We start from the raw sequence: 72,089 nt of genomic DNA on the forward strand, positions 1-72,089 counted from the left end.
AATGGGGGACACGGCTTGGGGCATTCGATGTGAGGTATAAGCCGAGAAGTTCAGTGAAGGGGCAGGTATTAGCTGATTTTGTAGCAGAATTCTCTCCTAAAGGGGAGATGGCCTGTCAGTTGGAACACAGCCTGTGGAAGGTACATGTGGATGGCGCTTCTAGTGCCAAAGGGGTCAGAGCTGGGATAGTCATAATTGCCTCGAAAGGAATTCTCTTGGAGCATTCGTTCAGATTGGGGTTTAACGCCTCCAACAACGAGGCAGAGTATGAAGCTTTGTTTGCCGAACTGAGGGCAATCTCAAGGTTAGAAGCCCGGGATGTAGAAGTTTATTCAGATTCAAGGCTCATAGTCAACCAGGTGCAGGGGATTTTTGAGGCTCGAGATCCTCGGATGAAAGCATACTTAGACTTGGTAAAGCAGGTCATAGGTAGCTTTTGTACAGTGAAGGTGATTCAAGTGGCCCGAGCACAGAACAGACATGTCGACTCTCTCGCCACTCTGGCATCACCAATTGCCAAGGATATTCCCCGACTAATCAGAGTGGAACTCGTCCCCGAGCCCAGCATTAAGGTGGCAGGAGATGAAGGGGTTGCGAGAGTCGAAGTCACAACAGTTGCAACACTTGGATCGAGCTAGATGAATCCTATCATAGATTTCTTAGCCGATGACCGAATTCTGGACGATGAGAAGGAGGCCAACAAGATCCGCAGGGTAGTTGCTCCGTATTGGTTGTCCAGAGACCGGAAACTCTATCGTAGGTCATTCGGAGAACCATATCTTTTGTGCTTACACCCAGAGAAAGTAGGCTAACTCCTGGCCGAGTTGCATGAAGGGGTATGCGGCAGTCATGTAGGGGGACAGTCATTGGCACACCAGGCAATGACTCAGGGATTCTGATGGCTGTAGATGTAGAAGGATGTCGCGGAATAGTTCGAAAGTGTGAGCAGTGTCAGAAGCACGCCCCTCTGATACACCAGCTTGCCGGGCATTTGAACCCGATCAGCAGTCCTTGGCCCTTCGCACAATGGGGGCTAGACATACTCGGACCATTTCCCCGAGCAACGGGTAATCGAAGATTCGTTTTTTTGGCCGTCGATTACTTCACCAAATAGGCAGAGACAGAGGCTCTGGCCAATATCTGGGACGTAGATGTGAAGAAATTCGTATGGAAGAATATAATCACCAGGTTCGGGGTTCCGGACTCCCTTATATTGGATAACGGGCTGCAGTTTGACAGCCGAGCTTTCTGCGAATTTTGCAACAACTTTGGTATCAGGAACATGTATTTTACTCCAGCATATCCCCAGGGTAACGGCCAAGCTAAGGCCGTGAACAAGGTAATCGTGAACGGCTTGAAGAGAAGGTTGGAGGGAGCGAAAGGCAACTAGGCTGAGGAACTACCCAATGTATTGTGGGCATACCAGACAACTCCTCGGAGGTCCACGGGCGAGACACCATTCTCTCTCACGTACGGGGCTGAAGCCGTGATACTAGCCGAGGTCAACCTATGTAGTGCACGTGTTTCAGGATTCAATACGTCCCAGAACGATGGTCAGCTAATCGAGCGCCTAGACTTACTTGAAGAATATCAAGACGCAGCGGCTATAAGACTAGCGGAGTATCAACAAAAGCTTGCCCGGCGATACAACCGAGATGTAAGAGTGGGAGAATTCAACGCTGGAGACCTGGTATTGAGGAGGGCAGTAGGAAGCATGCGAGATACAAACGCCGGGAAGCTAGCCCAAACTTGGGAAAGACCGTACAAAATTACAGCCATTGCAGGTGTAGGGGTGTATTATCTGGAAGACATGAACGAAATACCATTACCTCGACCTTGGAATGCTTATAATCTTAAGAAGTTTTATCATTGACCGTCCATGCACGGAAAAATGTACGTTGTACTAACTCATATGATAATGATGCAACTAGTTCGTTCTAGCCCAGCCAATTCTTTTTATTCACCGAGAAGGTGGAAACCTTGCTAAAAATTTTCTAAGGACAGAAGTCTGCTTCTCGGTTCGATCCCTATCACCAAGCAAGCGGAAACCTTACTCAAAATTTTCTAAGGACAGAAGCCTGCTTCTCGGTTCGATATATCACCGAGCAGGTGGAAACCTTACTAAAAATTTTCTATGGACAGAAGCCTGCTTCTCGGTTCAGTCCCTATCACCGAGCAGGTGGAAACCTTACTCAAAATTTTCTAAGGACAGAAGCCTACTTCTCGGTTCGATCCCTCTCACCGGGCCGGTGGAAACCTTACTCAGAATTTCCAAAGAGCATAATCCAACTTTTCGGTCCGATCCCTATCAACGAACGAGGGAAAACCTTATTTGAAACTCTATAAGAGCAGAAGTATTACAAAAATATGTTATATAACAAGTCGGAAACACACCCTGTGCATTAGTGATACGCGCATGCCCGGAAACTTTGAAGCATGCACAAGAAGGTTAAAATAAACATGCATAATCACAAAAACGATTAAGGTAAGTGATCAGCAAATAAACCTAAATCAAAACTAAGCATGATAAATCAATTATTTCATCACCAAAACCCGGTGACATTAAGTTCAAATCTGGAAATTAAGTAGCTGTTTAGTAGAAAAACCAGGAAATAATCGCTTAGTTGCCACAGCTCGGCGACATGGGCAAACCAACTTAAAATAAAAAGCAGTTAAATGAAGGCAAATAAAGATAAAGTAGAATAGGTTTGGCAGTCAGGAGAAAAGATCCATAGGTTGCGTCTCGAAGTTCATCTCGGCGGAGTAGTGCTCGGGTACAGGAGGCTGGAGATGGACATCTTCACCATGAGGGTCATCTGTAGGAGGGTTGCTGATCGCTTCTGTCTCGATCATCTCCACGTGGGCATCAATCTACTCCACCAACTCCCTCAAGCTATCTGTCTCCTCCTCATCGTTTGGCCCGATTGGGTTCTGAGCGATAAGGGCAGAATTTGGAATGGGAATCTGGCCAAGATCCCTAAGAGGGGAGTCCTCGAGCACCCCTAAGGTATGTAGAGCAGCTATCCAGCCCTCTCGGAAAGATAGTTGCCGAGCTTGCATCACTACTGGCTTCACGCCCTTCTTTGCGACAGCAAACCCCTCGTCATACCATTTAGCCTCGCAAGCTTCAAGGGCCGCCCGTAAATCAGCAACTTCTTCGGACAGGGTAGAGTTCAAGCTTGCTGCTTCGGCCAGCTTCACTTCCGTTTCATTCTGCCGCGTCACCAGCTCCGCCGATCTCTTCTCTGCCAAAGCCCGGGATTTCTCTGCAGCAGCGGCCCTCTTCTCGGCAGATTCAGTAGCTTTTGTTTTCTCCTTAGTCGTTTTCACGGCCTCTTCCCTGCCAACTTTCTCCCAATCAACCTCCTTGTTAAGGTCCTTCTCCCTTTCATTCAGGATATGGGCTAGTTGAACGGCTTGTTAAAGACAACATTATTCATGCACAGTAACTTGAAGGGACAACGAACATGGAAAAAATAAGAAGGTGCACAAAAGAAAAAATAAGAGTGCAAAGGAAGAGAACTTACTACAATAGTGTGCTATTGGAGTCTTCTCCCCATGGACTCATCGGTCCCATCAGCAAACGCACTCACGTCCTCTGGTAAAAGGAGACCGTGGACCAAGCTTTGGGCAACATAGCCCCCTTCACCTTTCTCCCATGACCAGATGCTTGCACAAGCCGAGAGGGGCGTGCCATCTAGCTCGAACGTTGGTTGCCATAGCTGCACCGGTTTGGAGGATGAGGCCACATTTGTTCTAACTTGGGTCGGGGGTTCCCGAATAGTGATGCCTTGAGAGGGTTGGTGGGAAATTTGGACTTGATCCTCTCCCGGGCCGATGGAGGATAGATCGGCAACTCTTTGTCTCTTACGTTGCTGCCCAGAAGGAGGAGGAGGTAGAGGATGAGTAGGAGGAGCCGGGACGCGCCCTTGAGGTGGCTGTTGCTGCTGAGTGGCCTGGCTTGCCCCAATAATGAAACGGCTGATGGTCAGGGTCCTTCTGGTCACCATGTCTTCGGGAACAGAATGTGTCCTGGAAGAGTCACTAGATTCTGTGGCTTCTTGTGCGGCTACTTGAACTGGATTCTCGGGTTCGGCTTGTACAACTTCACGCTGAACGGACTCGTGAGCACGTTCCCGGAGATATCTGGATGCTACTTCGGTTGATTCATCCTTTATAGGCGTAAGTTCATCCGAATAGGTGTACTGCGGGCCGGGGTCTCGGGTTTCGCCTACAGTAAAGTTGGGAGGAAGGAAGTTCGCGTGACGAACATCTATGTAAGAAAGGAGCGGACTATCAACAATGAGGGCTTGGCTGAAAGGTTGCCAAGTGGAGTACACCGGATCCATGCCGAGAATAAGGTGAGACACACGGAGTTGCCCATCCTGGTGCACAAAGATTTCGGACCTTAGTACAAAATTCAGGTCCCGAACATGAACAGTTCTGATATCCTGGGTGAACACTGAATCGTCTATAGCAAAAGAAAACGAATTAGAGTTAGAGTAAATAAAGTAGTTACAAATGGAAGGGATATGAAAAATTAAAGGTTAGAACGAACCAACTTCGCGCCGTGACAAAGGGGGAGGGATGTCATCGGCAAACCAATTGCCGTGCACCCGGATATCTTCCTCGACAGAATTCCCATTAGAGTCCGGCAAACATGAAATCAGTCGTACCTTGGTATCTCTAGTCTTTAAGTAGTAATTTGATTTCTTCTTTCCATAAAGACTGTACATGTGGTTTACGTTGTGGTGGTCTAGTTGCAAACCAAACGTTTGGTTTAGCCTACCCACACAACTCACTACCCAATAAAAGTTTGGGGGAAGTTGGTCGGGACTCAATCCGTAGTATCTAAGGGTGTTAAGTAAAAGCGGGTCTATGGGAAACCTAACCCCGCCCTCTAGGACTGACATCAATGGGAAAAAGGCCGTGACTGCCCCTCTGTGGAGAGCAATCTCACTTTCATGGCAATATGGCATCTCCACATCATCAGAAACGCTAAAGCTTTGCCTAAAAGTAGCTAAGGGGCCCCCGGCATTTAAAAGATAAGCAAAACCCATCATAAGCCTAGAAATTAGAAAGAGCTTTGGGGAGGGAAATAAAAGCAAAGGAAAGGGGAAAAAGACTTACTTCTAGCTCTAAGGGAGAGGAGGATTCTGGGTTAGTGGACTGGAATGCAGGTGAATGCTTGGCAGAGAGAAATTTCGGAAGAACAGAGAGTGAAAAGTGAGAAAATGGATTAAGGAGAACTATTTATAAGAGCTAATGAAAAGCATCGGTTAATGAGCAATAATTAACATTAATTAGCAATGATAAAGCAAAAGGGAGTGACCTTAGAAATACCCAGAGCAATCAACATGCATGCCTCGGTTTGTGAACCGCCAGGTAATAATGATGGCAGAACCAGAGGATCTGAAGCAACGCGCCTTTTGAGGAGCGCATTTATGGACCGCCGTAACCACCCAAAACGCATCCGTTGGATTTGTCGTGCAAATCACCACCTCTCTGACTCCTTGATTCGTCCCCGGGAGCCGAGGACGATTCAAGGGGGGGGGGGCTATTGTACAACACCTAGCGTCCCAGTTCATTTGGACCTTGGGCCGTGAATTAATGATATGGGCCAGGGGTCTAACCTTCTCACCAACAAAAGCCCTGACCCAAGCCCACAATAACTACTAGTCTAAACCGGGTGTTGTCCGGATACTTAGAAAATGGATTATAGACGCCCCGCTCGCATGCTGCTCGGGAAACCATTTCCGAGCTCTATACACGTGCCCGGTCACATCTCCATTTAAGTGCTCGGCAGAACCTTAGAAAACTCCGCTGCCAAACACATTCGCTGCAGTGGGAACCGTTCCCAAAGCCACTCGTACCTAAAAACCCACTTAAGTTTATTGATATTGGACCTTTCTTTGCACTAAGGAGGAAGATAATGATGATCACCCCATTAACAAGGGCTATAAATATGAGAAACGAAGGAAGGGAAGGGGATGCAAGTTTGGGAAAAGGAAGGAGAGAGAAAGAGAGGATTTGAAGAAGAAGAAAACATAGAGAAAGAGAGGGAAGTGCCCCTATTGGGTCCATAAGCCTAGAACAACCCAAGGTAGGATACCCAGACTCACCATACAAATAGATTGTGAGCCCAAATAGCGTTTTGGCCCAGCAGGCCCATCTTTGGAGCTTACAAATAGCATTAACTTCAGCTAGTGAAGAGGCAAATTGGCTTAGAGATTTGTTATATGAAATTACACTTTGGGAAAAGCCAATTCCATCTATATTAATTCATTGTGATAGCACTGCTGCAATTGGTAGAGTTAAAAACTATTACTACAACGGTAAATCCAGACCTATAAGAAGAAAGCACAGTACCGTGCGATCTTATTTGAGTAGTGACATCATAATTGTGGATTATATTAAGTCTAATGATAATCTTGCAGATCCATTTACTAAGGTCTTGGCAAAAGATAGAGTCTGGAATATATGAAGGGGGATGAGACTAAAGTCCATAGATTTATAAGCCATGTATGAGGATATCCAACCCAAGGACCAGAGATCCTAAGAATTGGGTTCAATGGGAAATACGAACCATACGATGGACGAAAGAAATGCACTATTTATTATTTTTTTAATTATTTATTTTGTAAATAATTTTTTAATTGTTCATCCCTATGATGTAAGTGCATTTATCCTGTAATGTGGAAAGGTTGAGTAAAAAACTCTTAATGAAATTTGTAGCTCATATGAGTGGTGTCAGAATTACAGGTGCACCCTTGACAAAATTTCACCTATGTGAGTATGGGGGTGGGGCCACTTCCTATGATGTTTGGACTTAATCTCAAATACACTCATGAAACTGGGATCAACACATGGCCGTAAAGTGTTAGTTATAAAAGCTCATGCCAACACCTGGGTTGTTATGTGTAAGCAGAGACACTTAATTTCCCTAAAGCAGTCCTTGTTCAAGTTGGAGACCGCTACGAATCTGGAGTTGAGATTACTGTTTTACTAAGTGAAGGTTCAATGCAGAGCACATCTTCATGATGCATAGTGACCCGTCTTTGCCTAGTAATCTCTCTTTAACTAAAAAAAAAAAATTAATATTAAAATGAGTGGGGGATTGTTGGAGCATTTTAATATTAATTAATTAAAATGAATAAATATTACTACATAAATGTAAAGATGTGGGAGTGAATATGAAAGATGTGGAGTTAGTGAAATTATTTAATCCCACATTAAAAATGAGAGAAACTATTTGATTCTTTTTAATTGTGCTGATTAATGGGCTGATATGAATTGACTCAGATATTGAGTTAGATACGTGTGCAAAAGGGATGTGAAGGGTGTAGGTGTCAAAATTGGAAATGAATCAGCCTCTCCAGTCCATCATATTAATATCCAGTAATTAATCTTGTAACACCCAGTACATCAGAATAATGGACCTAATTAATCAGATTAATTTGGGTAGTAATTTCGTGGGGGGCCCATTGAACCTATAAATAGACTCATTCAAACCCAATCCAAATGACTGTAATATACACTAAAACAAACAGAGAAGTTCTTGGCAAGGAAGGGTGTTCTTTCTGGTAGAGTTTTAGGCTTAAACACTTTGTGTAGAGGTTGTTCTAGCCATACGACACTTGTTGGGCTGTTGTATCCTGGGAGAGACAAGTCAGAGAAGATTTGCACCAATTACAAAGTTTAGCCAACCAAAGGAAAGAGTTTGAATCGATGCTATATCCAAAGGTGCTGACTTTAATAAGAGAGCAAAAATTGACAAATAGTAGAAGAACTTAACTATGATAAATCGAGTCTCTCTTGCAAAAGAACATGCTCGACTTGTGCAAGGCTTAAATGGTAATCAGAGAAGAAGATATATGATGTTGTTAGCAAATCTGTATCATCAAGTAGTGGTGGATTTTATTCTGTTCATGTCCAAGGAGGAACAAGAAAGAGATATGTGTGGACCAAATTAGACCAAAGTGGACCGAACTAGACCAAGTGGGATTGAAGTGGACCGACGTAGGCCGAAATGGATGGAATAGACCGAAATTGACCTAAGTGGACCAAAATAGACTGAATGGACCGAATTGGACATAGTGGATTGAAGTGGACTAAATTGGATAGAGTGGACCGAAGTTGACCCAAATGGATCAAATACACCAAAGTGGACAAAACAGACTACTTGATTGAGTCTAATAAAATAACACATCCATGAGGATTTTCCCCCTAATTTGGACTACACATTTGGCACTTTACTTTCATATTTGAAATTTTTTTTTTCTATACTATGAATAAGGAATTAAATAATATAATTATTTTTTATTTCATTATTTATTGTTACAAGTCTAAAAAACTAGAATGCCAAGAAAAAATATATAAAATAAAATAGTAACAAGAAGAGATAATAAATGTTAATGGTGCAAAAGAATATGTCAATGATAAAATAATTTTACAAGATAATGAATATGACAATATCATTGACATAGATGGAATTGATTAGGCAAGATAATGAACTGTATAAGAGAGATAGATTATTATTTCATTCGTATGTTATATATTATATTTTTGGGTTTAATCAATTTGAAGTTGGATATTATAAACACGTTAATTTGATTTATTTAGTTAGTTTTATTAAATATTATTACATAAGTGATGATTAAATTAAATTAGTCACTAGTTTCTTTTTTAGAAGAAAATTAGTCATTAGTTTATTCTTAAAAAAAAGAAGTCAGTAGTTGAATATGTTTCAAATTTATAATAAATATACTTTTTATATGTATATCTGTATTCTATTAAGTGTTTGTTTATTTTATGATATATGATATGATACGATACAATACACAATAACAAAAAAAATCATTCACAAAAGGATTTACGTTAATGCTTTGTTTGTTCAGCATTAACGTTTTCTGAAAAATACGTCATTTTCCAGAGATCATTTTTTGGAAAACTACCTCATTTTTCGGTGTTTAATAACAACCTTGAAAATGAGCTTGATAACGTTTTCTAGTGTTTGGTATGCATAATTTTTTTTTTTATAAATTTATTGTATAATTTAAAACATGTATAACATGTGTATTGTGTAAACCCAATTAATGTAGTCGATAAAAAAAAAATGAAATATGAATTTGGTTTTCAAACTAAAATTTTGACAACAGATACAATCAAAATTAGTTGTTCAATTTTGATGATCTCTACCACTCATTTTGCTCATATATACGGATACAACGCTCAATGGTAGTGGAAACAAAGCTCAAAATTAGTTGTTCAATTTTCATGATCTCTATCTGCAACACTAGTACATGTTATTAAATTCCAAATATTTGAGCAGACTGATATGAAAGTACTAGATGAAGCATTGATTCAATTCAAAATGAAGTCACTAATAAATCATCTCCACAAACCTTCCCACAATTCAATGCAGACTGATACCCTTTTTTTTTTTTTTTTTTTTTTAAATTTAGTTAGGAGTTTTGTGCCTTGGTGAAATCATCTCCACAAACCTTTACCACAATTCCTCCAAATGATGTTTAGAACCCAAGCTCCAAATCAATGGAGCTTGCTGCTATGATTGTAAGCGCAACTTAAAAGTATGAAGACAGAAAATAAGCCAATATGTTGAATACAAATGGACACAAATGCATGGACAAGACAAACACAACTATATTAATGTAATCTTTTGCCTTTGTTGCATTAGGGGAATTGGCATTACGAACCTAATTGAAGAAGAAAACAAAAAACCTTATCAAAATAACAGAGTTACAGAGGGGAAGAGAAACAAGGAGAAAAAAGGGAGAAAAGAGACAGATAAAGAGCGAAATCGATGACCAAAAAGAGTGATAGTGAGGGCCTAAGAAGAGACAAAAAGCAAAAAGAATTGAAGAAATGAGAGAGATTACCATGAGAAAGACCTTGAAGGCGAGAAAGAAAATATTGTTTCCCGCAGCCAAAAGAAGATAATATTTATAAGAGTAGTTATGTGCCACATGAGAGAGAGTTTGTTTTTCAACTTTTTTTTTTTTTTTTTAAAAGGAAAACAACCTATAGAAAATAAGTCTTATTTTTGTTAGGGTTTTCTATTGACTAAATATAGTTTTTTGTTGACAAATTTTTTTTAGAGAAGTGTTACATCCACAATTTTTTCATAACAAATCATAAGTAGTTAGTTATTATTGGTTCAAATTTGAACCTATCATTGAGATTACTTTTTTGTCCCAACTAGTAATAATCTGCCACTTAAGATTTGTTGTGAAAATGTTGTAGACATAATATTTTTTTTTATACTACCAAATTCTGAATAATGTGAGAAACTATCTTTATAGAAGGTTTTCTAATGAAACAAACAAAGCGTTAATAACTACAATAACACCAATTTTAGTAACCACACTCCCCTAACCACTATTTAGTTATCATTACCAATGCAATTATTATTACAACAAAGTTTCTTCCAAATCGGTTTGGGGAAATCTCTTCCAACCCATAATGCGAAGTTTCATAAAACCCATTAACTTATTTAGTGACTAAAATACACACAAATAATCTTATAAAGTGAAAACTAGAGAGAACGGCAAATTTAGAGGTAAATTTTTTTACTTGTTAGTTGTTACTACAACCCTCACATCAAATAGGTGAAATATATATATATATATATATATATATAATTTTTTTTTTCTAATAAAAAATTAAACACCGACACCCCGGTGACTCCATTTCCACCACTGTGTCATTTAGTTAAAAAAAATAAATAATAATAAAAACCCAATAAAATAAAAAAAAGAAAAAGAAAAAGAAAGAAAAACTAATAGCCCCTCCTAAGCTAAGCCTATCGGTCATTCTCTCTGTGTGTCATCGCACAGATCTGAGTCTCCTCTTCTTCTTCATCATCCTCCTCCTTCTCCTCCTAATTCTCAAAACAGTCCTCCTAAGGTCAGCTCTTCTCTTACCAATTGCCTCTCTTTTTCTTCTCTTCCCATTTTACCCTTCTTCTCAATTTTTTTTTTCCCTTTCTTAATTTTCCCATCTCATTTTCTCTTTCTTTGAATCATATAGTGTTTTTTTTTTTTTAAATAATTTATTTATATTTATCTGGTTTTTGTTTTATGCTTTGTTAGTTTGTAGATCTTGTATAACATTGCATGTTTATGTATCAAAAACCTAACCCTAAAACTGTTTGGTTTCCGAGAAAATTGTTGGAAAAAAAAATTCAAAAAATGGATCATACCCTTTTGTTCTCATAGCTCAATCAGAGCTGATTCGAAATGGGGTTCAAGTATTTCTTCATTTTAGTGAAAATCTTAGTCATAGCTGTGTATAAATGCGTCTATGTTCAATGTATTTGATGGTGAATGCTTGGTTTTGATTGGAGCTTGTTGTTTATATATATATATTTTTGTTGAAAAAGCCTAATTACAGGTTGATAAATCGAAATGGGGTTCAAGTATTTCTTCATTTTAGTGTGCTACTGTGAAAATCTTAGTAATAACTGTACATAAATGTGTCTATGTTCAATGTATTTGATGGTAAATGCTTGGTTTTGATTGGAGCTTTTTGTATATATATATATATATATGTATATATATTTTTTTTTGGAAACCCTTAATTACAGGTTGATAAATCGAAATGGGGTTCAAGTATTTCTTCATTTTAGTGTGCTACTCTGAAAATCTTATTAAAAACTGTATATAAATGCTGTCTATGTTCAATGTATTTGATGGTGAATGCTTGGTTTTGACTGGAGCTTGTTGTTTATACTCTATGTAGTGAAGGTTGAATTGAATGGAAGGAGTTGGGGCCGATGGTGTGGGGTCTGGTACAGCACCTGCGAACCAGTTTTGGATTGATGTGTCAAGGCGGTATCAGTATTATCTAGATAAGACTACTCCACATGCGATCTATAGATGGATTGGGAGTGCTGTTATAGTGTTGATTTACATTTTGAGGGTTTATTACATTCAAGGGTTTTACATTATCTCCTATGGTCTGGGGATTTATCTCTTGAATTTGTTGATTGGGTTCTTGTCGCCTTTGGTTGATCCGGAGATGGAAGTTTCGGGTGGGGGAGGGCCTTTGCTGCCGACGAAAGGCTCGGATGAATTCAAGCCCTTCATTCGCCGGCTTCCTGAGTTTAAGTTCTGGTAACTGAAGATCTTTCTCATTGTTTGGTTTTTTTGGTTTAGTTGCTGTTTGTTTTGAATTATCTGCTTAAATTACTTTGTGGGTTCTTTTATTAAGTGATTTTGGTTCCGACATTCAAAAGATGATTGCATGATTGTCATCGTCTTGTTTCTTTATAGGCTGGCTTAACTTACTAGGGGTTTTATGGCTGTTAAGTTTCTGTTTCTATATCAAATGTTTTCATCAGTTACTGCAGAAAACATGTTTTTATGCTGGCATTATAGAGGGAAAAAAGTATATGGGAAATAGTGAAAGAAAATTAACTCTGGTATGAAGAATCTAAGAAAATTTGGGACTGCATAAACTATTTTAATTGTCCAAAGTTCTAATTATGCTGAGGGATTTTTTTACCTGGATAAGTAATTATGCTCAAGCATGGAAACAATATTCACCATTTTTTGTATGAGTAGTTATATCAATGAATTGCTAGTGAGCTCTTGGTCAAATGGTGCCTCCGCCATCTATAAGAATGGGTTGGAAAGTGAGGTCATGGGTTCAAACATGCTAGATGCCTATGTAAAAATTTAGGGATAAAATAAGAGTACCATAGCTGTCAGGCCTAAGTCGAAAGCAAGGATGGCTGCTAAAGAAAGAGGGGGAAAAAGAACTACAAACCTAAAGAATAAGACTGCTAATAAGGGAAGGAATCATGCCCCCCAAGGAAAAATACGAATGCATAATATACTATAAAAAATGATATCAATTACACTAGATGGTTGTTTTAAAATGATAATAACTGTTTCTGCAGCTCAAGTAAATTTGTTAATTGTCATTGTAAGAAATAAGTGACATGACATATTCGGTGCCTTATTGTTTGATACTACATCTTTACAATGGAGGATATTACTAAAGAATTGGACAAAAAATTACCTTCCTCTGTCAGACCTTGATTCTGAGCCTCAGAAATTTCAGTAGCATGGGATTTCTAGCAGAGGCAGATGTCGGATAGGTAGTACCATATAAAGGGTTATGCATCCAGCATCCTTTTACATTTTTTTATTATCAAAACTATACTGGGGTGTGAGTGTAAGTTGAAATTTTATCTTACACTGAGTTCCATGCTCAGTTAAGCTCATTGTCCCTTATCTCAGGTCTGCAAACTATTCTCAATTCATTTTGCAGACCTGACTGGTGACAAAGGTCACATGCGAAACTTGGGTTCAGTTGACAATAGGTTTTGCTCACAATTAGCAAACATCACCTACAGCTAGAGTATACTTCATTCTCTTAATATGCTTCTCAACTATGACATGTCATATTTCTATTTGCACTTAGACGTGCATTATCCTGTCTTTTGTTTTGGAAAACCTTAAGTTTTATTGATGTGCTTGTTTATTAACAAGCGGACATGTTTCTAACCTATTTATGTTCAGAAACTCCACATGTTATTTACCCTATATAGGCACTTGACTTCTGATCACCCAAACCACTTTGATTCATTATACTAGTTAAATTGTTCCCTTCAATTTTTTTTTTGGCCTAACATATCATTGTAAGATTCCTTTGGGAAATCTATTAATCATGAGTGTGTTCCAATTTGTTCATTTTCACCTCCTTGCCTCGTTAACTAGCTTGTGACTTCAAGTACAAGAAGACTATGAATGTTCAGAATATGATGTTTGTTGAAAGGGATCCAATCCTAATGGGGAAATTTAAAATGATTTGTCAACAGAGAATTTTAGCATAAAGTTGTATGGAAACAACTTAATTGATCAAGTTTAGTGGCTCTGAGCTGATGTATGCCATTCTTCTGCTCCCTTTGAAGTTGGAAAGGCTTGAAAATTTCACTATCACTCTAGTATCTCTTTATCCACTGGAAGCATGTGAACTTTGCTAGATAGATAAGCATGTATCTCAAGTCACAAAAGCCTTTCCCATGTTTTCTGGGGTTGGCTTCAGGCGTTCCTTCTTGATAATTATTCATTGGATAATATTTTCTGTTTTGCTGTCATGGTTCCAGGTACTCCTTCACAAAAGCTTTCTGCATTGCTTTTGTTATGACCTTCTTTTCTATGTTTGATGTTCCGGTATTCTGGCCTATATTACTTTGTTACTGGATTGTTCTGTTTGTCCTTACAATGAGGCGCCAAATTGCACACATGATCAAATACAAATATATTCCGTTCAACATTGGGAAGCAGGTGAGATTCGTATGGTTATAGTTATCCTTGTGTATTTGGGCACAGCTACCTTGGAAGCCCTTTTGTTTGTCATAAGCTACTGTTGCAGTAGGAGCAACTGATCTGAAAATTGATTTCTGGTGCTTGAAAATTAACCTTATTTTTAATCTTCAACAGAAATACGGCGGCAAGAAAGCTTCGGCAAGTAGCAGTGGTTCTCGCGGAGACTGATGCTCATCTAAGTTCATGATAGAGCAAATTTAAATTTACCAGATTGTTAAGAAAAACATTTAGGTATTGTGAAGATTTAGGATAGTACAATTTTTTACTTTGGACGTGTATCATGTTATGGATTTAAATATGCAGTCACAAATATAAGTTCAATTGCCCGACTTTATGGTGCCAGGAGTGCTGGTGTTGCGGGGAAACTTTATTTGTTTATACACATTCAGATTGAATTATGCTTTAGATCACTGTCAATGTAACTGCATGATGCAGAATATTTTTCACTTGCATGGTCTCTATTATTGAGAGCAGAAGATTCTTGTGCTAATAAATGTTTTGCAAGTGACATTCCTCCCAACTGGAATTGCCATCCGATGGCATATATTGCAGTTGCAACAATATGACATTGCATATTCCTATCATTCCGGTGGAATGAATAATAGTACTCTGGTTAGGTGGTAATGGAGACTGCTATACTTAAACTATCGAAAAGAAAATGATTACTTGTGCAAATAAACTCTGAAGCGTATTTTAGAACTTATAATATAAGTAGCTAGCCCAAATTACATCCACCTTTAATAAGCTTCAGTTCTTAGCTCCTCATGAAAGTTCTACCTGAGACATATTGGTTATATTAATTATTTATAGGGAAGAATCTTTTGGTATGGCGTAGGGATGGCCATGGACTAGGTTTGGGATAGGTATATCCAAACTCACCTGTAATTTTTTTTACTTATGGATATCAGGTTTCTAACATTCATTAAGCACTTACTTAATTAAAGGCCTGTTTGGAATTTGTTTATTTTGCTGAAACTGAAATTTTTTTGTTGATAATACTATAGATAAAATTAAAAGTTAGTTAAAATAGTATCGTAGAATCCATGAATAGTATCAAATAGTGTAGTGGAGTTCATGAATAGTAGCAAAAATAAGTTGAATAATAGTAAAAATAAGCTAAATAGTAAAATAAGTTAGCTTTTTAATTTTTGCAAAAAACACACTTCTATTTGGGATTCGCTTATTTTATTGAAATTGAAAACTTTTTGCTGAAAATACCGTAAATAAAGGGAAAAGTTAGCTGAAATAATTTAGTAAGACTCATGAATAGTACCAAAAGTGCAGTGAGGCCTATGAATAGTACAGTAGGACTCATGAATAATACTATCATGGGTCTTACTGCACTTTTTGGTATTATTTATGGGTTCCACTGTACTATTTCAGATAACTTTTACATTTATTTACAGTACTTTCAGTAAAAAATTTTCAGTTTTAGCAAAATAAACGAATCCTAAACAGATACTTAATACCCAAATATTTATCCATGGATGCCCAAACCTAACTCGAAACTGGTTTTTATGGTTTTATTTTATTTTAATTTTTTAAATGTGATTCCATCCAAACTTTTATTTTATTTAAACTCTTCAATTTTTGTATTTAATAATTCATTTGTTACAAAAATTTAAAAATTAAATGAACACATAGTGCAAAATTAGACTTAATTGAAATCCAATTTAGAATCTAATTGAATTTGAACTTTGTGATTTTTATATTTAATAATTCACTTAGCACAATAATTAAAAATTAGATGAGAAACCTGGTGCAAAATTGAGAATCAATTGAAATTTAATTAAAGTTTCTCTAAGTTATAACTTTTAATATATATATATATATATATAGATGGATAAAAAAGAGAGAGTAAACATTTATAATATATAAATAAAACTGCACAATAATTGTAGAAGACACAACTTTTATTTATAATATATAAATTTTAAACTCCAATCTAATTAAAAAAAAAAAATTAGGGAGTAAACATTTTATATAATTTAATTAATGTTTGCCATCAAATAAGAGTTTGGACTCTAGATGAACTTATTTGATTAAAAAAAATAAACGATGTAAAGCTAAATTTACAATTTTTATTTATTTATTTGAATATTAAAAAAATACTTTGAAAAATATATCCAACGAAATATATAAACAAAATAGCTCATCAAAGATTTAAAAAAAACTAAAACAAAAGAGTTCATATGTAATGTAAAATTTTAATTAACCTTAAAAATCACTAAAACCCTCCTAGGAGTTAAATATTAATAATAATAATAAAAAACACTAAAACCCTAATCCAACCTTATGAAAAAGAAAAATACAAAAAACACAAAACCCTAGCTCATCGTGCTGTTTCTCTCTCTCTCTCACTCTCTGAAGCCAAAACCTCAAAATCGCAACCCCAACAAGCAAATTCACAGAAACCCAATAAACCCAAATGGGTAAAGTAAAGGGAAAGCACAGGTTAGACAAGTACTACCGCTTAGCCAAAGAGCACGGCTATCGATCTCGAGCTTCATGGAAGCTAGTCCAGCTCGACTCTCGCTTCGACCTCCTCCGCTCATCGCGCTCCGTGCTCGACCTCTGCGCCGCCCCAGGTGGGTGGATGCAGGTCGCAGTGCAGCGTGTCCCAGTCGGGAGTCTCGTTCTCGGCATCGACCTCGTCCCCATAGCTCCCATTCGCGGCGCTGTGGCTATACAGCAAGATATCACGAAGTCTGAGTGTAGGTCTAGGATTAAGAAGCTGATGGAGGAGCATGGGGTTGCGGCTTTTGACTTGGTTTTGCATGATGGGTCGCCGAATGTTGGTGGTGCTTGGGCTCAGGAGGCTATGAGTCAGAACGCGCTTGTTATTGATTCTGTTAGGCTGGCCACGCAGTTCTTGGCTCCCAAGGCTAATTTTGTTACCAAGGTAATTTTCTTTTTTCGGTTTTTGAATTGGGTTCTGGGTTTTTATCTTGTTTGTGAAAATGGGGTTGCGTTGTTTGTGTTTGTTGTACTATATTTTGGCTTTTAGATGAAATTTGTATTGAATTGGGTACTGGGTTTTGATGAATTTTTTTGTTATTTGTGGTAATGGGGTTAGGTTGTTGATCTGGGAATTGGGTTTTGATGGATTTTTATGCTATTGGTGGTAATGGGGTTGCTTTGTTAGGTTGTTGAATGGGATATTGGGGTTTTGATGGATTTTTATGTTGTTTGTGGCAATTTTTTTTTTTTTTTTTTTTTTTTTTTTTTTTTTTTCAGGTTGTTGAATGGGGTATGGGGGGTTTTGGGGGATTTTTATGTTGTATTTGGAAATGGGGTTGCTTTGTTTGTGTTGAAATGAATATCTAAAATTAAGATACTTTGATGATCATTGTTTTGGGAATTGAATTTTTGATTCCATTAGTTTGGTTGTTTTGTGGTTCATTTGTTGATGTTTGTTATATTGTTTTGGGTTGAGGGATTGGATTAACTCGCACATGAATGTATTGTATTGTATTCGCTTGCAGATGTAAATTCTGACAAACTTATGAGTGGTAACAGATTGGGGAGAGCGGGGAGGGGATCATTGTTGAATAATGAGACTATTTGTTTTCAATTTCATTACTGTAGGTGTTCTTTTGTACAATTTGTACCATTGGATTAACCTTTAAATCAAGTTTGTGTGTCTGATGCATATGGAATGCTACTCTGTGTTGATTACATGCTGAGTGCTTGTCTATTGTATTGTATCAGGTTTTTCGGTCACAAGACTACAATTCTGTCCTCTACTGCCTCAAGCAGGTGATCTTCTGCTTCTTTACTGAAATATTTTGCTTATAAGTATAGAATGCTGGATTTTTTGTGCTGATATTGGAATATTTTTTTGCAGTTATTTGAGAAGGTCGAGGTAGATAAACCAGCTGCTAGTCGTTCTGCGTCTGCAGAGATATATCTTTTAGGTCTTAAGTACAAGGCACCTGCAAAGATTGATCCACGTCTTCTTGATGTGAAACATTTATTTGAGGGATCTATAGAACCACAGAGGAAGGTAAATCAAATAGGAACTAACATTGAAATGACTTTTCTCCAGTTAAATTTTTATTTTGCTAATTTTTAGTACTTCTATTGCATATGGTCATTTTTCTCACCGAATGAATCCTTGATATAGGTGGTGGATGTACTTAGAGGAACAAAGCAAAAGAGACATCGTGATGGGTAAGCCTTCTATATATTATGTTTTTAATTAAATTTGTGAATTTCTTCAACCAGCCACATTAAAAATGTAATTTGAGCTTCAACCATTTATTTTAAAGCAAGTTGACTGCCTGTGCTTCCTTGTGTAAACAGGTTTTTTATTCATACCTCATATTGTTAGAATTGATTATGCTCATGGATTTCCACATCCAAATAAAATAGGTTCGATTATTATTGTCTAACCTGGTTGTGGGAAAGTTTTTTGCTTGGGATATGTAATAAGAGTTTTATTGAAAACGACGATGGCACATATTTTTCGATGTTCATTAAGATTGATCATTCATGTACGGGCATTTTGGGTTAGTTTAATTTTTGGAAAGATAACTTTTTAATGCTCTTTTGCCCTTAATGGTAAGTTAGACACTACCTGATGGGTTTTGGACCCACAACCTCACCCTTCATCTTATAGGAGAAGGAACTGCCATTTGAGTTAGAACTCGTTTGTTTTAAAAACAATAGTGATATAAATGTTTGTGTTATGGTTGTTGCTAATTATGTCTGATACAGGTACGAAGATGGAGAGACACTTATAAGGAAAGTGTCTTCAGCTGTTGATTTCATTTGGTCTGATTCTCCTCTTGAGATCCTTGGTTCAGTTACTTCCATAACCTTTGATGATCCAGCTTGTCTGCTAATTAAGGACCATGCCCTAACAACGGAAGAGGTAGATTATTGTATTTTTTATTTTTTCATTCTATAGAAGTGTTATTGTCTTGGAATGCCATGAGAAGTTTCAACTACGATGTAGAACGCTGTCGGCAGTTTCAGCTATTTAAATGCTATTGTCTGGCAGGTTAAAAGTCTTTGTGATGATCTGCGTGTTTTGGGAAAGCAAGACTTCAAGCATCTATTGAAGTAAGATTCTCCCTTATAAATGAACTCTTTGTGATTTTCTGCAATGCCAAACCTTGTCTCTAGCATTTATTGGAGTTTGAGACAAGACACTGTAGACAGATTCTTCCTGACACTTTAAAATTGTAGCATATGTATTGTGCTTTATTAGCATTCTTGCTGCTGTCGTTGGTTTGTATAGTTGTAAATTAGCCTCTCTGTTCCTAAGAGCATTATTGCTTATACATCAAGTAATATGTTGTCAATTCTGTTTCTTAATGCAGGTGGCGTATGCATATAAGAAAGGCTCTATCTCCTATAGCAAAGGCTAAGTCTACTACTACTACTACAGATGTTGAAAATGAGAATAAGGAGGATGTAGATGAAGATGATAAGATCCTTAATGAAATGGAGGAGCTGACATATGCTATGGAGCGCAAGAAGAAAAGAGAAAAGAAGCTTCTTGCAAGAAGAAAAGCCAAGGTTTGTAGCCTGGTTCAAGTCTCTCTCTCTCTCTCTCTCTCTCTGAGTGTAAAGACAATTGAATGCACACTGTCATAGAACTTGGTGTTAAAGCATATTAGGGTAGTAAATGAAATCTAGACACGGTACATTTAAAAATCAGAGCTTTTTTCTTGTAAATTTGCTGAAGAGATGAATATTACATGGGTTTTTATTATAGGTTCAATCAATTTTTTGGAAATCAGTTTAATCAATCTTGATAAGAAAAGAAGCTTAAAATGTAATCTTTTATTTGGTTGAGACATTACTTGCATAATAGCTGGGTACTCCCTCTCCCTTTTTTTTCTTGGGGAATAAATTTTATCTTGTTAAGAAAAAAGATTGTATGCTTAGGGGTTATACAACAGCCTCTACCTGCTTCTAAGTAAATTCACATCGTCTTTGCTCTCTCTCTTCTGGAATTCATAACTAGAACTCCCTAAATATGAAAGATTGCTAAAAATTCTGCTTCACTGTTATTCCAATACATAGAATGCCCACTTTCTTGCCTGTTAGGAAATCTTCTGGCTGAGTTCTTTCTTCATTTCCTTTACATGTGGCAGGACAAGGCGCGGAAGGCAACTGGGATGCAAAAAGATGTAACGGAAGATAGTTATGTTGATCTTGAGTTGTTTTCTCTTTCTTCCATCAAGGTATGCTTTCAACTTATGTCTTGGCTTTGGAAACAGGGAATTCAATGTCTGGTTTCCTAACCATGATATCTCCATAATCTCAAGCCACACCCAGTATGGGCCATTGTTTCTCCAAACCTAATAACTTATTGTTACTTCATTCTTCTCTACTTTATTTGTTGTGATGATTTGATGGTCTTCAGGGTAAGAAAGATCTGGTAGCTGTGGACTCGAATGAACATGATGATGAAAATGGTGACTTGAGGGATAGTGATAATGAGGATGTAAATGATGAAACACATGCACATTCATCCAGTGATATTGACTCTGAAGAAGAACGAAGAAGGTTCTTTCTTCTATCCATTATAACTAATGCTAAAGTTGAGGAATACTATTGCTGATATCGTATTTATATTTCACTAAATGATGGTTCTCTGATATTAGATATGATGAACAAATGGAAGAGTTTCTTGATGAGGCTTATGATCGATTTGTGGCAAAAAAGGAGGGAAGTACAAAGCAGCGTAAGCGTGCAAAAAAAGAAGCCCAATCTGAAGATGCCAAACTTTTGGAGGTATGGATCTCCTGTATTGCGTATATAGTGGAGAATTCATTATGCTGTATTGCACTCTCTTTCAGTTTCTGATTTCTGCAAGATCTTTTCCCTTCCAAGTATTTCTCATGTTCTTTTCCTCCCTTTTCAGTATGTAGGTCATGGGTGATTTAAAATTGTGCCTAGTTATAATTCACAACTGTTATTTTGTTGTGGAAATGCAGTACTGAGTCATAGAATAACTTTTGTTGTACAATTGTTTGTGCTTATAGATTTAGTTCTCCTTTTGTTGGTGCAGAGCGGTGACGGTGATGATATTATTCAGTCAGATTATGATTCAGACAGAGATCAGAATGATCAAGAGAAGAATCCTCTCATGGTACCGCTTGATGAAGAAGTTGCAACTCAAGAGGAGATTACAAACAAGTGGTTCAGTCAGGATATCTTTGCTGAAGCTGTAGAACAGGGAGATTTGGAGGATGATAGTGATCATGAAATGCAGATAGATAGGCAGGAGGAAAAACTTTCTATCCCAAAAAAGCCAAAGGAAAAGGCAGCAAACCACACTGCAGGGTTTGAACACCCTAAAAAAAAAGCTTCTAAGGCAGATGATGATTTTGAGATAGTCCCTGCCCCTGATACAGATTCAAGTGATGACTCATCCTCAGATGAATCTGATCTTGATGATCCTTCTAAAAAAGCTGAGATATTGGCTTGTGCAAAGAAGATGCTGCGGAAAAAGCATAGGGAGCAGATTCTTGATGATGCCTACAACAAGCACATGTTTGATGATAAGGGCTTGCCTGAATGGTTTGTGGATGATGAAAAGAGGCACCGGCAACCAATTAAGCCTGTGACCAAGGAGGAGATGGCTGCAATGAGAGCACAATTCAAAGAAATTGATGCCCGACCTGCAAAGAAAGTGGCAGAGGCGAAAGCACGGAAGAAGCGGGTTGCCCAGAGGAAGCTTGAGAAGGTACGCAAGAAGGCAAATGTGATATCTGACCAAGCAGACATCTCTGATCGCTCAAAGAGCAAGCAAATTGAACAGCTATATAAGAAAGCTATGCCCAAAAGACCTAAAAAGGAAGTAGTTGTTGCAAAGAAAGGAGTTCAAGTGAAGGTTGGCAAGGGGAAAGTCCTTGTTGATCGGCGGATGAAAAAAGATTTGAGGAGCCATGGCAGTGGTAAGGGAGGGAAAGGCAGGAAGGGAAAGAACGCCAAGGCTCAGAAAGGTAAAGGATCTCATAAAGGAAAAGGATCAGCAAAGAAGGGAGGAAAGGAGGGGGGGAGCAAAGGAAGAAAGATGGGCATGCATAACTGAGCTTAGCTAACTTCAGAGAGAAGTTGGTTGCTGCTGCTGACTTGGCCTCAATGTAGGTTTTAAAGGTTTGATGTACTTATTGTTTTAGTTCTTCATGTTTTGCCCCCATTTTTGTTTAATTTTGTTTGTTGGGTTTAATGGAACAGGCCTTGAATTATGAGGGAAAGTTGTTTTGAATTCTGAGTTAAAACTGTTGTAGACATCAAGGTCCAAACCAATTCTTTTAGCAAAGATACCAAAGGGCTTTCTTTCTTTCTTTCTCTACTTTATATTAATATATATATTTTTTGTAGAGATTGGAAATAAGAATATTATCAGCTTTCTATTGTCCTATAATCTACATTTACTTGTAGCGTATGACGAAATTGTTAAAACTGAGTATCACTGACACTTCTTGCAGAAGTCTGAACAGTTGATTTCTTTGTATTCTTACTCTTCGAGAACCATATCGAGTTAGGAAGATGGTACTGAAATCTAAACCAGGTTTATGCCTTATGTAATATATATTATACTATTAGCTCATTAACTGGCATAAATAATGACACAGCTCCATAGGAAACAACATGAACAAAGGACTAGGAGACTTTGAGATTTATTCTTATCACAGTAGTATAGCAACTTCTCTGAAATTGATGATGGTTTTAGAACGAATATTTTCAATTGTATTGTTACCGCGAAAGTAACACAAGATCTTTAGCAAAAACAAGTTGAAATCTATCAGACCCAAGGCAGTTTTAAGAATATTTTTCATTTTAAAATATTATTATTTGTCAAAGTAGTAATCCTCCACTGAATAAATGATATTTTAAACAACTAAAACGAAAATTTTTAAGTTAGCATTGTCTAATAAAAAGTATGATATAAATGCAAATTCTATGACTAAGAGTATGATATAAATTCAAATTCCTTGTATCACTATTAGGAAATCTAATTCTTGTGATTATAAATTCTCAAGAATTTAAAACTTGCGAGATTTGAAACAACATTCGAGCATGCTTAATTAGAAATTTTAAACCTTTGATGGGTATTCCACTATTCTTTTGACTACTTAATTCATGTTTATTTTTCTCATCAAAAAAAGATTCAATGTTCTTTTAAAGCCCCATGACATTCATCTTTGCAAGGTTAAAAAACACGGGTAGCAAATGAGACTTTTTACCCAGAGAAAGGAAGAAGAAATTCATGGGCCGACTTTGTTGATATATATATTTTCTATCTAAAAAATTGGGTCGTTTTAAGGGAATATTTCGGCGTAATTGGGTCGATCTAAGTTTTTACTTTTCAGTCTCAGTTCTAATTTGCGTACACTGACGAAAGATACACGTTTGGCGAGTCAGAAAATTTGGTCAAATTGTGTGATTTTAGAACTTGGTATTAGACAAAATGCATATAGAACGATTTTGGCAGCATGAAACACGTACAAAAGACATAAAAACTTATTTTTTAAATGTTTTATGTGAAAAAGTTTCTCTTTTGTTTTTTGGAGGAGGGCCATGCATGGCCAACGCTCATGGACTAGTCGACCATTTCGTTTTTGTTTATTTATTTTTTATGACCCATTTGGGTCCAGTGAATTTAGCTAATCAAAATTATGTGTGTATATATATATATATATATATATATATAATTTCCCATATATATATGTTATAAAAATTTTTATTTTGAGATGTTAGGGGACATCTATTATTAAAAAATTTGGAGGTGACCCCTTGGTTTGACATGGTTTTATCTCCGCAAGTAAGAACGAATAAAAAATTATCAATTTAAGTATTCTAAGAGAAAATTTCTTAAACAAATGTGTTGTGTAACGTACATATCTGTACGTACAACATTATACACATCTATTTAATTAATAAGGTAAGATTTATCTTGCTAGTTCAATGTAAACCTATAATTAGTTAATTATCTATTGCAAAAATAGTGTAGTCTAGTAAAATAATATTATGTTTTGTGTATATACACTACTCTATAACTGTGGGTCTTACGTCACATGTTGCGTGAGTGGGTGCGTGTATATACTCAAAATATGATATACACTATCTCAATTAGTCCAAGTCTAATGCTTGGAAAAGTAAAATAATATTATGTTTCGGATGTATGCACTGACTCTCTCGAAACAGTAGCTCACATCACGTGTTGTGAGTAGATGGGTGTATTCGCTTGAATATACCATCTCTCTAGTCTACTGCTGTTAAAATAGGAAAGTGGCATGAACCTAAATCAAAAAAAGGAAACGACGAGGTACGAGGTGCAGTAGCTGCAAAGGCAAGTCACTGATGATGTGATGGTATGGCAAAAATGGTGGGCCATTTCACAAGATATGCAATGAACTTTGAACCATTTAATTTTTTTTCTTCTTGTAAACTCGTGCTTGATCTGTCGTATAAATCTTTTAAAGACTTTCGTTTTTTCCACGATTCCAAAATGGGTCATGTACTTATGTCTTGCCGTAATCCTATATTCCAAAGTGGCTTATACCTTATGCACGCACGCGACTTCTTTATTTATTTATTACACGGCGTCAAAATATTTATGAGAATAAGAATAAGAATTCCATTTCCCTAGTTTTGAATTCTTATTCAAAGAATTTATGACGTGTAAAAAGGTTTGCAAAAAACTAAAGCCGAAAACTAATATTTAAGCTTTAGACCTTCAAGTCCAAAGTAAAGTAAGCATGTTTGATGTTCCCACCTAACAAAACTTTAAATAACGGAAAGATATTTGCTTCAAAACCGAGTTTTCTTCGTTCAAAGAACCCAAAGAGAAAGCAACTGGTTTAAGGGCTCAGTCAAGAAAGAGCTTAAAAATAATTTTCATTATACAAATATTAATCCAATTACTTAAAAGTTTAACAAAGAATTTTAATAGGTGTAACTTGATTGTGTTTGACACAAAATTTGACATGAATGTCAAAAATAAGAGAATAAAAGAATTATACCAAGTGTGACAGTTGAATTTTTTTAAAATATTAATATAATAAAAGTTATTAAATGATGTAACAATAAAAACTTATATTAAGTATAGTTTGATGACTTTGATCTCTCTGTCTCTCTCAAAAGTATACCTTAATTATTCTATTGATCAGGGAGTTATAAGTTATAGAGAATGAAAACTCTGGAAATCTTGGGCCATATATCACCTAATTAAGTTCCTCTTATAATATCTCCCTAATTCCATTCCACCTCTCTATCATTTTAGCAAAATCTTAATATAATCATGGATTTTAATTTATATTGTAATCATTGATTTCAACTAAACCGATATAAGGTTTATTATATAGAATACACGATTTTATTTTATTTTTTTAAAGAAAGGATACTCAAAATTAATTTTGAAAGTGAGTGTTGGACCTATTGGTTGATGTTGTAAATAATAAACAAAATTAAGATAAGGAAATCATTTGAATTTTGAACTGAATCCTTAAAAATTCTCTTAGAGAGTATCATATCAACCTTATTAAATCTTAATTTGAAGATACTATTGATGCACTGATGGGTAAAAGTTAAAGCAAAGAGCCATTCGCATTATTCAAAACTTTTGCTCCATTACACAAACTAACAAGTCATGATTAGCATGTTAATATCTTAGGGTTTTAATGGACAAATTTCAACTTTATTAGGAGAGGGCCAGGCAGCATTGGGCTCGATTTTATTTGCGTGCCCTAACCCCTAAGGCTGGCTAATTTGCTATCTCTCCATATAACTGTTCAATGCATGACTTCTTCATGGACGTGAAAGCTGGAGACTTCAATACTTTTTTTTTTTTTTTTTGAACCAGGAGACCTCAAAATTCAAAGCAACAGCAGTTTCCTACTTTCTGACCCATTCAACTTTTATTTCCTAGCAAAGAGAGTCAAGAGTAAAATGGTTAGAACATACTGTTCCAAGCCATACAAGTTGATGCATATAAATAGAACCCAACTCGCCCTCATATTCATCAATATTCCTCATCCAATTGTTAACTTCTATCTTAGTTTACACAACAAGATGGGGTATCCAAATGTGTTTCCTGTAGTCATAACATTGCTTTTTCTTATGAGCATGCATGCAAATGAGGCTGGTAGAATCTTGCTTGGAGGAGAGAAAGAATTGATGAGCAAAAACTCAATTAACCAAATGGCTATTGTGGGTGGTAACAACATGGTTTCTTTACAAGGCATGTTACCAAGGGGTCCAGTCACACCATCTTCACCCAATCCAGACACTCACATTCCTGCTTCAACAATTAATGAAAGAGCCTTTGTGGGTTACTATGTGGATTCCATACAAGGCTCACTAGCAAGGGGTACTGTCCCTCCATCTGGACCTAATCCACCCACACACATCCCATCCTCAACGATTGGCCAAAAGGCCTTTGGAGGCCACAATATGGCCCGTTTCAAAAGCTCACTAGCAAGGGGTACTATCCCTCCATCTGGACCTAATCCACCCACACACATCCCATCTTCATCTACAACAAATTCAGGCACCCACAATATTCCAGCTTCAACAATTAGTGGAAGGGCCTTTAAAGGCCACAATATGGCTCTTTTCAAAACCTCACTACAAAAGGGTCCAGTCACACCATCTACACCAAATCGAGGCACCTACATTCCTGCTTCAACAATAAATAACCAAAGAGCCTTTGTGGGTTACTATTTGGATTCCATACAAGGCTCACTACAAAAGGGTCCGACCCCACCATCAGTATCAAATCCAGGCACCCACATTCCTGCTTCAACAATTGGCCAAAAGGCCTTTGGAGGCCACAATATGGCTTTTTTCAAAAGCACACTAGCAAGGGGTACTGTCCCTCCATCTGCACCTAATCCACCCACATACAACCCATCAATTAGTGGAAGGGCCTTTGCAGGTCATCATTTTATGGCTCATTTGCAAGAGTCACTAAAAAAGGGTCCTGTCACTCCATCTGAACCTAATCCAGGCACCCACATCCGTTAAACCACACTTCCAATCAACCAAAGGGGTTTCTCAAGGCACCTTGAAGTCATGGTTACTCATGGTGTATAGACAGATGAAATAAAATCCGTTTAACATCAACATTAGTTAAATAAAAAGAAGAAGAAGAAGAAGAAATCTAATTCAAAACATTTTAATGTATTTAATTACATTTATAACGGAAACACACTCGGCTAACAGCCTTTCTTTCCAATTTGTTTTGCTATATTCTTTGTATGATTCTTGCTATTTGCTACAAATGTGTGTACTTGAAAGAATACAATGAATTTGACAAGATTATTTTCTTTCTTTCTTTCTTCGTTTAAGTGCATCGATGTGTTATTTATGTCCTACAAAGTAAAAGTATATATATTCTAATTCATTTTTTCTCACTAGGTGATGAATTGCATGATGCGCATGCAAGTATTATTTTTCTTTAAAAAATTTATAAGAATTTTTTTACTGTAGCTAATGTGTAATGCTCAGTTTAGTTTCAAATTGTATTCGTGTCATGTCACTGAGAATAGGGAAAAATATCAAGGAGAGTAGATTATTAAACACACACATATATATATATATATATATATATATTCAATTTTTTTAATACAAGGTTAGAAATATGGATTCAGATCCTCTAGATTTCTTAGGGTACTCTACCAATAAATTTCCTTAAATTCTAACCACTCTTAAATGATTTAATGGTTTAGATTCTGCCATGTCAGCATTTCACTAACAATATTCTTAAAATAATAAAATAATGTTACAAACAAAACAATTAAGAATATTGTTGGTGGAAAATTCTGACATTGTAGAATCTAGATCATTAAATTATTAAAGAATTATTAGAATTTGAGGAAATTTATTTGGTAGAGTACCCTAAGAAATCTAGAGGATTTGAATCCTAGAAATATAGTTATTCAATTGATAATAAATAAAAGAATGATAATTAATACTGTATATAATTTTTATTTTACTTGTGTCGTATATAAATATTAATTGAAAGCACAGAAGCTTAATTTCCATGTGATTTAATCCCTTAGTTGGTTTATTAATATGGATGAGATCAACAAAGTCTATGTATATTAGGATCAACTAAATTAGCATTTGTATAATTCTTTACCATGTTACACTATTGTATAACCTCTTGTTATATTAAAATTTTAAAAATAATGGTTTGAATTACATTTTTTTTCTTAACATACATGCCAAAAGTTTCATATTAAACTAAATTGCAAATTACATTCTTAAAGTTTGGGATTTTGATTTTGCCCCTTAAAATTTCAAAATTATGATCCGCTCCCTAATGTTAGTTATCATTTGGATTTACTCCATTCCGTTGATTTCAATTACTCAGGTGGCCATTAAGCACCATCTCAAATCAATACAATGTAGATTTGATGAATTAAAACGACTTCATTTCACTCATATTAGTAAAAAAGAAAAAAAAAATATTTAACATTTTTTTAAAATAAATTGTTTTTCTATAAGTTTTTTTACTTTTCCATTTTTCTCCAATATTGCCTATTCTCATTTTCTCAATATTTTCTTAGATAACAAACACAAAAACCATCATCCATTCTTATTTTCTTATAAAATAAAATTTTCTTTGAGAAACAAACGTAAAAATCAGCAGCCCTCATTTTCCCAAAAATCAAGATTTAAAAAAAAAAAAAATCACAAAAACCACCACCATACCATGGCATCACCACCTCGTTTGCCCAAACCCTCAAACATGCTCGGCCACCATAGAGCACAGAGCTTGGCCATGGACCAACTATTAAAATTGTATGCTTGCATTTAACTGCCATGTCATTAATTGATATGGATAAAAGGGAGAAAATCCAAACAATATCTAATGTTAGGATAGGGGATCAAAATTTTGAATTTTAGGTGACAAAATCAAAATCATTTCAAACTTTAAGGTTGTAATTTACGATTTAAACTATATATTATTTAGTTTCCATTGTCCAATACATAAACTCGTATTTTGAATATAATTTTAAAGTTAAAAACATTTTATTTTTATTTTTTTACTAAACAAACCTTAAAATTTGAACATTTTATCATGAGATAGTTATTATTTTCCAACCATCTTAAGCATAGAGAATATAACAAGACTATATATATATATATATATATATATATAAATTCACATCAGCCAACTTATTTAGGGTTTACTTTATAAGAATATATATAGTAGTCGATTCTGGGTTAGAACCTGAATACTAGTTGTAAGGACACGATTTGTAACGAGCCATAACAGTGTTGGGTTCGTACGTAAAAAGGCCAAAACAATATCATTTGTAGAGCGTGGGTTTGAAAGGCTAGGCGTTGGTCACCAAACGGTGGGTTTCTCGTGGTGTTCATACATGATTAAGTCGTTTTCGCCCTAGGAGTTTTTCTCCTGGAGGCGGGTTGAGAGGCTCTGGTTTCTGGCCATTTTTCCCAGCCCCCTCTATGAATTGCTTATTTTTCCTTTTATACTAGCCTGTATTTTTTTATCCTTCGTCCACGTGTAGGATCGACATTCCAAGACTGATACTTGTCCCATCAGCCCATACCCAGAGTGGTTGGGGGTGGTTGTAAAAGCTGGAGAGTATGGCTCTGCCAGGTGCAGAGTATTGAATGGCAGTAAGGGCAGCTTTCTCTGGTCGTTATACTTTCCAGCATACCCTTTTCTATTGGCACAAATATTTTAGATTTTTTCCCAAGTTGTTTCTATACCATTTTTGCCCTTTCTTCTTGTGAGATCTCGGACATGCCGAGGACTGAATCGTTCTCGTCTGTGTCCCAAGGCTATTTCGTACTTGTATTGCTGAGCCTGGGCCATCACCTTCCTCGGCTTGGGCCTTTGGACCCCAACGAATAAATGGGCCTGGCCCACGAATTATTGGGCCCCACAATAGCCCCTCAAAACCCTGCTGTCCAACCTCTTAGTTGGAGAGGAGGATTTTGGTAATACCAAGCCTTTATTATAGCTCGTTTAACTCAGCCCTTTATTAATGTTGGTGTTTCTTCATCTGCCCAGGAAATGTACCGGTCTACGAGACATTCCTCTGAATTCATTCACAACGCGTTCATGCCGTTTGGCTATCCAAAACGTGCCTTTAATAGTTTCCCTTTACGAGACCATTCAAATTTAATGGTTATTGATGGTGTGGGGAAGTGGAGCGGGCATATTCTCGTTTACAGATTTTCTTGGAGATCTGAACATATTAAATACCTTCCGTTTCGCCCCTCATATAAAAAGAAAAAGCAAGAGGTTATTTCTCCTGTACATGAACCTTTTTAATCCCCCTGAAATCTGAAACCCTTAGACTCCTCCAGAGTTTACTTTACCCGCTGGTTATACTTTAATTTGTAATTCGTTCAAAATAGGAGCAAGTAATGAAGGAGCCATTCCCTTCTCAGAAATTCCATGTTCTTATGAAGCTAAAAATGGCTCGGTCGGGGCAGGGATGACAGAGACTCAAGATACTTCTCACCCTCCTTTCAACCAAAATCTGAAGCAGGGGCTCGTCGCGTCAGGCTTTTGGCGCGACTGAGCTGGGGTCACCCATTATCAGTACCAGCCGCTCTCTTACGAGCATAGCTAACATGACACCAGCGTGTTATGAGTCAGGACTGATGCAGGGACAAAGCATCCCTGCTTCTTCCTCTCTTCCTCCACTGGTACCTCCTTTTGCCTCTCTTTCTTCTTCTTTCCACCGCCAGATCTATCCTGGCGCTTTTCCTTCTTCCTCTTCTTCTCCTCCTTCTTTCTCTTCTTCTCCTCCTTTCTCTTCATCTCCTCCATCTTCTTCTGAAGAAGGTCCTCCTCTCAATATGGGCGCTACTGAGGCAGAGTTTGGAAAGACTTCGGAGACGAGTTTAAGAAGACATCTGACCGTTTATTTGTTATATTGTTGTTGTTTTCCTTTTATTATTTTTGTAATCCACTTTCTGTATAGGCTTGTTTAAACTCTTCTTTGTACGTTGTAATACCTCTTTATATTAATAAAAGTTGTTATTGCTTTATTTCACGCATTCTATCTCTTTATTCCTGAAATGGTTACGCCGTGAATAGACGTACTATCTTGTGAATTCTTTTTATTTTTACACTTTGACCGATGTCTAAGACCGAAATCCTAGTTAATAGAAAGATCTTACTCTGTGTTTATAGACACTATCTGACTTAATACTATTGAATCGAATTAGTGATACTTAGGGTTGAAACCCCTATTAAGAAGAACAAGAAAGGAACATTATGGTGAGCTTATTGAGGCGGCCTGGCACAATACCGTCGACCTTAGAGCACAATACTTAGGGCCGAAATCCCTTATCAAAGAAAAATGCACTATTATGAACTTACGAGTGCTGTTCGGCACAATAATACAGACATGAACTAATGACACTTAGGGTCAAAATTCTTGCTAAGGAAAAGATATTATCACGACTTTAATAGAATTGTCTGGCAAAACAATGCCGACCTGCGAAAACAACACTTACCCCAAAATAGCCGAGATGACAACTGAATGCTCGGTGCGGTGTAGGAAGTAATCATCCGAAGACATACAACCCACAAAATGAACAGCCCCTCCAGGTTGCTGAGTAGTAGGGCGTTTCACCATTTTCTTAGTAACTTTAATAGCTTTAACCTTTTATGGTATTTGAGCCGAGGATTGAGTAACTTAGAATTTTTATTAAGTAGCCGACCTTACGAAACTCAGTTTTTCCTCCAAAACTCAGTTTTTCATCTAAGTAGTTGGTTTCCCCATAGGTTCAAGTCCAAGGACCATACAATACCTTGGTTCTGTCCAAAACTCAGTTTTCTCATCTAAGTAGTTGGTTTCCCCATAGGTTTGAGTCCGAGTACCATACAATACCTTGGTTCTGTCCAAAACTCATAAGTAGTCGGGGGAAATAACCCCTCGGCTATGACATGAGTCCTTGGCTTTGAGGGAATTCGCTCCTCGGCCGAGCCCCTAGAACCATCTGTGCGGCTGATGCTACAAAGCATAGCCCCTAGTGAAGAAACATAGCCCCTAGTGGAACTTTACGCTAGAACACAACAACCGACTACTAGAAATGACAAAGGGAACTGTCTCGACCTACCGCCTATGCCAACACACAAGCCTTTCCCACAGACGGCGCCAATTGTAAGGACACGATTTGTAACGAGCCGTAACAGTGTTGGGTTCGTACGTAAAAATGCCTAAACAATATCATTTGTAGAGCGTGGGTTTGAAAGGCTAGGCTTTGGTCACCAAACGGTGGGTTTCTCGTGGTGTTCATACATGATTAAGTCGTTTTCGCCCTAGGAGTCTTTCTCCTGGAGGCGGGCTGGGAGGCTCTGATTTCTGGCCATTTTTCCCAGCCCCCTCTATGAATTGCTTACTTTTCCTTTTATACTAGCCTGTGTTTTTTTATCCTTCGTCCACGTTTAGGATCGACATTCCAAGACTGATACTTGTCCCATCAGCCCATACCCAGAGTGGTTGGGGGTGGTTGTAAAAGCTGAAGAGTATGGCTCTGTCAGGTACAGAGTATTGAATGGCAGTAAGGGCAGTTTTCCCTGGTCGTTACACTTTCCAGCATACCCTTTTCTATTGGCACAGATATTTTAGATTTTTTCCCAAGTTGTTTCTATACCATTTTTGCCCTTTCTTCTTGTGAGATCTCAGATATGCCGAGGACTGAATCGTCATCGGCTGTGTCCCAAGGCTATTTCGTACTTGTATTGCCGAGTCTGGGCCATCACCTTCCTCGGCTTAGGCCTTTGGACCCCAACGAATAAATGGGCCTGGCCCATGAATTATTGGGCCCCACACTAATAATAAGCAACCAAAAAGGACAAGGCTCTATAGCATGAGAGACTTTATTAATCAATGCAAGATCACATATGGTAAATTGCGTGTTCATCAAGTAGAGAATACAGATAGGATGGGTCAGGTCAGGTCCCTCACTCTTTTCTTATTTTCATTTGAATAATTGTTCAAAAGAAAAAAAAAGTTATATATATGCATGTTAATGAAGACTGAATTGAAAGATGTTTATGAAAATCATGAATGAATAAATGCTTAAATTTTTGATACTCTACTGTTGAATTTTTTTTGATACTCTACTGTTGAATTTGACTGCTCTAATTAAATATTAATCTAGTTCAGAGTTCCATCTAATTTAACTAATAAAGTTTTTTATGGTTAAATAGGAGATCTGAGATTCAATCCCTATCTACACTAAAAACCGATTGGTGTCTTTGTTTGATGATAAAAAGTACAATCATAAAAAATGAATACCATATATATGTTGGAACTCTATAAAAAAAAATTGATCTAATTGGAGAAAATGAATACAATTCTTACGCTACTTTGCAAACATAGAAGAATTTATTAATTTTTGTCAGGCCTTTTTTGGCTTTATGGAAAAAGATATTTCACTAATTTATTTAATGTTAATCATTATCTTATTGCAGCAAAAAATAAATTAATATCTTATGGAAATTTGGTGGAAGCAAACATAGCCAAGCAAGGTTTTTATGCCATTGTAGAAATTTGTATGCAACTCATTATGTGACAGTTAAAAAAATTATTCACATGTACTTATAATTTCATAATATTTTTAATAAATTGTGTAACTTACTTAAATAATACATATGAATAAATTTTTTTTAACTGCCACATCGGATGAATAAAATTTTTTGTAATCTTTTTATTTATTTATTTTTATATTTAGAAAGAAAAACAATCTAGGTTGCATAAAAACCTTGTCCATATCAAATTAATGCCCTATAATAATTGTTTGTTCATAGACCTAGCTAGCAAACAGCTTTGAATTCAACTCTTTTGGGTATTGGTCAAGCCGGGTCAAAAACCAGTTAGACCAAAGCAGATTGTAAAACCTTAACCCGTATGATTGTATTCAATCTTGGGTCAACATGACCGCATTGCTTTCACTTAAAAATATATAAATAAACAAATGGGTTCTTAGGATTTCGGACTGGAATAAGTTGGAAGAACAACGTAACTTTTGCGAATTTCTTGGTTTATTTTTATTTATTTGTTTAAATCAAAGAGACTTAAGAAACTCCAAATTACAGCAATTTTGAAATTATAAGGCTCATATTAATAAAATTAAAAATTTCATGGTTTAATAATTAGAATTACATAACCTTATAGTGCAATGGTACGTATCTAACCCACCATAAACTTGCAACTTTTCTGAATTCATAAATAAAGAAACCGCATAATTATTATTTTCTATTATTGAATACCCTTACATTTTTAGATCTTAAAATTTAAACGATTATTGGGATATATACACATTCTTCAACTGTACATATTACACCCAACAGATCCACTAGAACTAGTACATGATAGCCAGTGTCATGGGTGGATATACATATAGGAAAAGTCTAAAAATACAACAAAATGTCATAACATTTTCAAAACATTCTTTTTTTAGTTGTGATGGGTTCTTGAATAATATTTTATTATGATCTATTATGAATTGACACCTCAATTGTTGTTGCGATGCAAAAGAACTCGTAACAAAACCTACTTAATTATCAATTAAGATAGTGAAACTCAGTTTAGAAGATTAGGGGCTGTTTGGATTTTAAAAAATGCTCACTTATCACTCAAATATCATCACTTATCACTGAAAATACCACAACATCCTAAGATGGCATGTTTGACACTTGTTTTCAATTTTGATAACTCAAAAAAAATTTAATTTTTGTGGGACCCATGGATTGACTTAGTGCAGCTTTTACTTCTTATTTTTATTTTATTTTTCCTTCAACCCCCAATACCCAAACTCACCGAACCCAGAGCTTCTTATTTATTTTTTTTATTTTCCCTAGAACCCCAATACCCAAACTCACTGAACCCAAATTGCTCTCAAGCACCGTTCATTGCCTCCCTCTTCATCCATTCACCGAACCTAGCACCCAACTGAAAAAAACCATCACCGTGCAAACCACAAAACATCAAACCAATCCACCATAGCAAATCTGGCCATTCACACCACCAACACCTTCAACACCACAACAAATTATGCTATAAAGCTTAGAAAGAACTAAAAGAGGGAAAACAGAGAAGAGAAAAGATCATGAGAAGTGAAGAAAGAAAGAAAGAAAAAGAAGAAAAAAAGAAGAAGAAGAAGAAGAAGAAGAAGAAGAAGAGAACCCAAGCCCAGAAACCCAACGAAAAGGAATGGAAAAAAAAGAAAAAAGAAAAAAAAAATGCAACCAAACCCAGAAACCCAATGTGAAAAGGAAAGAAAAAGAAGAAAAGAAAAAGAAGAGAACCCAAGCCCAGAAACCATTTGAAAAGGAATGGAAAAAAAAAAAGAAGAAAGAAAAAAAATGCAACTAAACCTAGAAACCTAATGTGAAGAAAAAAAAAAAAAAAAAGAAAAGAAAAAGAGAACTCAAGCCTAGAAACACAGTGAAAAGGAATGGAAAAAAAGAAAAAAGATTGCAGCCAAACCCAAAAACCAACGTGAAAAGGAAAGAAAAGAGAAAAAGAAGAAGAAGAAGATAATAGAGAAAGGTGATCTTGACCCAGCGTGAAAGACAAAAAAAAAAGAAAAAAAAAGAAAAAAAAAAGAAAAAGATAAAGTAGAAGACAACTGTGTTGGAGAGAGCAAAAGGTCTGACCATGGCTCCCTCAATGTGTGTGTATTTACAAAAATGTCATCATAACTCTGTTTCCATAAGTTGAAAACAAATGTATTTTCAGTTTCCATAACTCATCACTAAAAAATCAGATAATTGAGTGATGAAAATACAATTTGAAAACAAATCCAAACAACCTTCTTTCTGTGGGTCCCACCATTTTTGAGTGATGAGTGATGAAAACATCAAAAACCAAAGAACCCCTTAACATGAGACTTCTCATTTTGTTTAAGGGTCTTATGGTATAGGTGCTAAAGTCCTCTTCTCTGTTAAAAATTGCTGCAGATTATTATTATTATTATTTGCACCGCGTCAAAATATGTTTAAGAATAAGAATGAGACTTCCAGTTTAATAGTTTTGAATTCTTATTCAAAGTATTTATGTAGTGTAAAAGGTTTGCAAAAAAACCAAAAGCCAGAACCTAATATTTAAGCTGCAGACATTGAAGTCCCAACTCCCAAGTAAATAAGCGTGTTTCCACTTACCAAAACTTAAAAAAGTGAAAATTATTTGCTTCAAAACCGAGTTTTCTCCGTTCAAAGATCCCGAAGATAGAGAAAGAAAATCGTTCCTGCTGGGCTCAGTCAAGCAAGGTCTAATAAAACCTTTTTCACTTTCTGTCTTTCAATCCATCTAAAACGCCGGAAGCCCGGAAGAGAAAGCAAAGTAGTTAGAAGTAGTTGTAATTGTGGTTTCAGCTGCAAAGTATATATTAATTAATTCAATTAAAAGGTTGACAAAGAATTTTAACAAAGGTAACTTGATCTGGTTGACACGAAAATCGACGTAAATGTTAAGAACAACAAGAATAGTAAGTTATAATATTATGTGTGACCAAGAAATTTTTTAAATATTAATATAATAAAAATTTATTAAATGGTTTAACAATAGAGAGTTACTCCATATAAATGTAGTTTGATATATATATATATATATATATATCTCTCTCTCTCTCTCTCTCAAAAGTTTAAGGACTGTAGACTGTAGTACCTTAATTATTATATTGATCAAAGGGTTTCAATAATAAAGAATTAAAACTCTGGAAATCTTGGCCCATATATCACCTAAGCTCCTCTTATAATGTCTCCCTAAGTCCAATCCAACTCTCCATCATTTTAGCATTTGAGTCAAAATCTTAATATAATCAAGATATTAATTTATCCAACTCTCCATCATTTTAGCATTTGAGTCAAAATCTTAATATAATCAAGATATTAATTTATATGATAATTGTTGATTACAATTAAACTGATCAGTAAAGTTAATATAGAATACACGATTTTATTTTATCTTTTGAAAGAGAGAGGATACATAAAATTAATTTTGAAATTAAATCTTGGTTGAAGTTGTAAATAATACACAAAATTAAGATAAGGAAATAGTTTGAATTTTGAATTGAATCCTTAAAAATTCTCTAAAAGATTCTCTTAGAGAGTATCATATCAACCTTTTTTAAATCTTTGAAGATATATTGATGCACTAATGTGCGTACAAATTAAAGCAAATATTGATTAGCATGTTAATATCTTATGGTTTTAATGGGTAAATTTTAACTTTAGAAAAGGGCCAGACAGCATTGGGGTTGATTTTATTTTTGTGCCCTAAGCATGACTTCTTCAGGCATGTGAAGGTGGTGAAGGCTGGAGACTCTAAAATTCTAAATAATTAAAAAGCAATTTCCTCCTTTCTGGGTCACAACATTTATTTCTTGGCAAAGAGCCAAATCGAGTCAAGAGTAAAATGGTTAGAAACTCATATTGTTCCAAGTCATACAAGTTGATGCATATAAATGGAACCCAACTCATCCTCATATTCATCAATCTTCATCAAATATATTGTTATCATCTATCTTAGCTTACACAACAAGATGGGGCTTCTAAATGTGTTTCCTATAGTCATAACATTTGTTTTTCCTATGAGCATGCATGCAAATGAGGCAGCCAGAATCTTGCATGGAGGAGAACAAGAATTGCTGAACAAGAAATACAATGTTGCTTCTTTACAAGGCCCACTAGAAAAGGGTCCTGTCACTCCATCTGAACCTAATCCATCCACTGACCAAATTCATACTTCAACGGTTAACCAAAAGGCCATTGGAGGCCACAATATGGGTCCTTTCAAAAGCTCACTTGCAAGGGGTCCTGTCCCTCCAACAGGACCAAATCCACCCACACATATCCCAACTCCATCTAAACCTAATTCAGGCACCCACAATATTCCAGTTTCAACTATTAGTGGAATGGCCTTTAGAGGTCACAGTATGAGTCTTTTCAAAAACTCACTAGCAAAGGGTACTGTCCATCCATCTGAACCCAATCCACCCACCTACATCTCTTCTCCTCATAATTAACCCCGCTTCAATTCAACCAAAGGGGTTTCCCATGTCACCCTGAAGTAATGGTTCCTCAAGGTGTACAAATTATCAGATGAAATAAAACCCGTTTAACGTTAAGATTAGTTAAATAAGAAAGAAGAAGAATACAATGATGCTGTGATTGTATTTAAATAACTAAATGAATAACGGAAACACACACGGCTAACAACCCTTCTTTCCACTTTGTTTTGCTATTTTCTTTGTATGATTCTTGTTATTTGCTACAAATATATGTATTTGAAAGAATTTAATGAAGTTGACTATATTACTTTTTTTTTTTTTTTTTTGTTTAAGTGCATCGATGTGTAATTTATGTCCTACAAAGTAACTCAATAGTCTATATATATCCTAATTCATTTTATCTTACTAGGTGATGAACTGATGAATTCCATAGTCTATTTATAAGATTTTTTTTTAATTTTTAATTTTTATTTTTAATGTAGCTAATGCATAATTCTCACTTTAGTTTCAAATTATATATTCATGTCATGTCATTGAGGATAGGAAAAAAATTATTAAGGAGAGTAAACTACTATACAGTATACATAATATATTCAATTCTTTAAAATCATATCGAATATATTATATATGTTTAATAATTAGTTATGGTTTCCCTAAAATTAGTTACCGTTTGGATTTGCTCGATTTAAATCTCAATTACTTACGTTGTCATTGAGTGCCACCTCAGATCAACACAATTTTGTTTTAATGAGTTAAAAAGGCACTTTCTTTATATCAGGAAAAAATATTTAACAATTTTTAATTAAATAAACTATTTTTTTCTGTGGATTTTTTTCTTTTTCTTTTCTAGTTTTATTATTTTTTCTTCTCTCTTCTCCAATACTGTGCCTATTCTGATCATTTTCTTTAAAAAAAAAAAAAAAAAATTTTTTTTTTCTTAGAAAACAGACACAAAAACCAATCCTCCTTTCTCAATTTCTTAGAAAGTTAAAATTTCTTTGGAAACAAACATAAAAATTGACGGCCCTTTTTCATTTTCCAGAAAATGAAAAATTCCCCCCCCCCCCCCACCCCAAAAAAAGAAGATTTTCTTAGAAAAAAACATAAAAAAACCAAATTACACAAATTAAAACCAGCATTTTTTTTATAAAAAAAATTCAATAATTCCATTACAACAAGAACCAAATTACACAAAGCTGTTGTAGAGATCCAGAAGGATCCTCAAGGCCAGAACCCAATTATAGCCAAAACCCATTGGTAGGACCTAATGCATCAACACATTACGGCATGACCTAATGAATAGAGTACGAAGCTTGGCCACCACAGGTGGTTGCTGAGCAACCCCAAACACACAAAAACTTGGCCTAACCAAGAGAGAGAGAGAAAGAGAAGAGATGAAAATATTATTTTTAATAAACATAATTTTTTTTAATATAGCGAAGGTTAATAATAGTTTTATTTAATGATACCTAATGTTACGGAAATGGATCAAAATTTTGAATTCTAGTGGATAAAATCAAAATTATTTTAAACTTTAAGGGGGCTAATTTGCAAATTAGTCTAGATATTATTAACTTAGTGTCCAATTCATAAACTCATATTTTACATATAATTTTAAGCTGAAAAATATTTGAATTAAAAAAAAAAGCTTAAAATTTAAACATTTTATAATAAGATACAACAAGGTAATATAATTGAGCAAATTTTGTTTTTTATTTTTTGTTTTATTTATTTGTTTATATGATGTATATATGATACCAAATGATAGGAACTCATGGGTATAACTCACTTTTGGAAACCGGCTTGCTAGGAAAAATGTGCCCAAGAGTTTATAAACACATGGTTAAGCTTACACTTAATCCATGTGGAACATTAGGATCATAACATACCATTACGCTCCGCTACCGACGTCCACGATGGCTCACTCTAGTGACATTGACCTTCTAAATCGCCCCCTCTGCAATTCTCAAAAAAAAAAAAAAAAAAATCATGACCATCACAACTCACGAGCATGAGAGACTTTATTAATCAACGATTCATCATAATAAGATCAAAAGGTATTATGATATTATCACATACGGTAAAAATAAAATGCGTGTTCTTCAAGCAGAGAATACAAGTGGGATGGGTCCCCCACTCTTTTCTTATTTTCATTGAATAATTGTTCAAAAGTAAAAAAAAAAAAAAAATTATATATATGCATGTTTTTTTTTTCTTTATAAAGTTTCAATTAATGTCGTCATCCGTTTCTAGGATTTTTGCTTTTTATCATTAAATCAAGACATCAATCAGTTTTTAGTATAAACAAAGGTTGAACTCTGGATCAAGCATAATGAATAAATTACATACATAAATTGAGTATCGATCTAGTTGGAGAAATAGAATACAATTCTTACGCTATACTTTGAAAACCTTGAGAATTATTTATTTATTTATTAAAATTATGGAATGATTTTGTAAGGCCCTTTTTGTCCACATGGAAAAAGATATTTATTTTTTTATATCCTTAGTTGATTTTATGTTACTTATTATCTTATTCCAGCAAAAAATAAATTATCATCTAAAATAAATTGCCACAACTCGCCCATGTGGCGAGCTGTGGTTGGTGGAGGGGTGACTTTATGTGGTACAAGACTTATTCGATTGTAAAATCTATAACCTTTATGATTGTATACAACCTTTCACAAGTTGGGTCAACATAATATAATTGACTGCACTGCTTTAACATAAAAATATATAAATAAAATAAATGGGTTCTTGGGATTTTGGATTGAAATATGTTGCAAGCACAACATAACTTTTGTGAATTTTTGGGTTTATTTTTATTTATTTATTTAAATAAAAAAGACTTATGAAACTCCAAATTACAACAATTTTGAAATTATAAAGCTCATATTAATAAAATTGAAAATTTCATGGTTTAATTTTTAGAATCACATAACCTTATATATAGTGCAACCCACCATAAACTTGCAACTTTTCAGAATTCATAAATAAAGAAACCACATAATTAATTTATTATCTTAAAATTTAATTGATATATTGGGATATATTACATTCTTCAACTATAAATATTACATTTACCACAAAAAAAAACTATACATATACACACCCAATAGATCCACTAGTACAACTAGTACATGATAGCCATAGTCCATCTAGGAACCCATGCCAAACAAGGTCTTATAAAAATAGAAATTACTTGTGCAAAAGGTGGGTTTATATATTTAGAGAAAGTCTAAGGATATAACAAAATGTCATAACATTTTCATAATAGTTTTGTTTTTAGTTGTGGTGTGCTCTTGAATAATACTTTATTATTTTATTTAATTTATTATGACCTATTATGAATTGACACCACTCCACAACTATTGTTGTGATGCAGAAGAACTCGTATATATATAAAATGAGCCATGCATGCCTACCTCACACGGCATAATGATATAATTTGATGGTAATGAGATAAAACTTCACACAAGAAAGAGATGATGCTTATTTACACACTAAAATGACGTGCAGTAAATTGAAATTATAGGCCTCTTTGAAAATGAATGAAAGTTTAAGGAGTTTTTTTTTGTGTTTTATGACTTTGTCCTTTGTTTTTACTTTTATTTTTATTTCAACTGTTCTCAAATATGTAAATAGCTTAGTTAATTTTTTTTTTCTTTGATAACAGATATTCTAATGTAATTATTTTTAAGGCTACAATGTAGAACCCACCCTCTAAGTTTCTTTAGAATTCATTTCAGCCTTCTAATTTTGCTTTCGTTTATTTCAGTTCTCTAAGTTCCGGATTTATTCAATTAAGACTTTTCTGTCAATTTTTGTTAAAATTTTTTTAAAAAAAAATTGGAAAATATTTTTCAATCATTAATTGAATTTTTTCAATTTAAAATTTTCTTCGAAAATTTTAAAAAATTGGAAATTAGCCACAACATATAATAAAAGTTGATAGAAAAGTTTTAATTGAATAAACTTGAAAGTTAGAGTATTGAAATGAACAAAAGTAAAATTAGAGTACTGAAATGAATTTTGGTGAAACATAGAGAGGGCGAGTTTTGCATTTTAGCCTATTTTTAATACTCTGTAATATTTTAGAGAAATAAACATATATAACTTGGTCCAATCAATAGCATTCTCAACAGCATGCCTTCAGTTGCTGTCATCCATGAGAGGAGTCTTGATCAATCTTAGGTTAACATTTCAAGTCAATTTTAGGCCCTGTACTTATTAAATTTATAAAGTTTTTAATCAAATCGCTGTGTTATGGACTTATGGCAACTCAAGACTGGAACAGTCATGTCTAAATAAGAAGTCCAAGGAGGCAGTATTCATTAATTTCCAACTGGATTATATCAACATAGTAACCCAACATTTCTGCAGAATCAAGCACCTACTTTCAATTACATAGCCTGAGATAGCAGCAACTATCTTCTACTTCTCTAGCTCACAGCCCAGACACAACCTACTTAATTATCCATTAATTAAGGTGGTGAAACTCACTATAGAAGATTAACATGAGCCAAGTTTGACTCTTAGACAAACTGATCGATTGAGAAACTCATCCACTGGGGTGTATTTAACATCATGATATAGCTGTGAAGCTTCCACTCCAAATGATGGATCAATTTCAAAGTTTCTTTGATCTCCCTACGAAGTTGGTTTGATCTCCCTTCACGAAGATGGAGTGAAAAATCGCTAAGACCAAATTGAATGGAGGTGAGGCCTGTGTAAGAAGTAAGAAAAACAAAGACACAAGATCATTTTATGAGTAAGAATGAGATCGACTTCCAACTTTGTTCAAGGTTCTGATATTATAGGTACCAAAGTCCTCTTCTGTGTTAAAAATTGCTGCAGATTATTATCATTATTTTTTTCCACCGCGTCAAAATATGTTTTAAGAATAAGAATGAGACTTCCATTTCCATACTTTTGAATTCTTATTCAAAGTATTTATATCGTGTAAAAGGTTTGCAAAAAACTAAACCCGGAACCTAATATTTAAGCAGCAGAAATTCAAGTCCCGAGTAAAGTAAGCGTGTTTCCTTTACCAAAAATTTAAAGGGAAAAAAAATATTTGCTTCAAAACTGAGTTTTCTCCGTTCAAAGAACCCAAAGAGAAAGCAACTGTTTCAAGACTCAGTCATAAGTCAAGTAAGGTCTAACAAAGCCCTTTTCATTTTCCGTCTTTCAATCCATTCAAAACGCCCGAAGAGAAAGCAAAGTAGTTAGAAGCAGTTGTAATTGTAGTTTCAGCTGCAAAGTATGTATTTATCCAATTAAAAGGTTGACAAAGAATTTTAACAAATGTAAGTTGATCCCAATTGACACGAAATTTGACGTTAATACTAAGAACAAAAAGAATAGAAAGCAGTAATAATATGTTTGATCGTGGAATTTTTAAAATATTAATATAATAAAAATTTATTAGATGGTTTAACAATAGATAGTTGTTGGAGCATTTTAATATTATATAATTAAAATTTATTTATATTATAACATAAATGTAAAGATGTGGAAGTTGGAAGATTAGTAATTAGTGAAAATGTTTAATCCCACGTTAAAAATGAGAAAGATTATTTTATTCCTTTAAATTGTGGTGATTAATAGACTAATATGCATTGATTTAGATATTGGATTAGATACGTGCCTAAGGAGGAAGTGAAGAAAGGAGATGTCAAAAATGAAAACTTATTTTATTCCTTTGAGCTTATGAATAGACTCATTCAGTTATACACCAAAAAATTCAGCAATTGCAAGCATTCTTATACACTAAAAAGAAATGTGTTCTTTCTAGTGGAGTTTTGGGCTTGAACACTTTGTGCAAAAGGTTGTTCTAGCTATGAGCTTAAATCTCTTTAAAGAGAGCAAGTGCTGTAACTCAGTAAAAATAATGTTGTGTAATTTTTTCTCTTCAAATCGATAATATTCTGAAGTATTATTCAGTTTCTCTTTGTGTTATTTCCATTATTATTGCGTTTGCACTAACAATAAAAAGGAAGTAGTTGTTGCAAAGAAAGGAGTTCAAGTGAAGGTTGGCAAGGGGAAAGTCCTTGTTGATCGGCGGATGAAAAAAGATTTGAGGAGCCATGGCAGTGGTAAGGGAGGGAAAGGCAGGAAGGGAAAGAACGCCAAGGCTCAGAAAGGTAAAGGATCTCATAAAGGAAAAGGATCAGCAAAGAAGGGAGGAAAGGAGGGGGGGAGCAAAGGAAGAAAGATGGGCATGCATAACTGAGCTTAGCTAACTTCAGAGAGAAGTTGGTTGCTGCTGCTGACTTGGCCTCAATGTAGGTTTTAAAGGTTTGATGTACTTATTGTTTTAGTTCTTCATGTTTTGCCCCCATTTTTGTTTAATTTTGTTTGTTGGGTTTAATGGAACAGGCCTTGAATTATGAGGGAAAGTTGTTTTGAATTCTGAGTTAAAACTGTTGTAGACATCAAGGTCCAAACCAATTCTTTTAGCAAAGATACCAAAGGGCTTTCTTTCTTTCTTTCTCTTACTTTATATTAATATATATATTTTTTGTAGAGATTGGAAATAAGAATATTATCAGCTTTCTATTGTCCTATAATCTACATTTACTTGTAGCGTATGACGAAATTGTTAAAACTGAGTATCACTAACACTTCTTGCAGAAGTCTGAACAGTTGATTTCTTTGTATTCTTACTCTTCGAGAACCATATCGAGTTAGGAAGATGCATGGTACTGAAATCTAAACCAGGTTTATGCCTTATGTAATATATATTATACTATTAGCTCATTAACTGGCATAAATAATGACACAGCTCCATAGGAAACAACATGAACAAAGGACTAGGAGATCGACTTTGAGATTTATTCTTATCACAGTACTATAGCATCTTCTCTGAAATTGATGATGGTTTTAGAACGAATATTTTCAATTGTATTGTTACCGCGAAAGTAACACAAGATCTTTAGCAAAAACAAGTTGAAATCTAACAGACCCAAGGCAGTTTTAAGAATATTTTTCATTTTAAAATATTATTATTTGTCAAAGTAGTAATCCTCCACTGAATAAATGATATTTTAAACAACTAAAACGAAAATTTTTAAGTTAGCATTGTCTAATAAAAAGTATGATATAAATGCAAATTCTATGACTAGAGTATGATATAAATTCAAATTCCTTGTATCACTATTAGGAAATCTAATTCTTGTGATTATAAATTCTCAAGAATTTAAAACTTGCGAGATTTGAAACAACATTCGAGCATGCTTAATTAGAAATTTTAAACCTTTGATGGGTATTCCACTATTCCTTTGACTACTTAATTCATGTTTATTTTTCTCATCAAAAAAAGATTCAATGTTCTTTTAAAGCCCCATGACATTCATCTTTGCAAGGTAAAAAAAACACGGGTAGAAAACGAGACTTTTACCCAGAGAAAGGATGAAGAAATTCATGGGCCGACTTTGTTGATATATATATTCTCTATCTAAAAAATTGGGTCGTTTTAAGGGAATATTTCGGCGTAATTGGGTCGATCTAAGTTTTTACTTTTCAGTCTCAGTTCTAATTTGCGTACACTGACGAAAGATACACGTTTGGCGAGTTAGAAAATTTGGTCAAATTGGTATTAGACAAAATGCATATAGAACGATTTTGGCCGCATGAAACACGTACAAAAGACATAAATACTTATTTTTTAAATGTTTTATGTGAAAAAGTTTCTCTTTTGTTTTTTGGAGGAGGGCGTTGCATGGCCAACGCTCATGGACTAGTCGACCATTTCGTTTTTGCTTATTTATTTTTATGACCCATTTGGGTCCAGTGAATTTAGCTAATCAAAATTTTATATATATATATATATATATATATGTTATAAAAAATTTTATTTTGAGATGTTAGGGGACATATATTATTAAAAAATTTGGAAGTGACCCCTTGGTTTGACATGGTTTTATCTCTGCAAGTTAGAACGAATAAAAAAGTATCAATTGAAGTATTGTAAAAGAAAAATTACTTAAACAAATGTGTTGTGTGTAACGTACATATCTGTATGTACAACATTATACACATCTGTTTAATTTATAAGGTAAGATTTATCTTGCTAGTTCAATGTAAACCTATAATTAGTTAATTATCTATTGCAAAAATAGTGTAGTCTAGTAAAATAATATTATTTTTCGTGTGTATACACTACTCTCATAACTGTGGGTCTTACATCACATGTTGCATGAGTGGGTGCACGTATACACTCAAAACATAATATACACTATCTCAACTAGTCTTGGAGCATTAGCATTGAAGAATGCTAATGCTATATCTAAGGCCTTTTTGGCATTTCATAGCTCAAAAACCTTTGCATCAAAAAATGGTATACTTCACTATTACAAAATTTTTTGCAATAGTGCTACAGTACAATTCTAAACTTAGAATTGTACTATAACACTATGATAAAAAAATATATACATATTTTATTTCACCCCTTTTCCGTTGGAATCCGATCTTTAACTGAAAAAAAATGATAATATGAAAGAAATAATAAAGAAAGATTAAAAAATAATATTTTAATGAAAAAGTAAAATAATAAAGTTTTTGGATATAGGATGTATTGTAAAATAATATAGTATAATTGATAAAGTAACTTTTTGAGATGGTAAAATAGGATAGAGTAGCATTTTTCAATACTGATGCTCTAAGTCTACTGCTGTTAAAATAGGAAAGTTGCATGAACCTAAATCAAAAAAAGGAAGCGTCGAGGTACGAGGTGCAGTAGCTGCAAAGGCAAGTCACTGATGATGTGATGGTATGGGTATGCCAAAAATGGTGGGCCATTTCACAAGATATGCAATGAACTTTGAACCATTTAATTTTTTTCTTCTTGTAAACTCGTGCTTTATCTGTCGTATAAATCTTTTAAAGACTTTCGTTTTTTCCACGATTCCAAAATGGATCATGTACTTATGTCATGCCGTAATCCTATATTCCAAAGTGGCTTATACCTTATGCACGCACGCGACTTCTTTATTTATTTATTACACGGCGTCAAAATATTTATGAGAATAAGAATGAGAATTCCATTTCCCTAGTTTTGAATTCTTATTCAAAGTATTTATGACGTGTAAAAAGGTTTGCAAAAAACTGAAGCCGAAAACTAATATTTAAGCTTTAGACATTCAAGTCCAAAGTAAAGTAAGCATGTTTGATGTTCCCACCTAACAAAATTTTAAATAAGGGAAAGATATTTGCTTCAAAACCGAGTTTTCTTCGTTCAAAGAACCCCAAGAGAAAGCAACTGGTTTAAGGGCTCAGTCAAGAAAGAGCTTAAAAATAATTTTCGTTATACAAATATTAATCCAATTACTTAAAAGTTTAATAAAGAATTTTAATAGGTGTAACTTGATTATGTTTGACACGAAATTTGACATGAATGTCAAGAATAAGAGAATAAAAGAATTATATCAAGTGTGACAGTTGAATTTTTAAAAAATATTAATATAATAAAAGTTATTAAATGATGTAACAATAAAAACTTATATTAAGTATAGTTTGATGACTTTGATCTCCCTCTCTCTCTCAAAAGTATACCTTAATTATTCTATTGATCAGAGGGTTATAAGTTATAGAGAATGAAAACTTTGGAAAGCTTGGGCCATATATCACCTAATTAAGTTCCTCTTATAATATCTCCCTAATTCCATTCCACCTCTCTATCATTTTAGCAAAATTTTAATATAATCATGGATTTTAATTTATATTGTAATCATTGATTTCAACTAAACTGATATAAGGTTTATTATATAGAATACACGATTTTATTTTATTTTTTTAAAGAAAGGATACTCAAAATTAATTTTGAAAGTAAGTGTTGGACCTATTGGTTGATGTTGTAAATAATAAACAAAATTAAGATAAGGAAATCATTTGAATTTTGAACTGAATCCTTAAAAATTCTCTTAGAGAGTATCATATCAACCTTATTAAATCTTTGAAGATACTATTGATGCACTGATGGGTAAAAGTTAAAGCAAAGAGCCATTCGCATTATTCAAAACTTTTGCTCCATTACACAAACTAACAAGTCATGATTAGCATGTTAATATCTTAGGGTTTTAATGGACAAATTTCAACTTTATTAGGAGAGGGCCAGGCAGCATTAATTGGGCTCGATTTTATTTGCGTGCCCTAACCCCTAAGGCTGGCTAATTTGCTATCTCTCCATATAACTGTTCAATGCACGACTTCTTCATGCACGTGAAAGCTGGAGACTTCAAATTTTTTTTTTTTTTGAACCAGGAGACTTCAAAATTCAAAGCAACAGCAGTTTCCTACTTTCTGACCCATTCAACTTTTATTTCTTAGCAAAGAGAGTCAAGAGTAAATTGGTTAGAACATACTGTTCCAAGCCATACAAGTTGATGCATATAAATAGAACCCAACTCGTCCTCATATTCATCAATATTCCTCATCAAATTGTTAACTTCTATCTTAGTTTACACAACAAGATGGGGTATCCAAACGTGTTTCCTGTAGTCATAACATTGCTTTTTCTTATGAGCATGCATGCAAATGAGGCTGGCAGAATCTTGCTTGGAGGAGAGAAAGAATTGATGAACAAAAACTCAATTAACCAAAGGGCTATTGTGGGTGGTCACAACATGGTTTCTTTACAAGGCATGTTACCAAGGGGTCCAGTCACACCATCTTCACCCAATCCAGGCACTCACATTCCTGCTTCAACAATTAACGAAAGAGCCTTTGCGGGTTACTATTTGGATTCCATACAAGGCTCACTACAAAAGGGTCCAACCCCACCATCAACTCCAAATCCAGGCACCCACATTCCTGCTTCAACAATTGGCCAAAAGGCCTTTGGAGGCCACAATATGGCTCTTTTCAAAAGCTCACTAAAAAAGAGTCTTGTCCCTCCATCTGGACCTAATCCACCCACACACATCCCATCTTCATCTACAACAAATTCAGGCACCCACAATATTCCAGCTTCAACAATTAGTGGAAGGGCTTTTAAAGGGCACAATATGGCTCTTTTCAAAAACTCACTACAAAAGGGTCCAGTCACACCATCTACACCAAATCGAGGCACCCACATTCCTGCTTCAACAATTGGCCAAAAGGCCTTTGGAGGCCACAATATGGCTCTTTTCAAAAGTTCACAAGCAAGGGGTACTGTCCCTCCATTTGGACCTAATCCACCCACACACATCCCATCTTCATCTACAACAAATTCAGGCACCCACAATATTCCAGCTTCAACAATTAGTGGAAGGGCCTTTAGAGGCCACAATATGGCTCTTTTCAAAAGCTCACTAGCAAGGGGTACTGTCCCTCCATCTGCACCTAATCCACCCACATACAACCCATCAATTAGTGGAAGGGCCTTTGCAGGTCATCATTTTATGGCTCATTTGCAAGAGTCACTAAAAAAGGGTCCTGTCACTCCATCTGGACCTAATCCAGGCACCCACATCCGTTAAACCACACTTCCAATCAACCAAAGGGGTTTCCCAAGGCATCTTGAAGTCATGGTTACTCATGGTGTACAGACAGATGAAATAAAATCCGTTTAACATCAACATTAGTTAAATAAAAAGAAGAAGAAGAAGAAGAAATCTAATTTAAAACGTTTTAATGTATTTAATTACATTTATAACGGAAACACACTCGGCTAGCAGCCTTTCTTTCCAATTTGTTTTGCTATATTCTTTGTATGATTCTTGCTATTTGCTACAAATGTGTGTACTTGAAAGAATACAATGAATTTGACAAGATTATTTTCTTTCTTTCTTTCTTTCTTCGATTAAGTGCATCGATGTGTTATTTATGTCCTACAAAGTAAAAGTATATATATTCTAATTCATTTTATCTCACTAGGTGATGAATTGCATGATGCGCATACAAGTATTATTTTTCTTTAAAATATTTATAAGAATTTTTTTACCGTAGCTAATGTGTAATACTCAGTTTAGTTTCAAATTGTATTCATGTCATCATGTCACTGAGAATAGGGAAAAATATCAAGGAGAGTAGATTATTAAACACACACACACACACATATATATATATATATATATATTCAATTTTATTTTATTTATTTTATACAAGGTTAAAAATATAGTTATTCAATTGATAATAAATAAAAGAATTATAATTAATACTGTATATAATTTTTATTTTACTTGTGTCCTATATAAATGTTAATTGAAAGCATAGAAGCTAAGCTTTCCATGTGATTTAATCCCTTAGTTGGTTTAATAATATGGATGAGATCAACAAAGTCTATGTAGTTTAGGATCAACTAAATTAGCCTTTGTATAATTCTTTACCATGTTTCACTACTGTATAACCTTCTATTATATTAAAATTTTAAAGATAATGGTTTGAATTATATTTTTTTTCTTAACATACATGCCCAAATTTTCATATTAAAATTGAATTGCAAATTACACCCTTAAAGTTTGGGGTTTTGATTTTGCTCCTTAAAATTTCAAAATTATGATCCGCTCCCTACTGTTAGTTATCATTTGGATTTACTCCATTCCGTTAATCTCAATTACTCAGGTGGCCATTAAGCACCATTTCAGATCAATACAATGTAGTTTTAATGAATTAAAACGACTTCATTTCATTCATATCAGTAAAAAAAAAAAAAAAAAAAAAAAATTTATTTAACATTTTTTTAAATAAATTGTTTTTCTATAAGTTTTTACTTTTCCATTTTATAAGAAAATATTGGAGTACTCCAATATTGCCTATTCTCATTTTCTCAATATTTTCTTAGATAACAAACACAAAAACCATCATCCATTCTTATTTTCTTATAAAATAAATTTTTTTTTTTGAGAAACAAACATAAAAATCAGCAGCCCTCATTTTCCCAAAAATCAAGATTAAAAAAAAAAAAAAAAAAAATTCACAAAACCACCACCATGCCATGGCATCACCACCTCGTTTGCCCAAACCCTCAAACATGCTCGGCCACCATAGACCACAGAGCTTGGCCATGGACCAACTATTAAAATTGTATGCTTGCATTTAAGTGCCGTGTCATTAATTGATATGGATAAAAGGGAGAAAATCCAAACAATATCTAATGTTAGGACATAGGATCAAAATTTTGAACTTTAGGTGACAAAATCAGAATCATTTCAAACTTTAAGGTTGTAATTTACAATTTAGCCTATATATTATTTAGTTTCCATTGTCCAATTCATAAAATCGTATTTTGAATATAATTTTAAAGTTAAAAACATTTGATTTTTATTTATTTTTACTAAACAAACCTTAAAATTTGAACATTTTATCATGAGATTGTTATTATTTTCTGACCATCTTAAGCATATAGAATATAACAAGACTATATATATATATATATATATATAAATTCACATCAGCCAACTTATTTAGGGTTTACTTTATAAGAATATATATAGTAGTTGATTCTGGGTTAGAACTTGAATAGTCCTAGTAATAAGCAACCAAAAAGGGGAAAAACTTAGGAGCTCCGGGAGCAATGCTCCCTCCTCTCACATGAGGGGTGGGCCCTACAGACCCACCTTGGGGCCCACCCCTCATGTGAGAGGAGGGAGCACTGCTCCTGGAGCATGTAAGAATTACCCACCAAAAAAGACAAAGATCTATAGCATAAGAGACTTTATTATAATCAACATAAGATCACATATGGTAAATGCGTGTTCATCAAGCAGAGAATACAAATGGGATGGGTCAGGTCAAGTCCCTCACTCTTTTCTTATTTTCATTTGAATAATTGTTCAAAAGACAAAAAAAGTTATATATATGCGTGTTAATGAAGATTGAATTGAAAGATGTTAGTGAAAATCATGAATGAATAAATGCTTAAATTTTTGATACTCATCTGTTGAATTTGACTACTCTAATTAAATATTAATCTAATTATGAATTCTAGTTAACTCAATTGATAAAGTTTCTTATGGTTAATAAGAGATCTACAATTCAATTCTCGTCTACACTAAAAACCGATTGATGTCTTTGTTTGATGATAAAAAGTACAATCATTAGAAATAGATACCATATATAGGTTGAAACTCTATAAAAAGAAATATTGATCTAATTGGAGAAAATGAATACAATTCTTACGCCACTTTAATTTGCAAACATGGAAAAATTTATTAATTTTTGTCAGGCCTTTTTTTGATCTTATGGAAAAAGATATTTCACTAATTTATTAATGTTAATTATTATCTTATTGCAGCAAAAAATAAATTATTATCTTATGGAAATTTGGTGGAAGCAAACATAAACAGCTGTATGCAACTCAATACGTGGCAATTAAAAAAATTATCCACATGTATTTATAGTTTTATGACATTTTTAATGAATTGCGTGACTTACTTAAATAATACATATGACTTAAAAAAAAATAAAAAGACTTCAATAATACATAGAGAATATTTTTTTTTAACTACCACGTCAGTTGAATAAAAATTTTTGTAATCTTTTTCTATTTTTTATTTTTATAATTAGAAAGAAAATTTTTGCAATCTAGGTAGCATAAAAACCTTGTCCATATCAAATTAATGCCCTATAATTGTTTGTTCGTAGACCTAGCGAGCAAACAGCTTTGAATTCAACTCTTTTGGGTATTGGTCAAGCCGGGTCAAAAACCGGTTAGACTGAAGCAGATTGTAAAACCTTAACCCGTACGATGGTATTCAATCTTTGGTCAACATGACCGCATTGCTTTCACATAAAAATATATAAATAAATAAATGGGTTCTTAGGGTATGTTTGGTACACTGAATGTAGATTACAACAGGAATGGTAATCTTTATTACCAGGAATAAAATGTATTGTAATGGAATAACTAAACCTATTCATTAGTTTGGTTATGAGTTATAACATTAGAATAAAACTTATGATCTATTTTAGGAAATATCTCATTCATAAAAATATATTTCCTAGAAAATAATATATTTTAAATTTTAGAGAGATGAGTTATTTTTTGATAATTTTTTATTTACATAATTGTTAGGTGGATATGGAAAGTTTATTTATTTGAAAATATATTAATGTTAGAAATTATTACATCTACTAAGGAATAGCTATTACAACCCTTTTAGAGAGGAATAATTATTCCTCATTTTAAAGAATAGCTGTTCATAAGGAATGACTATTCCTTGTAATAAAAACATAACCAAACTATTGAATAGTTATACCATAAGAATAACTATTACATTACAGTATCTATTACAGTCTACCAAACGTGCCCTTAGGATTTCGGATTGGAATAAGTTGGAAGAACAACGTAACTTTAGTGAATTTCTAGGTTTATTTTTTATTTATTTATTTAAATCAAAGAGACTTAAGAAACTCCAAATTACAGCAATTTTGAAATTATAAGGCTTATATTAATAAAATTAAAAATTTCATGGTTTAATATTTAGAATTACATAACTTTATAGTGTAATGGTACGTATCTAACCCACCATAAACATGCAACTTTTCAGAATTCATAAATAAAGAAACCACATAATTATTAGTTTCTATTATTAAATATCCTTACATTTTACTATCTTAAAATTTAAACAATTATATATATATATATATTCTCCAACTTTACATATTACACCCAGTAGATCCCCTAGAACTAGTACACGACAGCCATGGTGCCATGAGTGGATATATATAAATGGAGAAAGTCTAAGAACACAACAAAATGTCATAATATTTTCAAAACACTCTTGCTTTTAGTTGTGGTGGGTTCTTGAATAATATTATATTATGATTTATTATGAATTGACACCTCAACTGTTGTTGTGATGCAGAAGAACCCGTGACAAAACTTAATTATCCATTAAGATAGTGAAACTCAATTTAGAAGATTAACATGAGCCTACTCATTTTGTTCAGGGCTCATGGTATAGGTGCTAAAGTCCTATATGTTAAAAATTGCTGCAGATTATTATTATTATTATTATTTTGCACCGCGTCAAAATATGTTTAAGAATAAGAATGAGACTTCCAGTTCCATAGTTTTGAATTCTTATTCAAAGTATTTATGTCGTGTACAGGATTTGCAAAAAAAACAAAAGCCAGAACCTAAAATTTAAGCGGCAGACATTGAAGTCCCAACTCCCAAGTAAATTAGCGTGTTTCCACTTACCAAAACTTAAAAAAGTGAAAATTATTTGCTTCAAAACCGAGTTTTCTCCGTTCAAAGATCCCGAAGATAGAGAAAGCAAATCGTTCCTGCTGGGCTCAGTCAAGCAAGGTCTAATAAAACCTTTTTCACTTTGTCTTTCAATCCATTCAAAACGCCGGAAGAGAAAGCAAAGTAGTTAGAAGTAGTTGTAATTGTAGTTTCAGCTGCAAAGTATATATTAATTAATCCAATTAAAAGGTTGACAAAGAATATTAACAAAGGTAACTTGATCCGATTGACACGAAAATCGCGTAAATGTTAAGAACAACAAGAATAGTAAGTTATAATATTATGTGTGACCAAGAAAATCTTTAAATATTAATATAATAAAAATTTATTAAATGGTTTAACAATAGAGAGTTATATAAATGTAGTTTGATATATATATATATATATATATCTCTCTCTCTCTCTCAAAAGTTTAAGGGCTGTAGACTGTAGTACCTTAATTATTCTATTGATCAAAGGGTTTCAATAATAAAGAATGAAAACTCTGGAAATCTTGGCCCATATATCAACTAAGCTCCTCTTATAATATCTCCCTAAGTCCAATCCAACTCTCCATCATTTTAGCATTTGAGTCAAAATCTTAATATAATCAAGATATTAATTTATATGATAATTGTTGATATTACAATTAAACTGATTGGTAAAGTTAATATAGAATACATGATTTTATTTTATCTTTTGAAAGAGAAAGGATACATAAAATTATTTTTAAAATTAAATCTTGGTTGAAGTTGTAAATAATACACAAAATTAAGATAAGGAAATAGTTTGAATTTTGAATTGAATCCTTAAAAATTCCCTAAAAGATTCTCTTAGAGAGTATCATATCAACCTTTTTAAATCTTTGAAGATATATTGATGCACTAATGTGTGTACAAATTAAAGCAAATATTGATTAGCATGTTAATATCTTAGGGTTTTAATGGGTAAATTTCAACTTTAGAAAAGGGTCAGACAGCATTGGGGTTGATTTTATTTTTGTGCCCTAAGCATGACTTCTTCAGGCATGTGAAGGTGGTGAAAGCTAGAGACTTTAAAATTCTAAGTAATTAAAAAGCAGTTTCCTCCTTTCTGGGTCCCAACATTTATTTCTTGGCAAAGAGCCAAACTGAGTCAAGAGTAAAATGGTTAGAAACTCATATTGTTCCAAGTCATACAAGTTGATGCATATAAATGGAACCCAACTCATCCTCATATTCATCAATCTTCATCAAATAGATTGTTAACATCTATCTTAGCTTACACAACAAGATGGGGCTTCTAAATGTGTTTCCTATAGTCATAACATTGGTTTTTCTTATGAGCATGCATGCAAATGAGGCAGCTAGAATCTTGCATGGAGGAGAACAAGAATTGCTGAACAAGAATTACAATGTTGCTTCTTTACAAGGCTCACTAGAAAAGGGTTCTGTCACTCCATCTGAACCTAATCCATCCACTGACCAAATTCATGCTTCAACAGTTAACCAAAAGGCCATTGGAGGCCACAATATGGGTCCTTTCAAAAGCTCACTTGCAAGGGGTCCTGTCCCTCCATCAAGACCAAATCCACCCACACATATCCCAGCTCCATCTAAACCTAATTTAGGTACCCACAATATTCCAGTTTCAACTATTAGTGGAAGGGCCTTTAGAGGTCACAATATGGGTCTTTTCAAAAACTCACTAGCAAAGGGTACTGTCCCTCCATCTAAACCCAATCCACCCACCTACATCCCTTCTCCTCATAATTAACCCCGCTTCAATTCAACCAAAGGGGTTTCCCATGTCACCCTGAAGTCATGGTTCCTCAAGGTGTACAAATTATCAGATGAAATAAAACCCATTTAACATTAAGCTTAGTTAAATAAGAAAGAAGAAGAATACAATGATGCTGTTATTGTATTTAAATAACTAAATGAATTACGGAAACACACATGGCTAACAACCCTTCTTTCCACTTTGTTTTGCTATTTTCTTTGTATGATTGTTGTTATTTGCTACAAATATATGTATTTGACAGAATTTAATGAAGTTGACTATATTACTTTTTTTTTTTTTTGTTTAAGTGCATCGATGTGTAATTTATGTCCTACAAAGTAACTCAATAGTCTATATATATCCTAATTCATTTTATCTTACTAGGTGATGAACTGATGAATTTCATAGTCTATTTATAAGATTTATTTTTAATGTAGCTAATGCGTAATTCTCACTTTAGTTTCAAATTATATATTCATGTCATGTCCTTGAGGATAGGGAAAAAATTAGTAAGGAGAGTAAATTACTATACAGTATACATAATATATTCATTTCATTAAAATCATATTGAATATATTATATATGTTTAATAATTAGTTATGGTTTCCCAAAAATTAGTTACCGTTTGGATTTGCTCGATTTAAATCTCAATTACTTACGTTGTCATTGAGCGCCACCTCAGATCAACACAATTTTGTTTTAATGAGTTAAAAAGGCACTTTCTTTATATCAGGAAAAAATATTTAACAATTTTTAATTAAATAAACTATTTTTTGTGTGGATTTTTTTCTTTTTCTTTTCTAGTTTTATTATTATTTCTCCTCTCTTCTCCAATACTGTGCCTATTCTCATTTTCTAAAAAAAAAAAAAAAAAAAAAAAAAAAAATTCTTAGAAAACAAACACAAAAACCAATCCTCCTTTCTCAGTTTCTTAGAAAGTTAAAATTTCTTTGGAAACAAACATAAAAATCGACGGCCCTTTTTCATTTTCCAGAAAATGAAAATTCCCCCACCCCGGCGAAAAAAGAAGAAGATTTTCTTAGAAAAAAACATAAAAAAACCAAATTACACAAATTAAAACCAACATTTAAAAAAAAAAAAAATTCAATAATTCCATTACAACAAGAACCAAATTACACAAAGCTGTTGTAGAGATCCAAAAGGATCCTCAAGGCCAGAACCCAATTATAGCCAAAACCCATTGATAGGACCTAATGCAACACCACAACACGACATGACCTAATGAATAGAGCACGAAGCTTGGTCACCACAGGTGGTTGCTGAGTAGCCCCAAACACACAAAAACTTGGCCTAACCAAGAGAGAGAGAGAGAATAGATGAAAATATTATTTTTAATAAAGATATATTTTTTTTAAAATATAGCAAAGGTTAATAATAGTTTTATTTAATGATATCTAATGTTAGGGAAATGGATCAAAATTTTGAATTATAGTGGATAAAATCAAAATTATTCTTAAACTTTAAGGGGACTAATTTGCAAATTAGTCTATATATTATTAACTTAGTGACCAATTCAAAAACTCATATTTTACATATAATTTTAAATTGAAAAATATTTGAAAAAAAAAAAGCTTAAAATTTAAACGTTTTATAATAAGATACAACAAGGTAATATAATTGAGCAAATTTTGTTTTTTGTTTTATTTATTTTTTTATATGACGTATAATATATGATACCAAATAATAGGAACTCATGGGTAGAACTCACTTTTGGAAATTGGCTTGCTAGGAAAAAGGTGCCCAAGAGTTTATAAACACATGGTTAAGGTTACATTTAATCCATGTGGGACGTTAGGATCATAACATATCATTACGCTTCGCTGCCGACGTCCACGATGGCTCACTCTAGCAACACTGACCTTCTAAATCGCCCCCTCTGCAATTCTCAAAAAAAAAAAAAAAATGATGACCGTAAAAGGTATTATTATGATAATAATAATTAGAGACTTTATTAATCAACGATTCAATAATAATAAGATCAAAAGGTATTATGATATTATCACATACGGTAAAAATAAAATGCGTGTTCTTCAAGCAGAGAATACAAGTGGGATGGGTCCCCCACTCTTTTCTTATTTTCATTGAATAATTGTTCAAAAGAAAAAAAAAATTATATATATGGTGGGTTCATGTGGGGATACCTCTCCACCACCAACCATAACTTGCCCACATAAGGTGACATAACAAATGCCACAATTCGCCCATGTGGTGAGCTGTGGTTGCTGGAGGGGTGACTTTATGCGGTACAAGACTTATTCGATTGTAAAATCTATAACCTTTATGATTGTATCCCGTCCTTCACAAGTTGGGTCAACATAATATAATTGACCATTCTGCTTTAACATAAAAATATATAAATAAAATAAATGGGTTCTTGGGATTTTGGATTGAAATATGTTGCAAGCACAACATAACTTTTGTGAATTTTTGGGTTTATTTTTATTATTTATTTAAATAAAAAAGACTTACTAAACTCCAAATTACAACAATTTTGAAATTATAAAGCTCATATTAATAAAATTGAAAATTTCATGGTTTAATTTCTAGAATCAAATAACCTTATATATAGTGCAACCCACCATAAACTTGCAACTTTTCAGAATTCGTAAATAAAGAAACCACATAATTAATTTATTATCTTAAAATTTAATTGATATATATATATATATATATATTTATATATATTGGGATATATTACATTCTTCAACTATAAATATTACATTTACCACAAAAAAAAAACTATACATATACACACCGAATAGATCCACTAGTACAACTAGTACATGATAGCCACAGTCCATCCAGAACCCAGGCCAAACAAGGTCTTATAAAAATAGAAATTACTTGTGCAAAAGGTGGGTTTATATATTTAGAGAAAGTCTAAGGATATAACCAAATGTGATAACATTTTCATAATATTTTTGTTTTTAGTTGTGGTGTGCCCTTGAATAATACTTTATTATTTTATTTAATTTATTATGACCTATTATGAATTGACACCACTCCACAACTATTGTTGTGATGCAGAAGAACTCGTATACATATATAATAATAAAATGAGCCATGCATGCCTACCTCACACGGCATAATGATATAATTTGATGGTAATGAGATACAACTTCACACAAGAAAGAGATCGATGATGCTTGTTTACACACTCAAATGACGTGCAGTAAATTGAAATTATAGGACCTCTTTGAAAATGACTGAAAGTTTAAGGAGTTTTTTGTGTTTTATGACTTTGTCCTTTGTTTTTATTTTTATTTCAACTGTTCTCAAATATGTAAATAGCTTAGTTAAATTTTTTTTTCTTTGATAACAGATATTCTAATGTAATTATTTTTAAGGCTACAATATTGTAGAATCCACTCTCTAAGTTTCTTTAGAATTCATTTCAGCCTTCTAATTTTGCTTTCATTTATTTCAGTCCTCTAAATTTTGAATTTATTCAATTAAGACTTTTCCGTCAACTTTTGTTAAATTTTTTTGAAAAAAAAAAATTGGAAAATATTTTTCAATCATTAATTGAATTTTTTCAATTTAAAAATTTTGAAGAAAATTTTAAAAAATTGGAAAATTAGCCACAACATATAACAAAAGTTGATAGAAAAGCTTTAATTGAATAAACTTGAAAGTTAGAGGATTGAAATGAACAAAAATAAAATTAGAGTACTGAAATGAATTTTAGTGAAAAACAGAGAGGGCGAGTTTTGCATTTTAGCCTATTTTTAATACTCTATAATATTTTAGAGAAATTAATAAACATATATAACTTGGTCCAATCAATAGCATTCTCAACAGCATGCCTTCAGTTGCTGTCATCCATGAGAGGAGTCTTGATCAATCTTAGGCTAACATTTCAAGTCAATTTTAGGCCCTGTACTTATTAAATTTATAAAGTTTTTAATCAAATCGCTGAGCTATGGACTTATGGCTGGAACGGTCATGTCTAAACAAGAAGTCCAAGGAGGCAGTATTCATTGATTTCCAACTGGATTATATTTATATCAACATATATAGTAACCCAACATTTCTACAGAATCAAGCACCTACTTTCAATTACATAGCCTGAGATAGCTGCAACTATCTTCTACTTCTCTAGCTCACAGCCCAGACACAACGTACTTAATTATCCATTAATTGAGATGGTGAAACTCACTCTAGAAGATTAACATGAGCCAAGTTTGACTCTTAGACAAACTGATCGATTGAGAAACTCATCCACTGGGGTGTATTTAACATCACGATATAGCTGTGAAGCTCCCACTCCAAATGATGGATCAATTTCAAAGTTTCTTTGATCTCCCTTCACGAAGATGGAGTGAAAAATCGCTAAGACCAAATTGAATGGGGGTGAGGCCTGTGCAAGAAGTAAGAAAAACAAAGACACAAGATCATTTTATGAGTAAGAATGAGACTTCGAACTTTGTTCGAGGCTCTGATGTTATAGGTGCCAAAGTCCTCTTCTGTGTTAAAAATTGCTGCAGATTATTGTCATTATTTTTTTCCACCGCGTCAAAATATGTTTAAGAATAAGAATGAGACTTCCATTTCCATACTTTTGAATTCTTATTCAAAGTATTTATATCGTGTAAAAGGTTTGCAAAAAACTAAACCCGGAACCTAATATTTAAGCTGCAGAAATTCAAGTCCCGATTAAAGTAAGCGCGTTTCCACTTACCAAAAATTTAAAGGGAAAAAAATATTTGCTTCAAAACCGAGTCTTCTCTGTTCAAAGAACCCAAAGAGAAAGCAACTGGTTCAAAGGCTCAGTCATGAGTCAAGTAAGGTCTAACAAAACCCTTTTCATTTTCTGTCTTTCAATCCATTCAAAACTCCCGAAGAGAAAGTAAAGTAGTTAGAAGCAGTTGTAATTGTAGTTTCAGCTGCATAGTTTATATTAATCCAATTAAAAGGTTGACAAAGAATTTTAACAAATGTAAGTTGATCCCAATTGACATGAAATTCGACGTTAATATTAAGAGCAAAAAGAATAAAAAGCAGTAGTAATAAGTTTGATCGTGGAATTTTTAAAATATTAATATAATAAAAATTTATTAAATGGTTTAACAATAGATAGTTGTTGGAGCATTTTAATATTATATAATTAAAATTGATTTTTATTACGACATAAATGTAAATATGTGGAAGTTAATATAGAAATTGAGGATTAGTGAAAATGTTTAATCCCACATTAAAAATTAGAGAGATTATTTTATTCCTTTAAATTGTGGTGATTAATTAGCTAATATGCATTGATTCAGATATTGGACTAGATACGCGCCTAAAGAGGAAGTGAAGAAAGGAGGTGTCAAAAATGGAAATTTATTTTATTCCTTTAAGCTTATGAATTTCAGTTATACACCAAAAAATTTAGCAATTGCAAGCATTCTTATACACTAAAAAGAAATGTGTTCTTTCTAGTGGAGTTCTGGGTTTGAACACTTTGTGCAAAAGTTGTTCTACCACGAGCTTAAATCTCCCTAAAGAGAGTAAGTGTCACGCCTCAATCCAAATAGTATCGTGTAATTTTTTCTCTTCAAATTAATAATATTCTAAAGTATTATTCAGTTTCTCTTTATGTTATTTCCATTATTATTGCGTTTGCACCAACAATAGTTATATTAATGTAGTTATATATATATATATATATATATATATACACACACACATATATAATATCTTTCTCTCTCTCTCTCTCTCTCTCAAAAGTTTGAGGGCTGTAGACTATAGTACCTTAATTATTCTATTGATCAAAGGGTTACAATAATTGGGAATTAAAACTCTGGAAATCTTGGGCCATATATCACCTAAGCTCCTCTTATAATATCCCCCTAATTCCAATCCACCTCTGTTTCATTTTAGCATTTGAGTCAAAATCTTGATGTAATCAAGGATTTTAATTTATACTGTAATTGTTGATTACAATTAAACTGATGTAAGGTTTATATAAAATACACGATTTTATTTTATCTTTTGAAAGAGAGGATACATAAAATTTATTTTGAAACTAAGGCTTGGTTGATATTGTAAATAATACACAAAATTAAAATAAGGAAATAGTTTGAATTTTGAATTGAATCCTTAAAAATTCTCTAAAAGATTCTCTTAAAGAGTATCTTATCAACCTTTTTAAATCTTTGAAGATATATTGATGCACTGGTGTGTACAAATTAAAGCTAATATTGATTAGCATGTTAATATCTTAGGGTTTTAATGGGTAAATTTCAACTTTAGAAGAGGGACAGACAACATTGGGGTTGATTTTATTTTTGTGCCCTAAGCATGACTTCTTCAGGCACGTGATGGGCGTGAAGGCCGGAGACTTTAAAATTCTAAGTAATTAAAAAGCAATTTCCTCCTTTCTGGGTCCCAACTTTCATTTCTTGGCAAAGAGCGAAAGAGACTCAAGAGTAAAATGGTTAGAAATTTGTATTGTTCCAAGTCATACAAGTTGATGCATATAAATGGAACCCAACTCATCCTCATATTCATCAATCTTCACCAAATATATTGTTAACATCCATCTTAGCTTACACAACAAGATGGGGCAACTTAATGTGTTCCTTATAGTCATAACATTGGTTTTTCTTATGAGCATGCATGCAAATGAGGCAGCCAGAATCTTGCATGGAGGAGAACAAGAATTGCTGAACAAGAATTACAATGTTGCTTCTTTACAAGGCTCACTAGAAAAGGGTCCTGTCACTCCATCTAAACCTAATCCATCCACCGACCAAATTCATGCTTCAACAGTTAACCAAAAGGCCTTTGGAGGCCACAATATGGATCCTTTCAAAAGCTCACTAGCAAGGGGTCCTGTCACTCCATCAGGACCTAATCCACCCACACATATCCCAGCTCCATCTAAACCTAATTCAGGCACCCATAATATTCCAGTTTCAACTATTAGTGGAAGGGCCTTTAGAGGTCACAATATGGGTCTTTTCGAAAACTCACTAGCAAGGGGTAGAGTCCCTCCATTTGAACCCAATCCACCCACCTACATCCCTTCTCCTCATAATTAACCCCGCTTCAATTCAACCAAAGGGGTTTCCCATGTCACCCTGAAGTCATGGTTCCTCAAGGTGTACAAATTATCAGATGAAATAAAACCCGTTTAACGTTAAGATTAGTTAAATAAGAAAGAAGAAGAATACAATGATGCTGTTATTGTATTTAAATAACTAAATGAATAATGGAAACACACACGGCTAACAACCCTTCTTTCCACTTTGTTCTGCTATTTTCTTTGTATGATTCTTGTTATTTGCTACAAATATATGTATTTGAAAGAATTCAATGAAGTTGACGATATTACTTTCTTTCTTTTTTTGTTTATGTGCATCGATGTGTTATTTAATTATGTCCTACAAAGTAACTCAATAGTCTATATATATCCTAATTCATTTTATCTTACAAGGTGATGAACTGATGAATTCCATAGTCTATTTATAAGATTTTTTTATTTTTATTTTTTAATGTCTCTAATGCGTAATTCTCACTTTAGTTTCAAATTATATATTCATGTCATGTCACTGAGAATAGGGAAAAAATTATTAAGGAGAGTAAATTACTATACATAATATATTCATTTTTTTAAAATCATATTGAATATATTATATGTGTTTAATAATTTAGTTTTGGTTTCCCTAAAATTCGTTATCGTATGGATTTGCTCGATTCATATTAATCTCAATTACTTACGTCGTCATTGAGTGCCACCTCAGATCAACACAATTTTGTTTTAATGAGTTAAAACGAAACTTTCTTAATATCAGGAAAAAATATTTAACAATTTATAAAATAAACTATTTTTCCTATGGATTTTTTCTTTTTCTTTTCTAGTTTTATTATTTTTTCTTCTCTCTTTTCCAATACTGTGCCTATTCTCATTTTCTAAAAAAAAAAATTCTTACAAAACAAACACAAAAACCAATCCTCCTTTCTCAGTTTCTTAGAAAATTAAATTTTCTTTGGGAAACAAACATAAAAATCGACGGCCTTTTTTCATTTTCCAGAAAATGAAAATTTCACAAAAAAGAAGATTTTCTTAGAAAAAAAACATAAAAAACTAAATTACACAAATTAAAACCAGCATTTTTTTTTAAAAAAATTCAATAATTCCATTACAACAAGAACCAAATTACACAAAGCTGCATGTAGAGATCCAGAAGGATCCTCAAGGCTAGAACCCAAATTATAGCCAAAACCCATTGATAGGACCTAATGCATCACCACTACATCACGGCATGACCTAATGCATAGAGCACGAAGCTGCTGAGCAGCCCCAAACACACAAAAACTTGGCCTAACCAAGAGAGAGAGAGACAGAGGATAATAAACATATATATATATATATATATATATATATTTTTTTTTTAAATATAGTAAAGGATAATAATAATTTTATTTAATGACATGTATTCTTAAATGATGTGGCATCTTTTAATTGGACCAATGGTTAAAATTGTATGCTTATTTAACATTTAACCACCACCTCTCTAACCTATGTGGATGTAAGGGAGCAAATCCAAATGACATCTAATGTTAGGAAAATGGATCAAAATTTTGAATTATAGAGGATAAAATCAAAATTACCTTAAACTTTAAGGGAACTAATTTGCTAATTATATTAGATATTATTAATTTAGTGTCCAATTCATAAACTCATATTTTGCATATAATTTTTTTAAACTGAAAAATATTAGAATTAAAAAAAACTTAAAATTTAAACATTTTATAATAAAATACAACAAGGTAATATAATTGAGCAAATTTTGTTTTTTGTTTTGATTTGTTTATATGATGTATATATGATACCAAATGTTAGGAACTCATGGCTAGAACTCACCTTTGAAAACTGACTTGCAAGGGAAAAGGTGTCCAAGAGCTTATAAACACATGGTTAAACTTACACTTAATCCATGTGGGACATTAGGATCATAACATACTATCACACTCCGCTACCGACATCCACAATGGCTCATTCTAGTGACACTGACCCGATAGTAGCATTTTCTCTTTTTTGTGGATCCACTCATCTATTAGTTATTTTAATTTAACTTCTAGCCTTCTAAGTCGCCCCCTCTAGGATCCAATCACAAAACCGCAACTCAATTGATTCTATAATTAATAAATAAATTACACCCGATTACTTGGGGTGGTGTTTGGCTCTTATACTAAATTTGTGCTATCAAATCCACATAAGCGGACTTACTTACTGTTGTCTTAAAAAATTCTGATAATTACTTGTTGAATATAAACAAGGCAATAAAGTTCAACAGGGCCATAATATTCTCATTATTATTATTTTTAAATACCAGATAATAATATAGTACTCGATTTTTGGTAAGAACCTGAATAAAAGCACAAAGCTTTATAATAAGGATGAGCGTCGATTCTCCAAAAAAAAAAAAAAAAAGAAAAAAGATGAGCGTCACGAGCATGAGACTTTATTAATCAACGATTCCTCATAATAAGATCAAAATGTATTATGATATTATCACATATGGTAAAAATAAAATGCGTGTTCTTCAAGCAGAGAATACAAATGGGATGGGTCCCTCACTCTCTTCTTATTTTCATTGAATAATTGTTCAAAAGACAAAAAAAAAAAAATATATATATATATATATATATATATATGCGTGTTTGTGTTTCTGTGTGTTTTTTTTTAAATTTTCTTTTTAGAGTTTCAATCTATGTCATCATCCACTTTTGTGATTTTTTGTTCTTTATTATCAGACTAAGATATTAATCGGTTTTTGGTATAAGCGGGAATGGAACTCCAGATCTTTTATTCAACTATAATATATTTTACTAGTTAAGCTAATTGAAACCTATTATATATATGTGTTAATGTAGATTGAACGGTGTTAATAGAAAGAAAGCATCATGAATGAAATAAATACATAAATTGAGTATTGATCTAGTTGGAGAAATAGAATACGGTTCTTAGGCTACTTTGCAAACCTGGAGAATTATTTATTTATTTATTAAAATTATGGAATGATTTTGTAAGGCCTTTTTGTCCACATGGAAAAATATTTATTTATTTATTTATTTCCTTAGTTAATTTAATGTTAATTATTATCTTATTCCAGCAAAAAAAAAATTATCATCTAAATATCTTATGGAAATTTGGTGGAAGCAAACATAACCATATCAAATTAATGCCCTTTGTTTGGTTGTTCATACTTCATAGACCTAGCAAAGCTTTGGATTCAACTCTTTTGTGTACAGGTCAAGTCAAGTTCAAGTCAAAAATAGGTTAGACCAAAGCAGATTGTAAAATCTATAATCTTTACGATTGTATCCAGTCTTTCACAAGTTGGGTCAATCTTATGATTGACCGTATTGCTTTCACATAAAAATATATAAATAAATAAATGGGTTCTTGGGATTTTGAATTGAAATATGTTGTAAGCAGAGAGAAACTTGCAACATATTTCAATTCAAAATCCCAAGAACCCATTTATTAATTTATATATTTTTGGGTTTTTTTTTTATTTCTTTTATTTCTTATTATTTATTTATTGGTTTAAATAAAAAAGACTTACTAAACTCCAAATTACAACAATTTTGAAATTTTAAGGCTCATATTAATAAAATTGAAAATTTTCATGGTTTAATTTTTAGAATCACATAACCTTACATATAGTGCAACCCACCAAAAACTTGCAACTTTTCAGAATTCATAAATTTAGAAACCACATAATTATTAGTTTCTATTTTTGTTGCATTTTGCGATCTTAAAATTTAATCGATATATTGGGATATATATACATTCTTCAACTATAAATATTACATTTACCAACAAAAAAAAAATACATATATACACCCAATAGATCCACTACAACTAGTACATGATAGCCATGGTCCATCCAGGAACCCATGCCAAACATGGTCTTATAAAAGTAGAAATTACTTGTGCAAAAAGATATTTAGAGAAAGTCTAGAAACACACCAAAATGTTATAATATTTTCACAACATTTTTGTTTTTAGTTGTAGTAGGCTCTTGAATAATACTTTATTATTTAATTTAATTTAATTTATTATGACCTATTATGAATTGACACCACTCCACAACTATAGTTGTGATGCAGAAGAACTCGTATATATATAAAATGAGCCATGCATGCCTACCTAATGAGATACAACTTCACACAAGAAAGAGATGATGCTTGTTTACACACTCAAATGAAGTGCACTAAATTGAAATTATAGGACCTCTTTGAAAATGACCCAAAGTTTAAGGAGTCTTTTTGTGTTTTGTGACTTTGTCCTTTGTTTTTCTTTTTTATTTTTGCTTCAACTGTTCTCAAATATGTAAATAAATTGGTTAATTTGTTTTCTTTGATAACATATATTCTAATGTAATTATTTTTAAGGCTATGATGCAAAACTTATATTTTAAGTTTTTTTTTTTTTTGGTTTTTTTTTTTTTTTTTTTTCAAAATTCATTTTAGCTTTTTAACTTTGTTTTCATTCATTTCAGTTCTCTAAATTTTAGATTTATTCGATTAAAACTTTTCTGTCAGTTTTTATTAAATTTTTTTTGGAAAAAAAAAAATTGGAAAATATTTGAATTTTTTCAATTTAAAAAATTTGAAGAAAATTTTAAAAAATTGGAAAATTCACCACAACATATAACAAAAGTTGAAGGAAAAACTTTAATTAAATAAACTTGAAAGTTAGAGGACTAAAATAAACAAAAGTAAAGTTAGAGGATTGACATTTCAAATCAATTTTAGGCCCTCTACTTAATAAATTCATAAAATTTTTAACCAAATCCCTGTGTTATGGACTCATGGTTGCTCAAGACTGGAATAGTCGTGTCTAAAGAAGAAGTGCAAGTAGGCAGTATTCATTGATTTCCATTTGGATTATATCAACATAGTAACCCAACATTTCTCCAGAATCAAAGTAGGCACACAAAGAGGCAAGCACCTACTGTCAATTACACATCCTGAGACAGCAGCAACTATCTTCTACTTCTCTAGCTCCCAGCCCAGACAGAACCTACTTAATTATCCATTAATTAAGGTAGTGAAACTCACTTTAGAAGATTAACATGAGCAAAGTTTGACTCTTAGACAAACTGATTGAGAAACTCATCCACTGGGGTGTATTTAACATCATGATATAGCTGTGAAGCTTCCACTTCAAATGATGGATCAATTTCAAAGTTGGTTTGACCTCCCTTCACGAAGATGGAGTGAAAAATCTCAAAGTCCAAATTGAATGGAGGTGAGGCCTGTGTAAGAACTAAGAAAAACAGAGACACAAGATCATTGTATGACTGTATGAGTAAGAATGAGACTTCCAACTTTGTTCAAGGCTCTGATGGTATAGGTGCCAAAGTCCTCTTCTCTGTTAAAAATTGTTGCAGATTATTATTATTATTTTTTTCCACCGCGTCAAAATATGTTTAAGAATAAGAACGAGACTTCCATTTCCATACTTTTGAATTCTTATTCAAAGTATTTATCTCGTGTAAAAGGTTTTGCAAAAAACTAAACGCGGGACCTAATATATAAGCTGCAGAAATTCAAGTCCCGAGTAAAGTAAGCGTGTTTCCACTTACCAAAAATTTAAAGGATAAAAAATATTTGCTTCCAAACCGAGTTTTCTCCGTTCAAAGAACCCAAAGAGAAAGCAACTGGTTCAAGGGCTCAGTCATGAGTCAAGTAAGGTTCTAACAGAACCTTTTTCATTTTCTGTCTTTCAATCCATTGAAAACGCCCAAAGAGAAAGCAAAGTAGTTAGAAGAAGTTGTAATTGGAGTTTCAGCAGCGAAGTATATATTAATCCAATTAAAAGGTTTTCAAAGACTTTTAACAGATGAAACTTGATCGTGATTAACACGAAATTTGAGGTGAATGTTAAGAATAACTTTCAATCCATTCAAAACGCCCAAGGAGAAAGCAAAGTAGTTAGAAGAAGTTGTAATTGTAGTTTCAGCAGCGAAGTATATATTAATCCAATTAAAAGGTTTTCAAAGACTCTTAACATATGTAACTTGATCGTGATTAACACGAAATTTGAGGTGAATGTTAAGAATAAAAATTTATAATACTAATTATAGGCTCATGCGTTGCACGGTTTTATGAAAAAACTTATAAAATAAATGTATAAATAATTATATATTTTAATAAATTCAATAAAAATAAAAGAAAAAATTATCAAGTCTAAAAGTTGATGCTATTATCATAAAACTGCTCATTGCATGACTTCTTCACGCACGTACGTGAAATCTGGAGACTTCATAATTCAAAGCAAACAGCAGTTTCCTCATTAATTTTTGACCCATTCAACTTTCATTTCTTAGCAAAGAGAGTCAAGAGTAAAATGGTTAGAAACTCATATTGTTCCAAGTCATACAAGTTGATGCATATAAATGTAACCCATCTCGTCCTCATATTCATCAATCTTCATCAAATTGTAAACTTCCATCTTAGCTTACACAACAAGATGGGATATCTAAAGGTGTTTCCTGTAGTCATGACATTGCTTTTTCTTATGAGCATGCATGCAAATGATGCTGGCAGAATCTTGCATGGAGGAGAACAAGAATTGATGAACAAATATTCAATCAACCAAAGGGCTTCTGTGGGTTACAATGTTGCTTCTTTACAAGGCTCACTAGCAAAGGGTCCAGTCACACCATCTGCACCAAATCCAAACACCCACATTCCTGCTTCAACAATTAATAACCAAAGAGCCTTTGTGGGTTACTATTTGGATTCCATACAAGGCTCACTACAAAAGGGTCTAACCCTACCATTTGAGGCCAATCCAAGCACCCACAATCACGCTTCAACAATTGATCAAAAGGCATTTGTGTGTCATGACAACATAGGTTTATTACAAGGCTCATTACAGAGAGGTCCAACCCCACCGTCTGCACCAAATCCAGGCACCCACATTCCAGCTTCAACATTTGGCCAAAAGGCCTTTGTGAGTCATGACAACAAGTTTTCATTACAAGGCTCATTACAGAGGGGTCCAACTCGACCATCTGTACCAAATCCAGGCACCCACATTACAGCTTCAACATTTGGCCAAAAGGCCTTTGTGAGTCATGACAGCATGGTTTCATTACAAGGCTCATTACAAAGGGGTCCAACACCACCATCTGCACCAAATCTAGGCACCCACATTCCAGCTTCAACATTTGGCCAAAAGGCCTTTGTGAGTCATGACAACAAGTTTTCATTACAAGGTTCATTACAGAGGGGTCCAACTCGGCCATCTGTACCAAATCCAAGCACCCACAGTTTAGCTTCAACATTTGGCCAAAAAGCCTTTGTGAGTCATGACAGCATGGTTTCATTACAAGGCTCATTACAAAGGGGTCCAACACCACCATCTGCACCAAATCCAGGCACCCACATTCCAGCTTCAACATTTGGCCAAAAGGCCTTTGTGAGTCATGACAACAAGTTTTCATTACAAGGCTCATTACAAAACTCGGGTACCAAATCCAGGCACCCACATTCCAGCTTCAACATTTGGCCAAAAGGCCTCATGACAACACCATTTCCAGGGCACCCACATTCCAGCTTCAACATTTGGCCAAAAGGCCTTTGTGAGTCATGACAACAAGTCATGGCTCATTACAGCCAACTCGGCCATCTGTACCAAATCCAGGCACCCACATTCCAGCTTCAACATTTGGCCAAAAGGCCTTTATGAGTCATGACAGCATGGTTTCATTACAAGGCTTATTACAAAGGGGTCCAACACCACCATCTGCACCAAATCCAGGCACCCACATTCCAGCTTCAACATTTGGCCAAAAGGCCTTTGTGAGTCATGACAACAAGTTTTCATTACAAGGCTCATTACAGAGGGGTCCAACTCGGCCATCTGTAGCAAATCCAGGCACCCACATTCCAGCTTCAACATTTGGCCAAAAGGCCTTTGTGAGTCATGACAGCATGGTTTCATTACAAGGCTCATTACAAAGGGATCCAACACCACCATCTGCACCAAATCCAGGCACCCACATTCCAACTTCAACGTTTGGCCAAAAGGCCTTTGTGAGTCATGACAACAAGTTTTCATTACAAGGCTCATTACAGAGGGGTCCAACTCGGCCATCTGTACCAAATCCAGGCACCCACATTCCAGCTTCAACATTTGGCCAAAAGGCCTTTGTGAGTCATGACAGCATGGTTTCATTACAAGGCTCATTACAAAGGGGTCTAACACCACCATCTGCACCAAATCCAGGCACCCACATTCCAGCTTCAACATTTGGCCAAAAGGTCTTTGTGAGTCATGACAACAAGTTTTTATTACAAGGCTCATTACAGAGGGGTCCAACTCGGCCATCTGTACCAAATCCAGGCACCCACATTCCAGCTTCAACATTTGGCCAAAAAGCATTTGTGAGTCATGACAGCATGGTTTCATTACAAGGCTCATTACAAAGGGGTCCAACACCACCATCTGCACCAAATCCAGGCACCCACATTCCAGCTTCAACATTTGGCCAAAAGGCCTTTGTGAGTCATGACAACAAGTTTTCATTACAAGGCTCATTACAGAGGGGTCCAACTCGGCCATATGTACCAAATCCAGGCACCCACATTCCAGCTTCAACATTTGGCCAAAAGGCCTTTGTGAGTCATGACAGCATGGTTTCATTACAAGGCTCATTACAAAGGGGTCCAACACCACCATCTGCACCAAATCCAGGCACCCACATTCCAGCTTCAACATTTGGCCAAAAGGCCTTTGTGAGTCATGACAACAAGTTTTCATTACAAGGCTCATTACAAAGGGGTCCAACTCGGCC

General features: G+C 33.9%; 3 protein-coding genes across 5 annotated transcripts in view; all 3 read left to right on the plus strand.

Annotated features, from left to right (window-relative positions):
• The first annotated feature begins 10,740 nt into the window (after positions 1–10,740).
• Positions 10,741–14,871, plus strand: LOC115968799 (protein RER1A-like). 2 transcript variants are annotated; one of them, XM_031088304.1, is made up of 4 exons: positions 10,741–10,926; positions 11,761–12,134; positions 14,135–14,315; positions 14,472–14,871. In XM_031088304.1, the coding sequence occupies exons 2-4, from the start codon at positions 11,776–11,778 to the stop codon at positions 14,523–14,525; spliced, it is 594 nt and encodes a 197-aa protein (XP_030944164.1). In that variant the 5' UTR covers positions 10,741–10,926; positions 11,761–11,775; the 3' UTR covers positions 14,526–14,871. The 2 variants fall into 2 exon arrangements, with proteins under 2 accessions (XP_030944164.1, XP_030944165.1); XM_031088305.1 differs by having other exon boundaries at positions 10,786–10,926; positions 11,766–12,134.
• Positions 14,872–16,660: 1,789 nt separating this feature from the next.
• LOC115968798 (adoMet-dependent rRNA methyltransferase spb1) lies at positions 16,661–44,829 on the plus strand. 2 transcript variants are annotated; one of them, XM_031088303.1, is made up of 12 exons: positions 16,661–17,259; positions 18,069–18,116; positions 18,205–18,363; positions 18,484–18,530; positions 19,077–19,233; positions 19,363–19,424; positions 19,685–19,883; positions 20,465–20,554; positions 20,737–20,879; positions 20,978–21,107; positions 21,385–22,173; positions 44,341–44,829. In XM_031088303.1, exons 1-12 carry the CDS (start codon positions 16,786–16,788, stop codon positions 44,575–44,577), a joined length of 2,535 nt encoding a protein of 844 aa, XP_030944163.1. In that variant the 5' UTR covers positions 16,661–16,785; the 3' UTR covers positions 44,578–44,829. The 2 variants fall into 2 exon arrangements, with proteins under 2 accessions (XP_030944163.1, XP_030944162.1); XM_031088302.1 differs by lacking the exon at positions 44,341–44,829 and having other exon boundaries at positions 21,385–22,662.
• Positions 44,830–70,881: 26,052 nt separating this feature from the next.
• The window catches only part of LOC115966950 (arginine-glutamic acid dipeptide repeats protein-like), a 1,269-nt gene continuing 61 nt past the window's right edge, over positions 70,882–72,089 (plus strand). Inside the window, exon 1 of the mRNA XM_031086075.1 lies at positions 70,882–72,089. This exon is cut by the window's right edge and continues 61 nt beyond it. Coding sequence (XP_030941935.1) covers positions 70,882–72,089 — 1,208 coding nt within the window.

The sequence above is a fragment of the Quercus lobata genome, chromosome 11, assembly GCF_001633185.2.
Source record: "Quercus lobata isolate SW786 chromosome 11, ValleyOak3.0 Primary Assembly, whole genome shotgun sequence".
NCBI classification, from domain to species: Eukaryota; Viridiplantae; Streptophyta; class Magnoliopsida; order Fagales; family Fagaceae; genus Quercus; species Quercus lobata.

Bases quoted from the DNA above. Each gene is read 5' to 3' on its own strand.
- LOC115968799 (XM_031088304.1), top strand. From the start codon at position 11,776: ATGGAAGGAGTTGGGGCCGATGGTGTGGGGTCTGGTACAGCACCTGCG. The intron at 12,135-14,134 runs GTAACTGAAGAT...TCATGGTTCCAG, and splicing joins CTTCCTGAGTTTAAGTTCTG to GTACTCCTTCACAAAAGCTT. The intron at 14,316-14,471 runs GTGAGATTCGTA...AATCTTCAACAG, and splicing joins CGTTCAACATTGGGAAGCAG to AAATACGGCGGCAAGAAAGC.
- LOC115968798 (XM_031088303.1), top strand. From the start codon at position 16,786: ATGGGTAAAGTAAAGGGAAAGCACAGGTTAGACAAGTACTACCGCTTA. The intron at 18,531-19,076 runs GTAAGCCTTCTA...TGTCTGATACAG, and splicing joins CAAAAGAGACATCGTGATGG to GTACGAAGATGGAGAGACAC. The intron at 20,555-20,736 runs GTATGCTTTCAA...GATGGTCTTCAG, and splicing joins TTTCTCTTTCTTCCATCAAG to GGTAAGAAAGATCTGGTAGC.